Source organism: Ambystoma mexicanum, chromosome 2p (assembly GCF_040938575.1).
Source record: "Ambystoma mexicanum isolate Mex_15411 chromosome 2p, UKY_AmexF1_1, whole genome shotgun sequence".
NCBI classification, from domain to species: Eukaryota; Metazoa; Chordata; class Amphibia; order Caudata; family Ambystomatidae; genus Ambystoma; species Ambystoma mexicanum.
The window spans coordinates 138,144,940-138,217,028 of NC_090923.1; positions in this window are offsets into that span (position 1 = coordinate 138,144,940).

Below are 72,089 nucleotides of genomic sequence, written 5' to 3' on the forward strand. Positions count from 1 at the left end.
TGTAGGAGAAGGAGGAGGAGCAAGTGAAAATAGGACGACTGTATAAGAACGTCATAAGGGGTACGCAGCCACAGGGGGCTACGTGCGCCTCGGCCGCAGGGGGCCGTAAGGGTGTCATGTAAAGGAAGAAAGACAGAAGAAAATATACAAATGTAAAATACTATACTTTTATAATTTTCCTTAGCGGACTATCGTAAGTCCCCAAACTTACGGGGCCAGGTAACGATATAAGACTGTATATTGTAAACTGCTAGTGAGATAACCGTTACCAGATAGGGGAAGGGTAACAAGTGGAGTGCTACTATGTCATACGGGACAGGATCGGGAGGGTGGGGGAACACCCTCACTACCCCACTACAACACATATGTACAACATTGTCACCCTATAGGGAGAAACTGATTAAGTATAGCATAGAATGGACCCAGGGGACGGACAACAAAACGATAACACCGTGGCCGCCTAATGGTAGCTTCGATCCATATGCCCAACATTCACTATTAAACCATCTGCACAATACATACATAGGGAAGAAGTTGGCAAACCACGTGGAGGTGTTTAACTTATGGAGGATGTTCCAAGGGTCCCGACCAGGACCAAATGGAATGTTCACTGTGGGGGAAATACCGGAAGAAAAAGAGATTAAGGAGGAAGGAGAGGATGGGAAAAAGGGGAGTGAAGACCCAAGGAACACGGGGAACGGACAAGAGGGAGAAGAAAAGAATAATACATCAGATGAAATAAAAAAGGAACCGAACAACGATATACCCCTAGCAAAGGGAGTGAAAACAGAGGGAGGGGGGTTGTACCCTTTAAGGGAGTTAGGAGAAATAGGAAGAGGTCAGTTAAGAGCAGCTGAGGGGTACTCGAACCCGGCATACAGCCCTCCACCATATGTGGCTCATAGGAAGATGCCAGCAGGGGAGGGAAGGACTGGAGAAGAACAAACTGTGGAAGTAGGAAATGATGAGTGGGTAGCTGCACAGATACTATTAAAATTACGAGGTTCATTAACAGGAGAAGAGAAGGAGGTAGTGAGGAAAACAGACGAGGATAATACCAGGGAGAGTGAAATGAGGGGGGAAGAGCTGTTACGACAAAAGGAAGAGATTTTGGAGGAACGACTAGCAGAGTTAAGGGATGAGCAGAATGAATTGATCAAACAGCTCGAGAGGGAGGAAAGAGAGAGAGCGAGGAAAAGGAATGAAGGTAAGAACGAATTGGAAAAAATAAGGGAACGAACTGAGGAGCAAAGGAGAGAAGCTGAAAGGGTAAAAGCAGGAGCAGAAAGGGTATCAAGAGTAGTGCTGCGAGAAAAGAAAAGGGAAGAAGAAGAGAAAGAAAGAGAAATGGCAATGTGGAAGAGGAGATTACTATCAGAAACGACTAAGAAATACGAAGAAGGGAGGGTGATAGAGAGTATATTAGAAAGGGAAAGGGTGAAACGGGAAAGGAAGAAAGAGGATGAAAGAATAATGGAACAGATGAGTAGTGAAGTAATGGAGGAGTTAAAAAGGAAAAGGGAGGAAAATGGTAGGGAGATGGAGGAGAGAAATGAAGGAGAAAGAGAAGATAGGAGAAGGGAGAGTGAAGTATGGGGGGATGTATATAGAGACACAGAAGTAGCAACAACATCAGCGCAAAGGGGAGCGGTTGATAAAGGAGAAAAAGGAGAACTGGACCTAATAGACTTACAAACAGTAACAATGAAGGGGAAAAAGACCGAGTGGGGGGTGCCGTTTATGACTGACTTTTGCAGTGAGGAAGAAGAAGGAGTGGAGAAGGAAGGAAGAAACAGTGAAAGGGAAAGCCTAGATAAACTATACATCACCCGGACCAACACAGACTCACCATGGATCCGTAGGAGAAAGAATGAGCTGGAGGGAAGTGGGGAGGGAGAGCAAGGAATAGCGGAAAGACAGACACATGAGGCCGCACCGTCCCCATCACGCCCTCTCCCATCGCACCCTACATGCTCAACCACCTCACGCTCGTTACGCACAATAAAACTTGCGCCCTTCACAGGCGAACTGACACCCTATGCATGTCAGCTTAGGGACCTCCCTAGACGCAGGCAGGAAAGACGAATACACATGCCCACATTAAATACAGGAAATGATGGAAGAAGGGGAAAAGATGGAGAAGAAAGAGTTACGAGCAGGGGAAATACGGATGAAATTGACGATGTAGAAGAAAGGGAAGAGGAGGAAGGGTGTGAGGACTCGATCTTATGGAGCACAAAGGATAAAACGAGACATAACTTAATGCCACTTTTGGAGAGAGGAGGGGTTAGACCACAGTATGTCCCTTGGAAGCATACAGACAAAGAAAATATAAAATGCAGGCTCCCATCATTAAGTGGAGGTGCGGGTAAGTGGATATATGAAATGGAAAAACACACCGCAGGACAGAAACTGGCAGTAGGAGATGTAATGGGCCTTTTAATATCAATATTAGGGGATGCAGCAGATGAGATTTGGAAGAGAGCGTGATTCCCTGGGGTAACAATAACAAACACATCGCATGATGGGGCACCATTCGCAAACTGCAGACATGCACTATGGCAGGCACTGAGGGTACAGTACCCAGACACATCAGACATAGGAGCAATTACCTCCCGCAAGATGCGTGAGAACGAAGATTCTGTTGATTATATCCAGGAAATCCAAGAGAAGTGGCGCATGGAAACTAGAGAACAATGGGACAAAACACCAGCAATATTTTATCATATACTAGTACAAGGGCTCCCAGAAGGAGTTCAGAAACAACTAAAGAAAGTAGTGGGAATGGAAGCAAAAGCATGGCCAGAAATACAACTGACTATAGTACATCATTGCAGGACATGGCAAGGAAAAATGAAACAAAAGGAAGAGGACAGGAAAACGGAAGAGGCTAAACTAGTTCTTTAAGGAGGATATGTCAAAGGTACCCACATCATTGTGGACTACTAGCCCCTATGACGTGGGGTGCATAAAAAGTATAGGGGGAGTAAGGATAAAATTGAAAAAAGGTGCAATACTCCCCAGAGTGAAACAGTACCCACTATCAAAAGAGGCCGATGAGGGCATATATGAAACCATAACGACCCTTATAAATAATGGCATATTGGTCCCCTCAGAATCACCATGTAACACGGCTGTATACCCAGTGCGCAAGGCTAAAGGGGGGTCTTGGCGCTTCATACAGGATCTCAGGCCCTTGAACAACTTAGTAGAAGCAGAATATCCCATAGCAGCAAACCCGGCCACAATATTGTGTGGCATTCCAGCAGAAGCATCACGATTTACAGTGATTGACCTTAAAAATGCTTTTTTCTTAATACCATTGCACCCAGACTCACAAGATCTGACAAGCTTCACTTACAGAAACACAAAGTGGAAGCACACCAGATTGCCACAAGGGTATTGCGAATCAACCTCAATTTTCAACAGAGTAATACAGATGGATTTGGGTAACATTGAAGTGGAAAGCACAGTGTTGCAGTATGTGGATGACATAATAATTTGCAGTACAAACGAAAGAACATGCAGAGAGGACTCATTAAAGATGTTGACAATATTGGCTGAGAAAGGTTACAAGGTAGACATGGAAAAGCTACAGTACTGTCAAGAACAGGTACTTTACATTGAACAGCTCATATCCCAACATGGAAGAAAGATTGCACCACAAAGAGCACAGGCCATTTCAAACACTCCAGTACCACAAACAGTGAGGGAACTGCAGCAGTTCCTGGGGCTGTGCAACTACTGTAGAGCATGGGTATTTGATTACAGTTCATACATAGGACCCCTGCTTGAGGGGTTAAAGGATGCCAATAAAGGGGAGAAAAAGCTGGAGTGGACAATGGAAATGAAAGAGGCTTTTGGTGAATTGAAAAATGCGATATCAACTGCTCCGGTACTGGCATCCCCAGACTATGAGCGACAATTTTTCATATTTTCACATTGCGACTCAGCAGTAATGAAAGCAGTGTTGGCTCAAAAAACAAGCATGGGCTACAAACCAGTAGCATTTTACAGTGGCCACTTAGATCCTGTGATGTTAGGTCATTTCCCTTGCGAACAAGGTCTCGCCGCAGCTGCTTTTGCGGTAGAAAAAGCATCAGCAATAACCATGGGGTGCCCAACTACACTGTTTGTGGAACATGCACTATTTGCAATATTGAATAAACCTAAGTCCACCCTAACCACGCAGAGGGCATCAAGTTATGAGATCATCCTATCCAGAGCTGAACTATCAATTGTTAGATGTAGCACGGTCAACCCTGCAAGGTTCCTAGCAGAAGTACTTGAGGAAGGAGATTATGCCCACGATTGTACGCAAATAACTGAAATGTACTCATGTACTAGAAAGGTTGAAGAAAACGCACTAGAAGGAGGTGAGCTCCTGTTCATTGATGGGTCATCAACTATCGACTAAAGGGATGGTATAAGGAGGACTGGGGCAGCAGTGGTAAAAATTATGGAGGTACTGGTGTGTGTGGCCATGAAATGTGTACAATTACCACAGCATTACTCCGCTCAAGCAGCGGAATTAGTTGCACTGATCTTGGCGTTGAAGGAAAGCTTTGACAAACGAGTGACCATATACTCCGACAGCGCGTATGTTACATCCACTGCCCACTCAGGGCTGTCGAAAGGCAGAAGAAGAGGCTTTAGGAGTGCTGATGGCACTCCAGTGCAACATGCCCTCCTATTGGCTGAACTAATTGAAGCGATAAATGACCCCCAAGAATTAGCTTTAGTGAAATGCACCGCACACACCAATGGTGAAGACCACATCTCAAAAGGGAATGCAGCAGCAGACGCACATGCGAAGTATGCTGCATACTTTGGTGAGATATGGAACCCCCCAGAGTCACAGAGAGGGAGGGGGAGGGGAATAGCTAAGGAGATGTTGATAAGAGAAGGGTACACCCATCTCCCAGCCACACAGATTATGGAGCTACAAGCGGCCGCACCAATGGCCGAAAAGGAAATATGGGTAAAAAGAGGATGCACAAAGTCACCAACCGACGCATTATGGCGCCAGGGTGACACTGGAAAGGTTGTAATACCATTGGCACTTTTGAACACCGCCCTGAGCCAACTACATTACCCAGCCCACACAGGCAAGGAAGTAATTGCAGCACGAATTAGGGAAGACTGGTTCTGCCCCGAGTTAAATTCTCATGTGAAAAATTTTATCAGCAATTGTCTCACATGTCAACAGTTTACGGCCGGCCACACTCTGAAGGTGATTAGAGGTACTATACCCCGGCCAGAGGGACCTTTCCGGCATCTCCATATTGACTATGTTGATATGATCAACGTATGTCAAGGAAATAGGTATATGATTGTAGTAGTATGCCCATTCTCGAGGTGGATTGAAGCAGGGCCCTGTTCACACCCAGATGCATTTAGAGCAGCTAAATTCCTAGTGAGGGAGGTCTTCCCCAGGTGGGGTGTGTGCGAGGTACTGAGGTCAGACAATGGCCCACATTTCGCAAACGAAATGTTCCAGCACATCACGTCCTTGCTGAACATCAAGCATAAATTTGCATGTGCATACCACCCACAGGCCAACGGTATATGTGAACGTCTGAATGGCCTATTAAAGGAGGCAATTGAAAAAATACAGCAAACAACAAAGAAGAGTTGTCTGTATTGCCTTCCATTAGCCCTATTTGAGCTAAGGAATAGACCAGGGTCCGACCACCACCTCACCCCTCATGAGGTGGTTACCGGACGTCAAATGCGCCTTCCCCTAACGCCAACATCAAGAGCATTTACCGACCACGAGAGTACTGCGAGTGTTCTTGGTGATGAAATGTACCAATATGTGTCTTCTTTGATTACTAGTATAGTGTTTGTGTCTCAACAGCTTGAGCGCACACGGGGCGGGTCTAACAGCAATCAACGAGAAGACGTGGATAAAGAATTGGAAAAGGAAAGACTGTGTAAAGTTGCTAAAGGTGACCACGTACTACTTCGCAATTTCAACAGAAAGTGGAACAGTCCACGATTCACTGGCCCCCACCTGGTAGAGGAGATATCAACGAGAGCAGTAAAGCTACAGGACAAACGTGCCTGGAACCACCTACACGACGTAAAGATCTACAAACTCCAGACCCGCCCCAGCGCCACCGACAGGGCCACTGGAAGAACAACGACAGCGTCACCAACGGAGGAAGAGACTTCCGCCACAACTAACGGCCTAAGTGTCCCTATACCCTGCCACCCCCCAGATTCCCCAGAGACAACTATTGGAAAAAAAAGGGGTGATCCCCATACCGCCTACCCCATGGTTACACGATCAAAGGGTAAAGAGACTTCCGCCAGCTGAACCCCAAACCCCCTGCCCACTGACCCCCTGCCCACTGTAGTAACAATTGAACTAAAGGACACTGTTTTTGCACATATACACATGTAAACACCTGAATGTTCTCTTTCTTTTCTCTCGCACATGCAGGTAAAGCGTATTATTGTACTGTTAAGAAAGTAGATAACTAACTAATTCACTGCCCAGAAGTAGATGGTACCCTCAGACGATAATTACCTGGAAGAATTGTCACACCAATTTGTATATGAAATAAAACGGCCAACGTACCTGAAAGGAAGGAGGGTACGTGTCTACTACACAGCATTCCTCTTGGCCATAGAACATTCAATGCCCCACCTCCAACCATACTTGCCTGCCCTAAGAGATAGATCGCTTAGATTGGCGTGGGAACAGCTCTTCGCCTGGGCACTGAATGACTACTTGATAGGGAGAGCTTAATAACAACAACTAACCTTAATATCAAGCATATTAAGAACTTTCAGGCGGGCAACTGTAACGTCGCAAGAATAAGCTGCCGGACTGCAGCAAGGTAAGAGCAAAATGCCGGTGAAATTAGCATTTGTAATAAAATTGATAGGTATTTTAATAATCACCGGGTTCTTGGCTGCCTCTGTATGGCAGTACAGCTATGCTACTGATATTATTGCTGTACCCAAACCTAATATACCCCCACCCCCAGCTGCAACAGGTGTTATGTCAGGTGGTACTAGTAAAACCCCACACCAGGAAAATAGAGTTAAACGCAGCATATACTCAGATAACAAAGGCATTGACAACTATGTACAAGATTCAGCACACGTCTCTAACAACATGTGGTACCAACACATGACCAAAATAGGCAAGCAGACAACAGGAGACAGCTGCTACGTTTGCTCATTGATCCCATACACCATGAGCGCTTCTCGAACATTTGTTGCTACGGAGATAGATGGAAAAATAGCACGATGTATAATATACCTGACACTGTTCCAGACGAAAGGAAGATTTCAAGGGACAGTGGTGCATCTGGTGTGGAAAACACGAGATACATATCCATATGAAAACAACTTCCTTAAGACTTATTTGAGTTACCACAAGAGCAGTTTACATGCTGAAGGATTCAGATACATAACAAGTGGTCCTGAAAAAGGAGAAACAAAGAAGGTAACACTGCAGTACCTACCATGTGATTGGTACACCACTGAAGTCCCTGGTAAAAACGGATGTTGGGAAAGACCTCTGATGATAATAACAGGGAAGGTGTACATGGACAAAAAATGGGACATAGGAGTGGTTGGCAGCAACATGGTAACAAGAGAAAATATTTCAACTATTGATGGACATAACCCTAGATGTTGGATGACTTGGATCAAGTACGTACCCATGCTCACGTGGATAGAAAAGGATGAAGACCCAATTACAATACTGCCTTTAACTGCGCCTAAGGTATGCTACCAACATAAAGGAGAGGTGGATGTAGGATATAATACCAACTGTGAAAGTGTGATGGAGTTACCTGAGGGGGAGCAGGAACAGCAGTAGTCATGGACCATTACTGGGCCTGTGGAGATAAGGCATAACACACACTGCCCCCTTTGTGGAATGGTGTATGCACTATAGTACACGTTAATGTACCATCACTAGTGGTACCCCAGAAGCATGTGAACATGGTGAATTTCCCCAAGATGGATGAAGGAAACAAAAGGAAGAAGAGATCTGCACAGCCTTGGAAAGGGCCAGAGAACAGACACAACGGCAACAACACTGTCCTCAACAGGAGGAAAAGACAAGGAGAACCTCTGACAGGAAATTACCTGTGGGGAAGTTCGGAAACAGCACTGACCTCAATACCACCGGAACACAGACTATTCAGCAGAGCAGCTATGTTCTTCTCCTCAATAATACACCCTGGACTGCAGGCTTACGCAAACGCAAAATGGCTCCAGATAACTAGGTGGGAACTAATGATGACAATCAACTCTACAGTAAATGGATTCAATGCAATAAAAGAGGAATTGCGAGCAGTAAGAATGGTTGCACTACAGAACAGATATGTACTGGACCTCCTCACAGCAATGGAAGGAGGAGTTTGCGCAAAGATAGGACAATCATGCTGCACATTCATTCCTGTTAACGATGCTGACAATGGTACACTCACGGAAGCTGTATCACAATTGGCCCAGATGCATTCAAAAATGATGGATGAAAGTAAAGGTGTAAAAAAGGATGAGAGCTGGTTTTCAATATTATGGTCATGGATGCCATCGTGGCTGTCAGATGGACTGAAGATTATAGTTGGATGCACTATTCTGGCTCGAGCTACACTGATCATAATAAGATTTTGGAAAGCCCGGAAGGCACGCACCACAGACGAGATGATCGAAATGGTTGGTATACACCGCTTGATGCCAACAGATGACGGCCAACACACAGGCACAATAATAAAAGAGAGAGAGAAGTTGCGCAACCAGATCATCACCAACCACCTGGACCCACCATCTGTGAAGCTCGAGAACCCAAGAAACCCCAGGAGCTACATAGGGAAATGGGTATACTGTACTCCTGGAGGAACCTGTGAATATATGTATTGGTCTTTTGAAGACCATGTTAACCACTATGGACATTTGGGAGGTATTACAAAGATATGGAGAGTAAGAGGAGATAAAGAAAAGGATATGTTTGTGGTCGACAAGTCGACCAGAGGGGGGACTGAAGTGGGAGAATGGAAGACCAGGCTCCCGCCCTTCCCCTCTCACGCTTGGCCTAGAGGATCACGGCCCAGACACCCGCCACAAGAGGAGTTTGCCCATCTACCAGATGACCAAATACCCTGGTACAGGAACATACGGATGTGCCCATCTACCTGCCCAGCAGCCTGCCCTGTCCATGCCGATACCTGCGGCATGGATGAACTCAACTGAACCATCCAGCACTAAATCAACACATCGTTAGAGATGCCATGACGACCTAGCCAACGGTTAGCACACCTGTGCAAATATATACACCGGACACTCCCGCACCAATCTACACGAAGAATATACTCAGTGCTATGACGTAGGCGACAGATATACTCACGGACGTACATCTTTATTATTTTCCACATAGGCTCTCAAAATGCAGAAACGCAAGACGCACCATGAACTTATATAAAAAGGCTTGCTCACGCTTCTTCTAAAGAACCATGTACCATAATGAAGAATATAACGGAGACACGATACTGAGGATAAAGCAATATGATACCGTAACCTAAAGCGCCCTGCATTAAACGGCTCCACCTGTGCACCAGGCCCAAGTAGGCCGCAGGCAAAAGCTTCCATGAACGTTGAATAAGCAAGAATTGGGTTGCTGACCCTGCAAAATGAGCCCGGCGAAGGCACCCCGCCAAGGGCACGATATTGCAATCTCGCACGCTGCAAGCCAACGCCAAGGTCGCACCTGCAAGATAAACCAGGCACACAGTAGGAAAAACAATATTAATTGTGTTGAATTTTGCCTCAAACACGGTCCCACCTCACGTGACAAAGCCAAACCTGACAAGATGCCAAGCCCAGAAGGAAGGAGACGCCTGAATCCCACGTTTCAAGACACAGGCAGATACAATTAAAAGACTCATTGGACATCTGCAGCAGTGGGAGTATTCGACCTCCCAACATATGAATAAATCCTCACATTGTTTACACCTACTCATATTAGAACATTGTTGCAAATGACAGGTGCACCGCGAGCTGGGAACAGCGATAGTCCCAGACTGGGAGGCTCGCGAGCGGACCAATTAGAACATGGGGTTCTTATCACTGACGCCATTCACATTGACCAATCCTCAGAGGTCTTCATGTAACAATTTTCATGTATCAAATTGAAGGGACAGCCCAGGTATACCACCTGACTAACCCTCAGCCACTAACACCGTTCTCTATAGGTGCACTATACTAACCCTACCACTCGAGTAACCAATCCAGAGTGGAAATAGGTTTTTATTAAACTTTGTAAGATGACGCAAGTAGCGCGTCATACTAAGGTAAAAAGGGCCTGCGAGCCCCACGATTGTGTGTGTGTCAGGACGGACGCGTACGCCCCTTGACCCATCCCTGCCGTTTTGTCTAATAAACAGCAGAGTCACCTTGCTTCTTGCGTGTGTCTCATACTCTATCTCTTTTGGGATATACGGGAGGAGTTGGGGCCTCCCTGCCCAGAGGTCTGCGGACGGCCCGGCCGACCCCGGCAGAATTTTCCCCCGACAACGGCATCAACACCAGCGCCAGAGAGCCAGAGCCAGGATGTCCAACAGGAAGCAGGCACTTCAAAAACGGTGCCAACAACGCCCTAGTCTTCCTCACAGAGATGGCAGGGAAAGCACTGGCAAGCACCACCGCTGCTCAATACAGTAAGTGCTTGCAAACAGTCTTTAAGTCCACAGGCATAGAACACGTAGAGTTAATAACAATTAAAGACATAGAAATATTCCTAGAATGGGCGCAAGAACAAGGTTTTAAGAGAGACTGGGCAAAAAGACACTTAGTCGCAGTCTCATATTTTTCAAAATTACGGGGTAATTCAGACCCCACCCAAAGTGCCCTCATTAATTATGCATTAAAAGGTTGGGGCAGATTAGAGGGCCCCCAGTTAGACACCCGCCGCCCCCTTGATTTCAGCAAATTGGTACATATTACAAACCAGCTGGAAGCCATATGCTGGCATCCATACGAGATCCTACTGTTCAGAACAGCCTTTTTCCTGGCATACTTCGGGGCTTTCCGTGTGAGTGAACTCATCGCGTCCAGCACCAAGGCCAGCAACGGGTTGGGCGTCATGGAAGTCAGGGTCAAAAATGAGAGCATCAGCATAGAAATCCAAAAATCAAAAACTGGGGCTAAAAGAACCATCAACATCTGTTGTATCGATGAGGCAGTATACTGCCCGGTATGTATTACCAACCTCTATTATTTACAAAGACCCAAGGTTGGGGGGAGGTTCTTGATCCATAAGGACGCTTCGGCACCAAGCCGCTACTAATTCAAAGGGGTACTGATGAAAGCAATCACAAGGGCTGGTTGGGACCCCAAGGGTTTCGGCACTCATTCTTTCAGAATAGGGGCTGCCACCTCAGCATGGCAGGGAGGTTTAGTCCCTCAACAACTGAAACACATTGGGGGCTGGAAATCAGATTGTTACAAAAGGTACATCAGACTGCAATTAATTTAGTCAGCCATCCTCACCCCCCCTTTTTATTTTCTCCCCTCCCTTCATACAGAATCACCTGGCGAAGGGAGGACCACGTTTCAATCAGCATGGATAGTCGGCCACTCCTTTATCTTCAGGACGGGTCGATGGGCGGAGGAGACCAAAGAAAGGCCACCCTTCAGGAACACCATTGCATCATGGTGGGGTTGCAGAGCTTTACGATGGGCAGAAATCCACGAAACATTAGCAGATCTAGTGGCATACAGAGATCCGCCAGAATTCCTGATCATACATTTAGGGGGCAATGACCTAGTATCTTTTGGGAGGAGAAAGTTATTTGAGGACATGTGCTCCTCTCTTGCAGGCATCTCACACAATTGGAAAGAAACAGAAATATACTTCTTGGCCATCCTACCCAGAAAGAAATGGCAAGGGGCCAACTGCTACAAATCTGTAGACATTTCCAGATGAAAAAATCAACAGAGGTTTAGAAAAATGTTGCACAGCAAGAGGGCTGAGCTTCATAAAGCACCCAACCATTACTTTGGGTGACCCTGACCTTTTCCACAAAGACGGCACCCCCCTATCAATCAAGGTCATGGAACATTTCTTCCGTGAAATTACAGCCTCTCTAGCTTCTAGGGGTTGTAAGTAAGAAATACTTTTGGGGGAACCTGGTCAGCCGACAACCTGCCCACGTGTGGCGGCACGGGTCACAGGGGGTAACCCCAAGTCCCGGTGCCCAAAAAGTATGTTACTTATCATGATATGTGATCATTGTTATCTGCATAACCATATCTGTACAATAAAACCTACAGCCTTTTATTGCCAACACTGACAAACAACGTGTGAGACAAATCATTCTGGGTGAGGGTATGGGATCAGCAATGTACAAGTATGCATGCATATGGGTTCAGCAGTTATGGGCAATGCTGCAGTGCCTCACAAAGCGAGGCAGGGTAACTGCTGTTACCATTCAGCAGGCCCGGAGAGGGGCAGCCAAACCTTTTCCCTTCAGTGCTCCTCTCCTCCCCACCCAAGTCAAAGAGACACTCAGTCTGACCTACACAATGCTGAGGAATGGTGAAGTGTGAACAGTCACTTCACCCTTCCTTCATGCAACAAGGTGCTAAGCACCCAAGGAAACAAACAGGCAGGCAGGGACCAGGTTCAAAGACCTACCCCCCCCCGGGGGGGGGCAGATAGACCGATATCCGGCCGGGGGCTGAACATAACAGCCCCCACTAGTACGCATAACAAAGACCCAGGGCTTCCCTGGGTCTTATAAATACAGAGCAGCATGCTCTGAGAAAACACAAACAGTTTGTGGACCCTGAACGGGGACCCAAACACACAGGAGGTGCACTGTTTACTCAGTGCCTTCCAAAACTTTTGCTTCTTTACCACAAAACCCTCCCACCCTACAAATAAGGGAGAAGAACAAAGGAAAAGTGCAAGGCACTGTACGGTGCCCACAACAAGTCGTGGGACAAGAGAAGGCGGGCACGGGCCAGAGGGGGTAACCCCAAGTCCCGGTGCACAAAAAGTATGTTACTTATCATGATATGTGATCATTGTTATCTGCATAACCATATATGTACAATAAAACCTACGGCATTTTATTGCCAACACTGACAAACAACGTGTGAGACAAATCCTTCTGGGTGAGGGTATGGGATCGGCAATGTACAAGTATGCATGTATATGTGTTCAGCAGTTACTCCTCTTCACCTTAAAATTCATGTTGAACTTATTGTACTTTCAATATAAAACACCAACCAATATTTATATAACACACACAAATGAACCGGGTGTGCACAGTCTTCAAATCATTTTGGTTTTTAGTTTACAACTTCCATCAGCCCTATCTAGAGGAGTCAATGGTAAGAGATCATGTAAATAGTAGTCCAAAACGTCTGGAGTGCCGCAGGTTACAGTCACCTGCATAAACAGACCCTTTTCTCTTGCATCTCGATTCATCTGGGATGGTACTCATAGAATTGATTTTTCACTGGATTAGCTGCGTGCTGACATTATAGAAAGGACTTCAAAGAACATGCTGTAATACTGAATATGTTTCCACTATATTTGCAAAACGCATTCAACACTGTATCTTCCACCAATTACATGGGGCTTTCCCACTGCTCATGGTGGCGTCTTTCTTGTCCTTGTACACGTTTTGTATTAATAAAGTATGTGGATGGGCAACTAGACCTTGGGACTACGCTCTGCATGTCTGCATCTCTAGTGGATGTAGAGCATATGTAAAGCACACGACCAGGGAGCCATTTTAGTGGTGGAATGAAGGGTCTAGGAACCCACTCGTGGGTGCATGCATGGTCTAGCCGCCCCCCCTTCTTGTTTGAGGACTTGCTGCCTTACAAAGAATTGACAGGTGTATCCACGCCAACCTCTTGGTGAACTGCCAGTGTTAGCACAGGTTAAAGTGCTTGGATATGTTCCAGAAGAGCTTTTTGGTTCCATAATGGGGCACGAGGCTCCGTGTGCAAGCAGTGCAGCTTGTTCACATTACTGCAGGCTAGCCACAAAGTGGTATTTTGCCTGTCCTTTCCCTGATCTCTCCTGGTGCCACTCGTTCCTTTGTTTCTTAAATTTCGTCTCTCTGCAGTCTTCAAATGAACCCAATGGCTTGTTGCTCCCAAACTCTAATGTGCAATTACCATTCAGGTTCCGTCTGGCATGCAATACCCATCCTCCCAAATACTCTACGAGCCTCCTCACATTTTTACAAATGTTCCCTTTATGTTCAGAAACTTTGGAAATCTGTTTCTCTGTATAATTAAAACAGAAGCTCCTCTTTCTTGATCATTGTCCTTCTCAGTTTAGGAAGCTGCACCTGAACACATTTTAAATTGTATTAATCAATCAAAAGGTATAGCTTGGTCTTTGCAATTGAGAATATTTCCTTGGTGAAAGATCTGTATGAATTCATATGAGAGTAAAAGCGTTTGAATTGATTTTAAATGTCATTGGCTGCCCCCCTTGCACACGAAGTCGTGCTCATTATAACAGTGACCCCAATAATTTCGTGCCAATATTCAATCCAGAAAACACTGACCTTAAAAAGAATTTTGAAACTACCTAGGCAACCAAATCATGGGCACACTGGTCTTCCAACAACCCACAGTTGAATCTGGCACTGCCTGCTTTATCTTTATTTATTATTTAGTGTAATCCTTCTCCGACAAAGGTGCTATTATCGCGTTGAGTGCACCTTGGAGTCCTTTGGCTTGGGCCATCAAGCATGTCTGCGATAGAGGGTCAGGCTGGGTAATGGAGCGCTGGGCCTCATAACGAGTTTGGCGGTTTGGTAAAGAAGAGTCTGTAATTCAATTTCCGTCACGCTATTGGGTGGTAATGAAATTACTATAACTTTTACCATCCCGCTGAAATTTCAAGTTTGGCGGTAAGTTCGCTGTAAATCTGCCATAAATTCCCATGGAGTCCTATAGAATGAAAAAATAGGGATATACACCACGGTACCACAACTTGTAATCCCATAATAGGACCACAGGGCAACGTGCCAGTAACAGTAAACAAGGTTGTAGTCAAGTGAATAGATTTACCACTGATTTACCTCAATACTCAAAATGAAGACTGTCACTTTTTTACAATTTTTCTGAAGTTCAAATCATAGGATTCTTCCCTGATAGAGAATGGAATAGGATTCCAGGGGAGAGAGGCCTGAGTACAGAATGAGTGGTATCTCCATTTTACTAATCTTTTTAGAATGAAAGAGATTAAGGGGCCGATTCATGGAACAAACGTGTGCTGAAAATCCCAGCGCAAGCAGGCGCAAGGAGGCGCAGGCGTGAGAAAGCAAGCGCACGTGCCCACGTGCGATTCAAGGAAGGCGCTGCGCTACTTTCCCACTGGTTGTGCACCAAATCCGTGCATGGTGCACGCTGGCGCACACGTCTCCAAACAGCGTGCGCTAAGTGCACCGCGAAAGCGCACATAGCGCAGCGCACACAACAGAAGTAGGCGGAACAGGGGGTGTAACACGCGGAATGAGGAATAACGCGTGAAAAAGAAGGCGTAACGGGGAAGTACTGCTGGGAAGTACACGGAATGCCCACACGCATGCGAACCACACGTATTCATGGAATTGAATAGGGCAAACCCACGCATGGGCAAAGACACGCACAGGCATAAACACGTCCGCTATACGCAGGCAAGCAGTAGCGTCCATGCGCATTACAAAAGTGTGCACAAATTAAAAGCACGCATATACTGAGTGGGGTACGTGTATTCCTGGGGTTTACGCGAAGTTTTACATGCGAAAGGGCCCTGTGCGAGTGGGGTATGTGTATTCCTGGGATGCGCGGGAAGTTTCACACGCGATTTCAAAAGGGTACGTGTATTTCGGGGGTGCACGGGAAGTTTTACATGCGAATTCAGCAGGGTACGTGTATTTTGGGGGTGCGCGGGAAGTTTTACATCGCGAAAGTGCCCTGTGCGAGTGGGGTACGTGTATTCCTGGGGTGTGCGGGAAGTTTTACACGCGAAAGGGCCCTGTTTGAGTGGGGTACGTGTATTCCTGGGGTTCGCGGGAAGTTTTACATGCGAAAGGGCAATGCCCCATGCGCGATACGTCACAAGAGGCGCTTACGTGCTAAGGTCCTTTGGTCCAATGAAATTGCGTACGTGTGCTGATGCGCTTACGTGCTAAGGGCCTTTCCTCGAATTACACGCTGACGTGCAATTTTTTCACGTGCCAAATCACTCCGTATCAAGCTGGCCACGCGTACACACACGGAAGACCACGCTCCTGCCCTGAAGGCCATTTTCCTGCCCCTCAGAACCCCGAGCATGCTCCCACCTGCAATCTGCTGCTGCCTGACTGCCTACTGTCCACGTGCACTGCCATTTGCTGCGTGCACGTCATCCAGGGGTGCAGTTGCTGTGACCACCCCTGCTGGAACTGAAGACTCCCGAATTGGTTTCCTTCGCTCCACAGCCCAGCCCCAGGACACAGTTGCCCACCCACTCCTGCCTCTGGGGTGGCCATGTCCAGCAGAACACCATCGGGCAGCACCGGCAACCCCCCGCCAGAGAGGTAGAGGGGCACCAGCTTCAGTGCCAATGAAGGACGGACCAGGATCTGGATGGACATCGTGACTGCCATCAACGCGGAGGGGGTGGCAGTCCGCGACTTACATCATGTCAAGAAGCGCTGGGAGGACTTCAGGTCCAGGACCCGCAACAAGGCCCGGCACCTCGCAAAGGCAGCGGATGCCGAGGGGCGCCGGGGCCAGCTGTCGGACCACCAAATGAGGGTCCTGGAACGCATATGCCCAGCGCTCTACGTCCAGATCCTTGAGAGGCAGACCCGTCTGGAGTCGAGCGGTAAGGTACATGCTGAGTAATTGGACGCTGTGCGTGTCGTGGTGTGACAGTAGTGTGCAGGTTGCACATGTGTTTTTGTAGGGCCATGTAGGGATGTGTATGAACATGAGCGTGAGGCTGCCACATGTGTGTCCTCTCATGTGTGAGATACATTGATGGTGTATGTGTTGGTAAGCATGCTGGACAAATGCAGGTGTGGGAGTTTGAATTTCTGTGTATGTACATTGGCATGGTTGTGGCATTGATGGTGGTTCCTAATGCATGTATCCGCACTGTGTATATGTGCATGTGTGTGTACTTGACAAGTGTGCAACTGTGATGCAACGTGGATGCATGTGACACTGATATGTAGAAGGCTGAATGGCAGATCTGACTTGTATGGCCATCTCATCACTGCAACAGTTGGACGAGATGTAGACATGCATGTAAGTGTGGTGACATGTGTGCATGTCTACTGCACTCCCTGTGTTTCATGTGATGTATGGCTCACCTTTGGCTGCTCATGTTGTATGTGTATGGATGGTGCTGGCTGTTGTGATATGGCTGTGGAATTGCTCATGTGTGTGAGTTGAAATGACATGTGTGTTGGGGATTGTGATGCCATGTATGAAGTTTGACACTGCCACTCATGTGCAACTGTCATGTGTGTTTCAGTCCATTGTACAGTGCCCTGATGCCTGTGTCCTATCTCTCATTGTCTGCAGTGTCAACTGATGAAGAGAGCGGAGAGGGTGCTGTGGAGCACAGCGGCAGGGATCGCACCGCCAGCCAGAGACGCAAGGCCCGGCTCCCCTCCTAGGTTGTCATCTCGTCAGGGAGTGAGGAGTCCAGTGCCCCGTCCCAGGTCGCAGCTGCCGAGGGTAGGTCCAAGAGGTGGAGGTTGGAGTTGGACTCCTCGGCAGCAGAAGGGGCAGCTGAGACCCCACAGGGTCCGACGGAGGAAGATGGCACGGAGTCATCCAGGTTGGTGGGGGGTTTGGTGGAGGAGGAGGCCGTGCAAGGGACAGACACGGGGTCTGGAAGTGGGGATTCCACTGGTGCTAGTGGTGCAGTGCAGGGGCAGGGACAAGAGGCAGCACAGGCCACCGCGGAGGTGCCTGTGTGTAATCCTGTCCCCAATCCTGTGACTGCATCATCCTGCACCAGCAGGGATGCCTACGTCCAGACCCGTTTTCAGGGAGGGGTTCCACTTACAACAACTGGCCTTCCTCTCCCTGCGGACGTGGCTATCCGGGACCGGGTTGATCCTGTCCTGAGTGGGATGGCGTTGCGTCAACGGGGCATGCAAGGTGACCTGCAGTGTTTTCGTGAGGACACTGCACGTCATCTCGAATGCCTCGTTGACTGCCTAGACCTACTGGGACAGCTCACCATGGCCGGATTCCTCCGTTTGCTGGACCTTGTTCCAACCCCCTCCTCACCTGAACCACCTATGCGCCAGTCGTCCCCCATGCCATCTTCCCACCCATGTATCACCTGGGTACCCTGTGGAGCTGCCTCTGACCCTGCGGCCAGGCTGGTGGAGGACACATCCCTGCCACAGTCAGGAGTCAGACGTCCAGCAGGGTTGGCCACATCAACAACTGCACCCCAGCCTGAGGAGGATGTGCAGGCAGCAAGAGCCAGGGCACAGGCAGAGGCACAGCAGCAGGAGCAACAAGGTGGGAGGCATGATGGCTTTGGGCCTTCAACATCAGAGGGGCAGGCATCGGCCAGAGGGCAGGAGGACCCAGGACTGGAAGTATCTTCCGTGTGGCAGCGGTTAGGCCATGCTATAGATGTGGAGCAGCAGCGGGCAGAAGAGGCACGGCTCACGATGGTCAGGGTGAGAACTCCATGCGTAGGGCTCTGAGGCGGGCCGAGTGCCTCGAGGCAATTTGCAGGGACCTACAGGTCCAGATGTCATCGTCCCTGCGAACCCTCGGGGCCATGGAAGAGGACCACCTCCGGGACATCGAGCAGGAATTTGATGATGCCCTGGCCCGGGACATCCAAAAGTGAGCCGTCGGACTAGCCCGCTGCCCTTGTAAATAGTTTTTAGAGTTAGGTTTCCTTTTCGTTTTCCTTTTATTTGTGGTCAATGGACAATGCCGCACAAATTTGTATATAGTTATATTTTTAGGTAGTTTGTTAGGTATGTTTCATTTGTTTTGTCGGGATCATGGACCCTTTACATCCCTGGACAATGGATTGTATATAGTTTCATCATGTATTCATTTTTTTTTTTTTTTGCATTATGGACATGGAGCAATGGTTTTATTTTTTCCGGACAATGGATTGTAAATAGTTGGACTATGAATTGATTTCTCTTTTTTTTTAAATTTATGAACATGAAGCAATGGAGATTCATTTTTACATTTCCTTTGGATTTACGTTGTTGGAGGTTGACTTTGGAGTGTTTTTCTTTCTATTTTTTTTTATTGGTTATCATTTTCATTCAATCATCTTTTTCACATGCTTTTCATTTCATGTTTCATATTTTGGTATCCTTTCATTTCATTTTTGATTTTATGCACATAATACATTTTCTATTTTTAGTTCCATGTGTGGGATTCGCTCATTGGGTTGATGCATGTGAAAATGTGGGTTTACACAAGCAATGCCAACCAGCGGATGTGTGTGACAGACATGTACATAGTTGACTTTTGGTTTGTGTCATGAGGTCGGCATTTCACTGCTGGGGGTGGGGGTGCAGGAGGACATGAGTGGGACATGAGTGGGGGCCTGCTGGCAGGTGCCCCTCACTGCTGGGGGTGGGGGTGCTGGGGCACGTGTCGGGGCCTGCTGGCAGGTGCCTGTCAATGATGGGGGTGGGGGTGCAGGGGGACATGCGTGGGACATGAGTGGGGGCCTGCTGGCAGTTGCATTGCACTGCTGGGGGGTGAGGGTGCAGGGAGACATGAGTGGGACATGAGTGGGGGCCTGCTGGCAGGTGCCCTGCACTGCTGGGGGGGTGGGGGTACAGGGGGACATGAGTGGGGGCCTGCTGGCAGGTGCCCTGCACTGCTGGGGGGGTGGGGGTACAGGGGGACATGAGTGGGGGCCTGCTGGCAGGTGCCCCTCACTGCTGGGGGGTGGGGGTGCTGGGGGACATGTGTCAGGGCCTGCTGGCAGGTGCCTGTCAATGATGGGGGGGTAGGGGTGCTGGGGGACATGTGTCAGGGCCTTCTGGCAGGTGCCTGTCAATGATGGGGGGGTTCGGGGGCTGGGGGACATGTGTCGGGGCCTGCTGGCAGGTGCTCGTCAATGATGGGGGGGTGGGGAGGCTGGGGGACATGTGTCAGGGCCTGCTGGCAGGTGCCTGTCAATGATGGGGTGTGGGGGGGCTTGGGGACATGTGTCAGGGCATGCTGGCAGGTGCCTGTCAATGATGGGGGGGTGGGGGGCTGGGGGAAATGAGTGGGGGCCTGCTGGCAGTGGCCCTCACTGCTGGGGTGTGGGGGTGCTGGGGCACATGTGTCAGGGCCAGCTGGCAGGTGCCCCTCACTGCTGACGTTCTTGGGGGCGTAACTGGCACTGCTGCAGGGTCGCTGCGCCACTGTACGCCACAGCTGGTTTTGGTAGCTAAAATCCATGAATACGCTGTGCGCGGAAATGGATTTTAGCGCACGCGGCTGGCGCAGAGATTCGCTTGCGCACACTGTGCGCCAGCCGCGTGCGCCACTTGTGCGCTAAATTCTATGAATTACCCCCTAAGTTCTTCAGATAGAAAACACATGATATGGAATTCATTTTACACGTTTGTTGCTAAGAAATTTGGTCTCATTTATGAAGTACACTTTACAGTGGTAAATCTGATGGAATATGGCCATATGGAATTACTGTTACCGCCACTTGGTCTGGTGGAATGAACGCTGGATTACAAGTGGTGGTATGGTTGTTTTTGCCCCATTTATGGAGTCCATGGGACTACATATGGATTTTTGCAGGATTACCAGTGGCAGTAATTCTGTTTAGTTGCCCATTTTTTGGCAGTGTACGGCACTCCACTGTAGCACCCATCTTTATTGGATGGGTTTATTAAGGCACTACAACTCCTAGTGGCCATAGCGGTCGTTAAATGTGCAGTGCATACTAAGCAAACAGATTATATCTCTCGTGGGAAGAAATCCACAGACGAAGAAGCCAAAAGGATTGCATATTCCCCAGATATTTTGAGTTTTGATACTGAGAGTATTAAAGAAAAAGTAGTTAAAACCATGTTAGTGCAAGAAGGGTTTAATAAATTGTCGATAACCCAACTAATGGAGATTCAAGGGAGTGCAACACAGGAAGAGCAGGAATTGTGGAAACAAAGGGAGTGTTATTTATCCCCCACAGAAGCATTATGGTGACAAGACAGCACTGGAAAGCCAGTGATGCCAGTAGCATTATTAAAGGTTGTGCTTGAACAGCTGCATTACCCCACGCATGGAACAGGGCTGCTACAATGGCGCAAATTTGTTGGAGCATGTTGCACTATTTATGGTAAACTGCCTTGTGTGTCAAATGTTTACTGCTGGGCATACAGTGAGAACAATTCAAGGTCCAGCAAACGGAGGAATCCAGCCCTGGTGAGCTGTCTCAGTAGGTCTACGCGGCCAGAGTTGTTTTTTTACCGGCACCCGGCATTGGGGATGTACCGGGGAATTCCAGCAACGGCGGACCCAGCGCATCCCCATTGCCAGGTGCTGCTAATAATTACTCCCCATTCTCATTTGAGCCCAATAGGGCTCAATGGGAATGGGAAGGTCGGATGCATCGGCACCGTTCGTGAATGGTGCCGGTGCAGCCAACATGCTCAGTTCGCGGGTGCCGGTGCGCCCGCCAGGTCAGGCTTGACAGGCAGAAAGGCACCCTCAAGCAGAACTCGTAGTTTACTGGTCCAGTAGTAACGGCACCGGTAGCTTTCCGGCACCATTACTACCTGACCGGCAAACTTGTAATGAGGCCCAATGACCATTACATCATTTTAGAAGATACATTAGTGGAAGATGGTTTAAGGTAGCAATAGTATTGATGCAGCTTTTCTATCAGATGTACGGCTGTTGATGTTGTGTTCCCTGAAATGGCACACAGATCAAAGAATCCATCAGCATGCACTACCTCCCATTCACCACTAACCACATTAATAAAGTCTCCATCTAGCGTCCTTGGAAAAGTGCTTCTTGAATACCCACCTTAGGAGCACTCTCAATCCATTGTCTTGTGGTTGTGATTCAAACGATCTATATAAAGGAAGCCACTTGTATCTACCAAGCATGTGATAGAAATACCTCATATGATCTTAATGTGTTATGTACATTTCATTGATTTGCTTTTCTTCTTTTAAGATGGCACATATGTGGCCCGATTCATGGAATTGTTTGCACGGTTCAAAGTGACTTTGCACTACTGAAAAGTGGCTTTGCACTGCCAACACAAATCCTGATTCATGGAACAGTGCAAAGTGTATTTTTACACTTTGACCTGCAAAAATACACAATCAGGGATTGTGTCGGCAGTGCAAAGTCACTTTTCAGCAGTGCACAGTCAATTTGAACCGTGCAAAAAATTCCGTGCATCGGGGCCTTGGTTTTACTTGAAATGTAAATGTAATGATGCTGAGGCATTGTTTTGAAACGGATCAAGTCATTGTTTTGCACAGGAGTCATTTGTATTTAACACAGTGCCCCCACAGCATACTTCATTGAAATCTAAATTCTGTAGTCAGGCGATCATCTCGAGAATCATCACTGTAGTCATGGCATGCAACAGCACGCGTTCACTGGAACCAGTCATTATCTCTGCTTTCAATCACTCGTGCCTACAAGGATCTTCCCTGCTTCATACAAAGTTCTACTGCACCGCCCATCCTGGACACTCTGCTGAACAAAATAACTCTAACAACTCTTGGACCCCCTCCCTATCCTGTCTCTGTTTGTATTTTTTTGTTGCATATTGTTTGAGTGTAGACCTAGCTTTGAGAAGCAGTTGATCGCTCTACATCAGAGTTTAATAGGATTACACATCAGGGGCAAAGCTGCAACAGGAGCAGTAATAAGGGGGTGAGATGGTGTTGGCTGCTGGGGTAAGATGACGGGTTTCACGGCACATGAACTAGGTGCTCCTTGAAGAGTAATGTCTGTGCCTTCTTTGTGAATTGCACGAGGGCGGGTGCAAGTGTAATCGTGGCGCATGTGAGGCTGGCGGCATAGATCGAGAAAGCGTGTTTCCTGTTATTTATTTCAAAAGTTCAAAAAATCTGGAACATGAAGTGTTTGATCACATTAAGGTTACCTGCTGAACAACATGCTCTGAATTACCATGCAAGCTGGGATTTGCTCTAGGTCCTTGTGAAAAATAACACTAACTCATGATTTCAACTTCCTCACCGCTGCTTGTCCATGGCCCTCATTACACATCCTTGTTAATAATTATTAGTAATGTATATAATGTATTGTCTGTCTGTACTGCCCTGCGTCCATCTTCCCACTTGAATCTTCCACCCCCAGAGCATGGACCGTATTATACTCAGAAAACGGTATTTACTATAGCATGGAGATTGGAAAGGGATTTGCTTGCCTCAGTGTGGGTTTTGCTCATGAACAGATTTATCTGATCGTAGCACTCACCTTTCCCTTCAATAAGTACAGGAAATACACATATTTCCAGCTTTCCCAAACTGTATAATCACATGGTACACCAAGGACAGCTGTCATGTCAGCATTCAAAGGCACAGGAGCTAAGGTGGTCAGGTCAGAAGACAAGGGCTCCTCTGAGATGGAAGTAAGGCCCAGTGGAAAGTAGCCAGAGCTCTGTTGTGTCTGGCTCTGGGCACAAGTGTGAGAGATGGGGCCACGCACAGCCATGGAGAAGAGCAACACCTGGAAATTAAAACCACCCGCAACTGCCTGATACAATGGACCGTCAGCATTTGAAAAGAATGGCCAAGAAAGAAACCCTGATCCCTCTTGTCATTGCAGAAGACGATCCCATTTATCTTTGTGCCTGCACAAATGACGCTTAAACTGCAGCAGTTAGCTTTGCACATATGTGTACTCTATGCTAACATAACATCAGAGTCAATATTTGCTTGCTCTTTCATGGGGGCTAAAGACGGGTTTGCGGCTGGTGCCTTCAGAGGCACTTGAAATACGGGTAAGTGAATGGAGAAATGTAGTGAGCCATGGTTCTCAAAAAAGGGAGCAGATGAAGGGGCAGGGACACAAAGAGGTCCAGAGAACGAGTAGACAATGTGGGTCCTTGAAATATATATTTATATGGGCAATTATGCACATATTCACATATCTTGATTGGCTGTAGTGCGCCCAACATTCTGTGCGGGTCCTAATGAACAGTAATTGAAAATGGGCACAAACTAACTTCTAGTAAGATATTTAAAGCTGGGAGCAGAACTATTTTTATAGCCCAGTAGTCATGTTGTTAAATCACTTGGTTTGCAGAACAGTCCACAAAGGTTGTGAGTAATAAAAGATGGCTTAGTGTATGCTTATCCTACCAACTCGGCACTTCTGACCACACTGATGTGATTTTCATCCATCTACAATCAGATCCTTTCCTCCACAAGAAAATGAGTGTGCAAGATCACCCCAATAAGGGGCGCAATCATTATAGTCATTATAAATTCCTGACCGAAATTGCACTGGCTATCTGGCCACCCTTTTGATCTCTGGCCCAGGCCCGTCAATTACCCACCTGCACTGGCTCCCTGGCAACCCCTGCACTTGGGGACCTTTTTCTGTATCCCTTCAGTCCCTCCCTTCTAGCACTTACGTCCGCACTTCCTTGCACTTGCCACTAGCTGGCTATTTATGTGTCATATTTATTCCACTTCCCATGTACTGCACTTCCCCTCTCCCTTCCCCCTTCGCACTTTTCCTTTTTCCCCCCTTCCCTTGCACTTGCGCGATCTGAATGACACCTGGCCTAGTAGGATCGTTGTTTGTCCTCCCATTGTTCCCCCCCCTTGCCTCGGTCCCTTGAAACACTTGTGTATAGGCGCGTTATAAATGCCATATCATATCATATCATATCATATCATAGAGGTAGAGAAAGCAGATACCTATCATGAATCATGAAAATCACAAAGATAATAAACCCTTGCAGTGGGCTAGCAAGCCTCACACATCTGCACCTGACTGATAAACTAATGTCTGTAAATCTATAGAGGGACTACTGTTAAATCCTCTACCAACCCATTCCTTATTGAAACATGCACAATATACTGTAAGATAATATACTGCAATTTCCATAAATGCCCCCTATGTACACTTGTATGAATGATTAAGAAAAAGAGTCACAATAAAAATAAAAAATAAACATTAAATTAATGCTCACACATCCTTCTGCAGAAGAGATTTATTTTCATTAGAAGACAAAGTAATATAAATCAGAGCAATTATCACTGTGATTACAGATAGCACAATCAATATAAAAAGAGTTATTAATGAAAACACTTCTATCATTGTCTAACCTATAACCTTACTTATAATGGATCAAATCAAAAAATCAAATATAGCTTTGTAAAGGCAGTTTGAATGCTAATTGGCTCTCACTGAAATGCCTTATGCATATTAATGACCCCTCAATTGAAATGTCTCTGCTAATATCTTTTCTAAAACCTCTTCCCTTTCTCAATGTGATATTGAAACAGATAAAACCTATTTATTATACTCACACCACTCCGCTGAGTCAGTAGAGAGCTGAAAGCTGAGCTGAGAGCCTGAAGCTGGAGAGAAGCTTCAAATGTACAATCACAAAGATCACAAACAATCCTCAAAATATCAAATCCAATGTGAACAAAGACCTTAAAACCATCATGCTCTCTGATGGCAATAGCAAAAGCCGTAAAAGAGACCGGGTGTCAATTGGATTGACAATGATTCAAGCATAAGCAGAATCAGAGTAAGATAGTCCAACGGGTTAGAGCTGCTGTACACAAGTGCTTGGGGATTCCATATTAAGCTCACTGAAAAGGATAGTTCCCTAAAAAAGCAAAAGTTGACACTTTTGGAGCCTCTGCCATCAAAAGGCAAATTTAGAGATGCAGAAATCCAGGACAGAAAAATGAGCTATCAGAGCCTGTCCCTTCTCCATAAAGCAGAATGAAGGCAGCCATCCAGCTTGCTTGCGTACTCCGTCATGATCTCAAACAGCACTCCCTTATCTCCTCCCAAAAGATCTCTTTATATGTAACCTCTGGATTTCAAAACTTATTCCCTGATCCCACGAGAACATGTTGATCATATTCAATATGTTTTCATATTCTGAAGGGATATCAAAACTTATTTCATGAGCAACACTCCTTGCCCAGAAGTCTTATGAAGAGTTTATCCGTTAGCATGGAATTCACCAGAACATTTTATTTTGTTTATTTTATTTTATTTTTGCATTTGTTGTACGCCCAAACCCTGGTGTATCACGGCATAGTTACAGACATCTTATTATAGATTCTGAAGCATTCACAATACATATATCAAACAAGGCTATAATACAGCATAAGCAAGACAATGATATAAGAGGTTACATAATGTGCAGATATTGGTTGCATAGGTCATATTTCCTTATTTACTAGGTCATCTTTAAGATAGGGCATCTTTACTTTATTTACAGCATAGGATAGTTGTCTTCATTTTTTTGGCATCAGTAATGGTCCTCATTACTTTGGCATCTGTATAGGGGGGGGGGGTGACTTTTTGAAGCCCTGGAAGGAGTCTTCATTTTTTTATGCATAAGGGGATAACAATAACATTGTTTATTATTTATGGGAACATCAGGTACTATTTATAACTATTTACAACACGCCATTGGCCCCAGCCCCGATCCTATGTCTGCAGTGTTCTCTTGTGTACCATAAACAAATGACAACCTGGCTCGAAGGCCAGTCTGCTCGGAAGACAGCAAAGAATGTATTTGTAATCGTTCATTTTTGTACAATACATGAATGCAATTCAAATGCATCATTTTACTAAAATGCTTTCTGTCATATTTGTATGCCTATCCTTTTAAGTCCCATGTGTGCCCTAACTATGTAACAGAACAAATGTATAACAAGACTACATGGTTTGTGAAAATGCTCATATTGCATGAATGTGTTCTTCCAGCTCAGCTAAAATAAATTGCAATGCCCGTTAGCACAACTCGCTTTCCCAAAAATAGATCATCTTTTCACAATTACAGAATAATTGAATGATTGAATGGCTTAAAACCGGGACACACACCTATCCTGAGATTGGGTTTTGAATTCAGAAATACCTCATAAAAATGCCAATGCACAAAGCCAGTAGGTGGCTCATCAAACAGAGCACATCATATGTATACAATCTCCAAGGACACATGTGCATCCATTTCCCCATCAGCCCAATATCCTCTAAAAGGTCGCAGTTCTCCAAATATTATTCCGGTGTTGGAGTGAGCAATCTTAAGACACGAGATGCAGTGCCCTGAGACCCCAACTAAGCGTCACATGCTTTGTTTTATCCTAACCACCAAAACCTAGCAATGTCCGAATCAGTATAAGCGATTCCTGTTTACAAACACTTAAATGCTATGGTGAGTTTTGCTGAACGTTAAATGAGAAACATGGCCAGTGAGCATTATGTACATCTAAATTCTGAAGGTCGCTGAATTAGTACATATAGTTTGAATTACAATGTTAGAAACTTAATGATTTGAGCACACAACCCTTTTATCACAGATATATTTGTTACATTTATCAACCAGTGGCCATTCTTATGTTCCCATAATGCTCTTTGATTTTATGAAGAGGGGCCAGGAACATGTGATCCCTCAAAAGAGTATGACAGCTGTTCACCAGACTGTACATCTTGGCATGATAACCTTCTATTAGAAAATTACTAATTTGGTTATTCCAGGTTTTGAGATGGTGATTTTCCCTGTAAGATAAGTGTCACATTCCTATTAGGACTACAATATATACTGTAAGTGAAAATTTCGAAATACACATTGTATCATTTAATATATGTTTACAATGTTAGTACAGTTAAATAACAGGGTCTGCTGGCCGTCCACGGACCCCCGGGCAGGGAGGCCCCAACTCCTCCCGCGTATCCCAAAAATGAGTATGAGTAACACGCAAGAAGCAAGGTGGTTCTGCTGTTTATTAAAAAACGGCAAGGATGGGTCAAGGATCGTACGCGTCCGTCCTGACTCTCCCTCTTCGTGTGGCTCGCAGGCCCTTTTTACCTCAGTATGACGCGCTACTTGCGTCACCCAGTAAAGTTAGCAAAAAACCTATCGCCACTCTGGATTGGTTCCTCGAGTGGTAGGGTTAGTATAGCATACGTATAGAGAACGTTGTTAGTGGTTGAGGGTCAGTCAGGTGGTATACTTGGGTTGTCCCTTCAATTAGATACATGAAAATTGTTACATGAAAACCCCTGAGGATTGGTTAATGTTAATGGCGTCAATGATAAGTGCCCCATGTTCTGATTGGTCCACTCGCGAGCCCCCCAGTCTGGGACCATCGCTGTTCCTAGCTCGCGGTGCACCTGTCATTTGCAACAATGTATAACTATGGGTATGTGCAGACAATGCAAGGATTTGTTCATATGCTGGAGGGCAGACTACTCCCACCGCCGCAGATGTCCATTGAGTCGCTTCATTGTTGCTGCCTGTGTCTCAAAACGTGGGATCCAGGCGCCTTCTTCCTCCTGGGTCTGGCACCCTGTCAGGTTCGGTTTGGTCACGTGAGGAGAGACCGTGGTTGAGGCAGAATTCTGCACATTTAATATTGCATTTTCCACTGTGTGTCTGGCTTAGTTTGCAGGTGTGACCTTGGCTTCGGCTTGTGGCATGCGAGTTTGCAACATTATGCCCTTGACTGTCTGTTCTCGCTGGACTCACTCTGCAGGGTCAGCAATTGTACTCTTGCTCGTTCAATGTTCATGGAGGCTCTTGCTTGCGGCCTACTTGGGCCTGGTGCATAGGTGGCGATGTTGGATGCACAGCACTTTAGGTTATGATATCATATTGCTTTATCCCCAGTATCATGTCTTCGTTATATTTCTTATTGCAATGCATGGGTTAGGAGAAGCGTCAGCAAGCATTTTAGATGAGTTCGTTGTGCGTCTTGCGTTTCTGCATTTTGAAAAACCTATGTGAAAAATAATAAAGATGCGCGTCAGTGGGTGTGTCCGTCATCTACGTCATAGCACTGAATATGTTCTTCGTGTGGATTGGTGTGGGAGTGTCCAGTGTGCATGTTTGCACGGGTGTGCTGACCATTGGCTAGGTCGTCATGGCATCTCTAACAATGTGTTTATTTACTGTTGAATGGTTCAGTCGAGTTCATCCATGCCACAGGTGTCGGCATGGGCAGGGCAGGCTGGTGGGCAGGCGGGTGGGCAGGCTGGTGGGCACATCCGTATGTTCCTGTACCAGGGTATTTGGTCGTCTGGTAGATAGGCAAACTCCTCTCGTGGCGGGTGTCTGGGCCGCAATCCTCTAGGCCAGGGGCATGAGGGGATTGGTGGGAGCCTTTTGTTCCATTCTCCCACTTCAGTCCCTCCTCTGGTCGACTTGTCGACCACAAACATATCTTTTTCCTTATCTCCTCTTACTCTCCATATTTTAGTTACTCCTCCCAAATGTCCATAGTGGTTGACATGGTCTTCAAATGACCAATACATATATACACAGGTTCCTCCAGGTGTGCAGTATACCCATTTCCCTATGTAGCTCCTTGGGTTTCTTGGGTTTTCGAGCTTCACAGGTGGTGGGTCCAGGTGGTTGGTGATGATCTGTTTGCGCAGTTTTTCTCTCTCTTTTATTATTGTGCCTGTGTGCTGGCCATCATCTGCCAGCATCAAGGGGTGCATACCAACCATTTCGATCATTTCGTATGTAGTGCGTGCCTTCCGGGCCTTCCAAAATTTTAGTATGATCAGTGCAGCTCCAGCCAGTATTATGCATCCAACTATAATCTTCAGTCCGTCCGATAGCCAAGATGGCATCCATGACCATAACATTGAAAACCAGATGTCATCCTTTGTCACTCCTTTACTTTCTTCCATCATTTTGGAGTGCATCTGGGCCAGTTGTGATACTGCTTCTGTCAGTGTACCATTGTCAGCATCGTTAGCAGGAATGAATGTGCAGCATGATTGTCCTATCTTTGCGCAAACTCCTCCTTCCATTGCTGTAAGGAGATCCAATACATATCTGTTCTGTAGTGCTACCATCCTCACTGCTCGCAGTTCTTCTTTTATTGCGTTGAATCCATTTACTGTAGAATTAATTGTCATCATTAGCTCCCATCGAGTTATCTGGAGCCATTTTGCGTTTGCGTAAGCTTGTAGTCCCGGATGTATTATTGACGAGAAGAACATTGCTGCTCTGCTGAATAGTCTGTGTTCTGGTGGGATTGAAGTGAGTGCTGTTTCCGACCTTCCCCATAGGTAATTTCCTGTCAGAGGTTCTTCTTGTCTTTTCTTTCTATTCAGGACATTGTTGTTGTTGTTGTTTTCTTTCTCTGACCCCTTCTGGGGTTTTACAGATCTCTTCTTCCTCTTGTTTCCTTCATCCATTTTAGGGAAGTTCACCATGTTCACATGTTTCTGGGGCACCACTAGTGATGGTACATTAACGTGTACCATTGTGCATATACCATTCCACAGAGGGAGCAGTGTGTGGTATGCCTTGTTTCCGCAGGCCCAGTAATGGTCCATTAATACTGCTGTTCCTGCTCCCCCCTCAGGTAACTCCATCATGCTTGCACAGTTGGTGTTGTATCCCACGTCCACTTCTCCTCTATGTTGGTAGCATACCTTAGGTGCAGACAGCGGCAGTATGCTTATTGGGTCTTCATCCTTCTCCATCCATGTCAGCATGGGTACGTCCTTGCCCCAAATCGTCCAACATCTGTTATTGTGTTCATCAATAGTTGTAATATTTTCTCTTGTTACCATGTTGCTGCCAATCACTTCTATGTCCCATTTGTTGTCCATTTACACCTTCCCTGTTATTGTTACCAGTGGTCTTTCCCAACATCCTTGTTTACCCGGAACTTCAGTGGCGTACCAGTCACATGGTAGGTATTGTAGTGTTACTTTCTTTGTTTCTCCCTTTTCAGGACCACTTGTCATGTATCTGAATGCTTCAGCATGCAAACTGCTCTTGTGGTAACTCAAATAAGTCTTGAGGAAGTTGTTTTCGTATGGATATGTGTCTCGCGTTTTCCACACCAGTTTCACCACCGTCCCTTGAAATCTCCCTTTCGTTTGGAACAGTGCCAAGTATATTATACATCGTGCTTTCTTTTCATCTATTTCCGTGGCAACGAATGTTCGAGAAGCGCTCATGGCGTATGGGATCAATGAGCAAACGTAGCAGCTGTCTTCTGTTGTCTGCTTACCTATTTGGGTCATGTGTTGGTACCACATGTTGTTCGAGACGTGTGCTGAATCTGTTATGTAGCTATCAATACCTTTATTATCTGAGTATGTGCTGCATTTAACTCTATTTCCCTTATGTGGAATCTTGCTAGTACCACCTGACGTCACACCTGTTGCAGCCATGGGTGGGGGTATATTAGGTTTGGGTACAGCCAAAATATTGATAGCATAACTTTTCTGCCATACAGAGGCAGCCAAAAACCCGGTGATCATCAAAATCGCTATCATCTTTATTACAGAGGCTAGTCTCACTGGCATTTTGCTCTTACCTTGCTGCAGTCCGGCAGCTTATTCTTGCGACGTTAAAGTTGCCCGCCTGAAAATTCTCAATAGGCTTGTTATTAGTGTTAGTTGTTGTTTTCAAGCTCTCCCTATCAAGTAGTCGTTCAGTGCCCAGGCGAAGAGCTGTTCCCACGCCAATCTAAGCAATCTGTCTCTTAGGGCAGGCAAGTGTTGGTGAAGATGGGGCATTGATTGTTCTATGGCCAAGATAAATGCTGTGTAGTAGACACGTACCCTCCTTCTTTTTAGGTACTTTGGCCTTTTTATGTGATAGACAAATTGGTGTGATAGGGCTTCAGGGTAGTTATCGTCTGAGGGTAGCATCTACTCCTGGGCAATGAACTTTTTTAGTTATCTGTTTTCTTAGCAATACAATAATACGCGGTACCTGCATGTGCGAGAAAGAAAAAAGAAAACATTCAAGTGTTTACATGTGTATATGTGCAAGACAATGTCCTTCAATTGGCTCGTTGCTGTAGTAGGTAGGAGGTCGATGGGCAGAGGGTTTGGGGCTCAACTGGCGGAAGTCTCTTTACTCTGTGATCGTGTGACCATGGGGTGGGCGGTATGGGAATTACCAGTTTCTATTTCAGTACTTGTCTCTGGGTATTCTGGGGGGTTGCAGGGTATGGAGACACTGAGGTCGTCAGCTGTGGTAGAGTCTCTTCCTCCGTGGGTGACGCTGTCGCTGTTCTTCCAATGGCCCTGTCGGTGACGCTAGGGCGGGTCTGGAGTTTGCAGATCTTTACGTCGTGTAGGTGATTCCAAGCACGCTTATCCTGCAACTTTACTGCTCTCGTAGATACCTCCTCTACAAGGTGGGGACCAGTGAAGCGTGGGCTGTTCCACTTTCTATTGAAATTGCGGAGTAGCACGTGGTCACCTTTAGCAATTTTGCACAGTTTTTCCTTTTCCGATCCTTGGTCCTCGTCTTCTTGTTGATAACTCTTAGACCCGCCCCGCGTGCGCTCGAGCTGTTGAGACACAAACACTACACTAGTAATCAAAGAAGACACATATTGGTACATTTCATCACCAAGAACAGTTGCAGTGTTTTCATAGTCTGTGAATGCCCTTGATGTTGGTGGTAGAGGAAGGCGCATTTGACGTCCGGTCACCACCTCATGAGGAGTGAGGTGGTGGTCGGAACCTGGTCTATTCCTCAGCTCAAATATAGCTAGCGGAAGGCAATACAACCAACTCTTCTTTGTTGTTTGCTGTATCTTTGCAATTGCCTCCTTCAGTAGGCCATTCAGGCGTTCGCATAGACCGTTGGCCTGCGGGTTATATGCACATGCAAATTTATGCTTGATGTTCAGTAAGGATGTGATGTGCTGGAACATTTCATTAGCGAAATGCGGGCCGTTATCCGACCGCAGTACCTCGCACACTCCCCACCTGGGGAAAACCTCCCTCACTAGAAATTTAGCTGCTCTAAATGCATCTGGATGTGAGCAGGGTCCTGTCTCAATCCACCTGGAGAATGGGCATACTACTACAATCATATACCTATTTCCTTGACATACGTTGATCATATCAACATAGTCAATATGGATGTGCAGGAAGGGTCCCTCTGGCCGGGGTATAGTACCTTTTATCACTTTCAGTGTGTGACCGGCCGTAAACTGTTGACATGTGAGACAATTGCTGATAAAATTTGTCACATGGGAATTTAACTCGGGACAGAACCAATCTTCCATAATTCATGCTGCAATAACTTCCTTGCCTGTGTGGGCTGGGTGGTGGAGTTGGCTCAGGGCGGTGTTCAATAGTGCCAATGGCATTACTATCTTTCCAGTGTTACCCTGGCGCCATAGTGCGTCAGTTGGCGACATTGTACATCCTCTTTTTACCCATATTTCTTTTTCTCCCATTGGTGCAGCCGATTGTAACTCCATTATCTGTGTGGCTGGGATATGGGTGTACCCTTCTCTTATCAACATCTCTTTAGCTATCCCCCTCCCTCTCCCTCTCTCTGACTCTGGGGGGTTCCATTTCTCACTAAAATATGCAGCATACTTCGCATGTGGGTCTGCTGCTGCATTTCCTTTTGAGACATGATCTTCTCCATTAGTGTGTGCGGTACATTTGACCAAAGCTAATTCTTGGGGGTCATTTATTACTTCAATTAACTCAGCTAACAAGAGCGCATGTTGCACTGGGGTGCCGTCAGCTCTCCTAAACCCTCTTCTCCTCCATTTGGACAATCCTGAGTGGACAGTAGACGTGACATATGCGCTGTCAGAATATATAGTCACTCTTTTGTCAAAGCTTTCCTTCAAGGCCAAGACCAGTGCAACCAATTCCGCTGCTTGAGCAGAGTAATGTTGTGGTAATTGTACGCATTTCACCGCCACACACACCAATTCCTCTGTCATTTTTACCACTGCTGCCCAAGTTCTCCTTATTTAATCACTTTGGTCTATTGTTGATGACCCATCAATGAACAAGAGCTCTCCTTCATCTAGTGTGTCCTCTTAACTTTTCTAGTACATGAGTACATTTCGGTAGTCTGTGTACAATCATGTGAATAGTCTCCTTCCTCAATTACTTCCGCTATAAACCTTGCAGGATTAACTGTGCTGCATCAAACAATTGATAATTCTGGTCTAGATAAGATGATTTCATAACCTGACGCCCTCTGCGTCGTTAGTGTGGACTTAGGCTTGTTCAATATTGCAAATAGTGCATGTTCCACAAATAGTGTGGTTGGGCACCCCATTGTAATTGATGATGCTTTCTCTACCGCGAAGGCAGCTGCGGCGAGACCTTGTTCGCAAGGGAAATGTCCTAACGTTACAGGATCCAAGTGACCGCTGTAAAATGCTACTGGTTTGTAGCCCATGCTTGTTTTTTGAGCCAACACTGCTTTCATTACTGCTGAGTCGCAATGTGAAAATATAAAGAATTGTCATTCATAATCTGGGGTGGCCGTTAGCGGAGCAGTTGATATTGCATCTTTCAGTTCATCAAAGGCCTCTTTCATTTCCATTGTCCACCCCAATTTTTTCTCCCTTTGTTAGCTTCTCTTAATGCCTCAAGTAGTGGTCCTATGTACGAGCTGTAATCAAATACCCATGCTCTACAGTAGTTGCACAGTCCCAGGAACTGCTGCAGTTCTCTCACTGTTTGTGGCAACGGCGTTTTTGATATGGCCTGTGCTCTTTGTGGTGCAATCTTTCTTCCGTATTGGGATATGACCTGACCAATGTATAGTACCTGTTCCTGACAGTACTGTAACTTTTCTTTGTCTACCTTGTAACCCTTTTCAGCCAATATTGTCAGCATCTTCAATAAGTCCTCTCTGCATTGTTTTTCGCTTGTGCTGCAAACTATTATATCGTCAACATACTGCAACACTGTGCTTTCCACTTCAATGTTTCCCAAGTCCATCTGTATTACTCTGTTGAAAATTGAGGGTGACTCGCAGTACCCTTGTGGCAATCTGGTGTGTTTCCATTTTGTGTTTCTGTACGTGAAGCTTGTTAGATCTTGTGAGTCTGGATGCAGGGGTGTTGAGAAAAAGGCATTTTTGAGGTCAATCACTGTAAATCGTGATGCCTCTGCTGGAATGCCACACAATATTGTGGCCGGGTTTGCTGCTATGGGGTATTCTGCTTCCACTATGTTGTTCAAGGGCCTGAGGTCCTGGATGAAACGCCAAGACCCTCCTTTAGCTTTGCGCACTGGATATACGGCAGTGTTACATGGTGATTCTGATGGTACCAATATGCCATTATTTATAAGGGCCGTTATTGTTTCATATATGCCCTCATCTGCCTCTTTTGATAGTGGGTATTGCTTCACTCTAGGGAGTATTGCACCTTTTTTCAATTTTATTCTTACTCCCCCTATACTCTTTAAACACCCCACATCATAGGGACTAGTAGTTCATAAAGATGTTAGGACTTTTGCCATATCCTCCTCAAAGAAGGGAACTGGGGTGGATGTGGGTGCTTCAAGTGCCATTGCAATTTTCTGTGCCACTTGTTTGTATGTCACTCGTAGCCATATTTCTACACTCATCATAAATACCATTTCACCTTCTTCCTTTTCTTCTGAAAAGAGCTCCTCGTCTGACACCTGGGTGAGCCTGCATCCCTCAGCTAGGGCTATCACTGCCCTCCATGCTCTTCCTTCCCTGTCTTGGCATGTACTGCGATATAATCAGCAGTTGCTATAATGCTCTCCATGCTCACTGAAATCACCTTTCCTTCTGGGTCATTGGCAGGTGTTTCTGGTCTAAACAAATAGGCTGTTGGCCTCCTCCAGATCTTTCCTTCTATTCCTGGCATCCATGCAAATGCCATGTCTGTTCCGTACTGGAACAGTTCGCCATCTACTGGCTCAGCCCTAATTACTGTCTGTCCACAATATGCTTGCATAATTTGTCGTGCAGTGAGCATGTTTATTCCTGGAGTGGAGCAAATTATGCCATCCTCCGTAAAGGAGATTGTCATATTCAACCTGCTCATTATGTCTCTCCCCAGTATGTTTACTGGTGAGGCCCTAGAATATAAAAGTGGGACGGACATGTCATAATCCCCTATTGATAAGGGAATGTTATCAGTAAAGGGAACCAACGCCCTACCCCCAGAGAATCCTTGGGTGTTCATGGCTTCACCTGACATCTTAAATTTACCTTCCCTTATGCAAGACCGGGTTGCCCCGGTGTCAACAAGGAATGACAATTTTTTGTCACCTATCGTTACCTCTATGCGTGGTTCCTCCGCACTATTAGGTGTTACCGACAGGATGGGACACACCAAGGCCGTCTGTGGGCTGTCCTATTGTCGGTATAATGATTGACCACTTCCTGTGTAAGGGTTGTGTCCCAGGACCGTCACTCTTCCCAGTTGTGTTTGCTGTAGTTGTGTATTGGTAGTGGTTATGTTATGGTCTTGAATTTGGGCAGGTTGCTGTACTTGCTGCACTTGACGTTGTTGTGTTATTGCTACCTGTTGTTGTGGTAGTGAATATGTCTGTGGCTGTTGTTATGTTACTAGTTGTTGCTGCACATTTCCCGGTTGCAGTGCCTGCTGTTGTTGGGTGTCCTGCTGTTCCCTTGTAGGTCCTTGTTGTCCCTGTTCTCCCCATGATGGTGTGCCTGGTCTCATTCTACATGTGCGTGACATGTGCCCTAGTAATCCACAAATCCAACATACCGGTGGTTCCCTGTTCTGCCATGGAAAGCTCCCTGAATTGTCCTGGTATACTGGTTGCCCGGTGGGGTAGAAATTTCTGAATCCTCCCCCTTGCTGTTGTGTGTTATAGCCGTATCCCCTCCCCTTCCCCTGTTGTAATTATAATATCCAGCTCCTGGCGTTGAGTATCCTCCCTCCCATGTTAGTCGTGTATGGTTGGGGTGGTGGCAGCTGTTGTGCTACAATCTGTGATGATTGTATTTGGGAGGGATCTTGTGCAGCCACTACTTGTGTGGGGTTTTGAGTCATTGTTGCAGGTGTAGTTATTAGTGCACCTTCCATCGTGTATTTAGTAAGTTTTTTCTGTACCAATTTAGCATCTTCCGCTTTTCTATCCTCTTCCTTTTGTTTCATCTTTTCTTGCCATGTCCTACAATGATGTACTATCGTCAGTTGTATTTCTGGCCATGCTTTTGCTTCCATCCCCACTACCTTCTTCAGTTGTTTCTGCACTGCTTCTGGGAGCCCTTGTATTAGTATATAATAGAATATTGCTGGTGTTTTGTCCCATTGTTCTCTAGTTTCCATACGCCACTTCTCTTGAATTTCCTGGATATAATCAACAGGATCTTCGTTCTCACGCATCTTGCGTGAGGTAATTGCTCCTATGTCTGATGTGTCTGGGTAATGTACCCTCAGCGCTTGCCATAATGCATGTCTGCAGTTTGCGAATGGTGCCCCATCATGTGATGTGTTTGTTATTGTGACCCCGGGGAAGCCTGCTCTCTTCCAGATGTCATCTTCTGCATTCCCCAATATTGATATTAGAAGGCCCTTTACATCCCCCACTGCCAGTTTCTGTCCTGCGGTGTGTTTTTCCATTTCATATATCCATTTTCCCGCACCTCCACTTAATGATGGGAGTCTGCACTTTATATTTTCCTTGTCTGCATGCTTCCAAAGGACGTATTGTGGTCTAACCCCTCCCCTCTCCACGTGGCATTAAGTTGTGTCCTGTTTGTGTCCTGTTTGACCCCCTGGGTTCCACAAAATCGAGTTGTGCACCCCTCCTCTTCTTCCTTGTCTTCTACACTTTTACAATTGCGTCCATATTTCCCCTGCTCGTAACTGTTTCTCCTGCATCTCTTCCCCTTCTTTTATCATTTCCTTTATTTAATGTGGGCGTGTGTATTCGTTCTCTCTGCCTGCGTCCAGGGAGGTCTCTAAGCCTGCCTCCATAGGGTGTCAGTTTGTGGGGGAAGGGTGCGAGTTTAGGTGGGCATGTTGCACGTATTGAGTGTGGGGTGGTGGAGCATGTTGGACGGGATGATGAGGGTGTAGCTGCACGTGTCTGCCTTCCCGCCATTCCTTGCTCTTCCCCCTCACTTCCCTCCAGTTCTTCCTTTCTCCTGCAGGCCCATGGTGATTCTCTATTTGTCCGGGTGATGTATAATTTATCTAGGCTTTCCCTTTCACTATTTCTTCCTTCCTTCTCGATTCCTTCATCTTCCTCACTACAAAAGTCATCCAGGAATGGCAACCCCCAATCTGTCTTTTTTCCCCTAATCGTTACTGTTTTTAAGTCTATTAGATCTGTTCCTCCCATTTCTTCTTTACCAATTGCTCCCCTTAGTGCTGATGTTGTTGCTACTTCTGTGTCTCTGTGTACATACCTCCTTACTTCACTCTCCCCTCTCCTATCTTCTCTTTCCCCTTCATTTTTCTCCGCTATTTCTCTACCAATTTCCTCTCTTTTCTCTTTCAATTTCTCCATTACTTCACTACTCATCTTTTCCAATATCCTTTCTTCTTCTCTCTTCCTTTCCCATCTCGCTCTTTCCCGCTCTAATATACCCTCTATCATCCTCCCTTCTTCGTATTTCCTTGTCGTTTCTGATAGTGATCTCCTCTTCCATATTTCCATTTCTTTTTCTTTCTCTTCTTCCCCTCTTTTCTTGTCACGCAGTGCTGCTCTGGATACCCTTTCTGCTACTGCCTTTACCCTTTCGGCTTCTCTCTTTTGCTCCTCAGTTCGTTCCCTCATTTTGTCCAACTCATTCTTACTTTCTTTCCTTTCCCGTGCTCTCTCTCTTTCCTCTCTCTCGAGCTGCTTGATCAGTGCATTCTGCTCATCCCTTAATTCTGCTAATCGTTCCTCCAAAATCTCTTCCTTTTGTCGTAACAGCTCTTCCTCCTTTCTTTTCCCCTCTTCCCCTTTCATTTCACTCTTCCTGGTATTATCCTCGTCCATTTTCCTTACTACCTCCTTCTCTTCTCTTGTTAATGAACCTCATAATTTTAATAGTACCTGCGCAGCTACCCACTCATCATGTCCTATTTCCGTGATCTGCTCTTCGCCAGTCCCCTCCCCTGTGGGCATCTTCCTTTGAGCTGATCCCGTCGTACTAGTCCGCTCCCCTCCCGTGTGGCCACCTGTAGCTGTATATGGTGGCGGGCTGTATGCCTTCGCTAGGGGCATATCGTCGCTCTGTTCCTTTTTTATTTCCTTTCGTTTGAGTTGTTACTCTTTTCTCCTCCCTCTTGTCCGTTCCCCGTGTTCTGTGCGCCTTCACTCTCTTTTTCCCCATTCTCTCCTTCCTCCTTAATCTTCTTCTCTTCCGTTGTTTCCCCCATAGTGAACATTCATATAAGTTAAACACCTCCACGTGGAGTGTCAACTTCTTCCCCTTGTATGTGTTATGCAGATGGGTTAATAGTGAATGTTGGGTATATGGATCGAAACTGCCATTAGGCGGCCATGGTGTCGTCGTTTTGTTGTCCGTCCCCTATGTCCATTCTATGCTATATTTGATCAGTTTCTCCCTATGGGGTGACAGTGTTTTACATATATGCTGTAGCGGGGTAGTGAGGGTGTTTCCCGACCCTCCCGATCCTGTCACGTGTGACATAGTAGCACTTCAATTGTTATCCTCCCTCTATATGGTAGCGGTTATCTTGCTAATTGTGTACGCTATACAATTTCAGATCTTTACCTGGCCCCGTAATTTTGGGGACTTGGGATTGTCCACTGAAAAAAATAGTAAAATATAGCATTTGCATTTGTATATTCTTTTTCTTTCTTTTCTTCCTTTACCGAACACCTTTACGGCCCCCTACGGCCGAAGCGCACGTAGCCCCCTGCGGCTGTGTGCCCTGTGTGACGTTCTTATACAGCCGTCCCACTTTGTTTTACCCCTCCTCCTCTTTCTTCACTTGTCGTGGCCGGCGTTCTCCGTGCGCGGCCACGCCCCCCTTTTCACCGTTCCCCGATCTACTTGTTACCGTTTATCTCCGTCTCCACTCCCTTACCATTATTCTCTTCCCCACCACTCTCCGAAAAAATTCCTTGCGTTCGAGATATCCTATGAAAGCCCTACTGGTGACGTCACCGATCTCTTCCAAAACTACTGGTAAGTTCTTTACAAGTTTTTAAAAGGCCAAAATACGCTTGAAATCTACCCCCGTTAACCCCACAGCTGTCCTCTTGTCACGCCTGGAACAAGGTAATCAACAATATAATCGGACTGTGCACGCTGCGTCGCCTCGCGTGTGATACGCCCCTCGACAGGAGGGTTTAACCAGCCAATTATCTTCCGTATTAGGCAACCGGCTAGCTACCGCCTACAGGGAAACGCCATCTATCTATCGAGTTTCCTGCTCGATCAATAGGGATCCTCATCTACTCATTGATCAATAATCACCAAATCGTAGGAAACCGCACACACACACACCCTTACACGTGGTCGCGACCTAGGCCAATCACTTTCTACGAGCGGCCGCACGTGATGTTTTCGTGCTCCGCCCCCTCCTCTTCCGTAACGTAGCAGACTGCTCTCGCACTTGTCCAGCTACCATTCACTTCACCGTCAATACTAATTTATCAAACCTTCGCCGCGCACCTGTGTAACACCTCCCGTATTCTATTCCTCCCCCCTCCCTCACAATTTCACATTGCTTGTTGGGCGTGGCATACTCACCAAGTTCTCTTGATGCGGGGCCGCTCGACTGCGTGCACCCCTCCAAGCGGCTCGCCACCTCCCCTCGTCTGGACCACGTCTGGGCACTCGCCAACCGCGGGCGGGATACTTCTCAATCGGCTCCCGAAGGCCAATATCCGGATTGCACTGACCGATCTTCTTGCAGTTCCGCGATGGTCCTGTAGTCCTAAAAAGGGGGCAGCGGCAGAGGGGGCCGCGCCGCCGGGCCTCCTCGCAACGGGAGCACTCGGAAAAATAAAATAAAAGCAGATCTTAAACAGATCTCAGCAGTGCCTCCAACTTGTCGGGGGGAAATTCTCCCGGGGTCTGCTGGCCGTCCGCGGACCCCCGGGCAGGGAGGCCCCAACTCCTCCCGCGTATCCCAAAAATGAGTATGAGGCACACGCAAGAAGCAAGGTGGTTCTGCTGTTTATTAAAAAACGGCAAGGATGGGTCAAGGATCGTACGCGTCCGTCCTGACTCTCTCTCTTCGTGGGGCTCGCAGGCCCTTTTTACCTCAGTATGACGCCACTCTGGATTGGTTCCTCGAGTGGTAGGGTTAGTATGGCATACGTATAGAGAACGCTGTTAGTGGTTGAGGGTCAGTCAGGTGGTATACTTGGGTTGTCCCTTCAATTAGATACATGAAAATTGTTACATGAAGACCCCTGAGGATTGGTTAATGTTAATGGCGTCAATGATAAGTGCCCCATGTTCTGATTGGTCCACTCGCGAGCCCCCCAGTCTGGGACCATCGCTGTTCCCAGCTCGCGGTGCACCTGTCATTTGCAACAATGTATAACTATGGGTATGTGCAGACAATGCGAGGATTTGTTCATATGCTGGAGGGCAGACTACTCCCACCGCCGCAGATGTCCATTGAGTCGCTTCATTGTTGCTGCCTGTGTCTCAAAACGTGGGATCCAGGCGCCCTCTTCCTCCTGGGTCTGGCACCCTGTCAGGTTCGGCTTGGTCACGTAAGGAGAGACTGTGGTTGAGGCAGAATTCTGCACATTTAATATTGCATTTTCCACTGTGTGTCTGGCTTAGTTTTGCAGGTGTGACCTTGTCTTCGGCTTGTGGCATGCGAGTTTGCAACATTGTGTCCTTGACTGTCTGTTCTCGCCGGGCTCACTCTGCATTGTCAGAAATTGTACTCTTGCTCGTTCAATGTTCATGGAGGCTCTTGCTTGCGGCATACTTGGGCCTGGTGCATAGGTGGGGATGTTTGATGCACAGCGCTTTAGGTTATGGTATCATATTGCTTTATCCCCAGTATCATGTCTTCGTTATATTTCTTATTGCAATGCATGGGTTAGGAGAAGCGTCAGCAAGCATTTTAGATGAGTTTGTTGTGCGTCTTGCGTTTCTGCATTTTGAAAAACCTATGTGAAAAATAATAAAGATGTGTGTCAGTGGGTGTGTCCGTCACCTACGTCATAGCACTGAATATGTTCTTCGTGTGGATTGGTGTGGGAGTGTCCAGTGTGCATGTTTGCACGGGTGTGCTGACCGTTGGCTAGGTCGTCATGGCTTCTCTAACGATGTGTTTATTTACTGTTGAATGGTTCAGTCGAGTTCATCCATGCCGCAGGTGTCGGCATGGGCAGGGCAGGCTGGTGGGCAGGCTGGTGGGCAGGCTGGAGGGCACATCTGTATGTTCCTATACCAGGGAATATGGTTGTCTGGTAGATAGGCAAACTCCTCTCGTGGCGGGTGTCTGGGCCGCGATCCTCTAGGCCAGGGGTGTGAGGGGATTGGTGGGAGCCTTTTGTTCCATTCTCCCACTTCAATACACATGATTTTTCCCCACAAAATGCCCTCCGTCCTGGAACGCATCACATTCAGATTATGGCCATCAATCTGTTTTTTTTCTTTTTCTGAACTCCATGGCTATTTTTAATTTCACAAACTGGCCAATGCTCTGTGAGCAGTGCTGCTGAATTACATTTGTTACACTATGCACAAATACTAATAATTAACACAACATGGAAGTAGCAAAATGCCTTTGAAGACCCTGCAGTCTGCTCCTTTAGTGCTGTATAGCAGTTAGAACCCCAGAACCATCAAAGAGCCACCCTATATCTCTCACCGGTAACCGATAGGGAAAATGTGTGCTTAGTCTGATAGTGCCCTCCCGGAAGGACAAATGCAAAGGCAATGGGCCTCATTACTACCTCGGTGGTTGCCATGACGCTATTGGCGGTATGGCTGTCGTCGTAATCGCGTCCGGGTTCCCAGAATGGGGAATTGCCGGGCCATTACGAGTTTGGAGGGCCCGGTAATTCCTCCCTCCAGGAACCTGGCCCGGACCTTCCCCATTCCCATTTCAGCCCCCATAGGGCTGAATGGGAATGGGAGAGGGAGCAAACAATGGCCCGTTGTTTGCTCCCTCTTCCCCTCGCGGGATCCGGTAACGACGCCTGGTTTTACAGGGCGTTCTTACCGTGTCCCGCGAGGGGCCTCGTAATGTGGCAGAACGGGTTTAACGGGTCCGCCTCCTTTTGCGGAGCCTGTTAACCATTCCGCCAGGGTCGTAATGAGGCCCAATGTATATTTCAAAAGGCCAGGCCCAACCACAGGGGATACCTCAGTCTTTGCTGCTCTCATTCTTGTTTTAACCACAAAAAATAGCACCCCCATGCCGTTCAAGTTACCTAGGTTTTTTCTCTGTTTGTAATTCTACCAGCAAAGTGCAATGTAATGTAAAGTAATATGGCATTTGTACAGCGCCCATTGGCCTTAAAGCGCCATAGGTGAAGGTATGAGAGATTAGTCTTTGGAATTCAGAATGCATGTGTGTATTTAGCCAGTATGAAGGTAGGAACGTCTAAGTCCCTGCTAGCGACCCAAATAGAACTGGCTTGTGGTTGGGTGCTGTGAAGACTGTCAGATAGTGAAGGAGACTGATATGTGACCAGCTAGACCTGAATTTTTATCATGGGACTTAGCTGCATTCTAGTGGCAGAGGAGATTTGTGATATGATATCGAGCAGCAGGTGAATGTAGATGTTTGCGGGTGGGTGCCCGTGCCTTTGTGAGGGGTACAGCTATCTTCCATCGAGATGGAGTGTTATACATACCCAAGAGTCATGTCTGATTACTTGTTTCGTTGATGGATTGTCGGTCCTGTCGTGCAGGTCTATGCAAATCCCTTCTGTGTGTGCTTGGCACTTTCTTCTATTCTCCTTACGTGACTCAATGATACCCCTTGCCTACCTGTCTGGGGGAAAAGTTCACCTGAGAAGCAGATTAGGTCAGTCCTGATGGTGGACGGAACAGCCAGATCTGGGGTGCCTTCTGGAAGGCGGGTTGATCCTCTATACAGTGGGTGCTAAGAGGGATAGAGTTCCATATTGTTGGTGCTTCGACGCAGAAGGAGGATCCCCCTATGCTTGTTGATTTAGCGGAGGGGATGACCAAGAGGAGAGCTGTGCCTGTTCTCAAGTTTCTGTTGGGTCTATAGGGGGTGAGTTTGTGTTGTATATATTATGGGCCGGTGTGGTGTATAGCACAGTGTTTGATGAACAAAGCCGTGAGGGTGGACCGTCACAGACAGGGAGCCAGTGCAGGAGCCAGTGTAGGAGAGGGAGGGCGCATACGATGTGCCCTCTAGGGCCTAGGGCCAGGAGGAGGCTAGCTGCAGTGTTTTAGACTCATTGGAGTTTTCCTAGTTGAGATGCAGGGGCACCCAGGTATATGGAGTTGGCATAGTTTAAGCAAGAGAGGACGATTGATTCTCAGTAAGGGTAGGTAAGGTTTGGGAAGATGCTTAAGAGAATGCATGATTTTTACACTAAACCAGGACAGCCGACCTAGCCATTTAAGATGAGGTAGCAATACTTTGAGATGAATGGGGATGCAGAAGATACTCAAACATTAATAATCAAAATTACTCAGAAATTTGGCAAAGTTGACAGTTTTAATGTCAATTATCTAAAACAGGGAGTAAAATGGACATCAATAGATGTCTCACAGCATGATCTCAACGAAGATCATAAAAACTATGAGTTATATAGCAAAAACTCATAACTGCCGACATCAACCTACATAATTGCTAACGTCATCCTACGGGGCAAACTACAATAACCTAGTGGCAAATGTGATAGGCTTAGAGGGAACATCTAGATATACGTTCCACACTAGTCTTGAAAAGTAATAGGGTCTGTAACATCATGTGGGGCAACTAAGCCCTTCCCTCAACTAGGTCACTATGAACGTCACTAAATACACGCCTTCCCATTGGTTACTCAAGCTATAGGGTTCTTAACTACGTAGCTCCCTATAGTTGGTTGGCATTCTTACATCTGTCAGCACTTTTCCACCTACGCTAGCAGCACGCAGACTAGTCTCCAGGTGCTAGTGGGCTGGTCATAACTATAGCTTCTCACCAATTAGCATATCATCTATCATCACTTCAGTGGTCTGCACATCAATTAAGGCTTTGAACACGGCCTTGGAAATGTTCTTTGCTCTGGAGGAAACAAGGGTGGTGGAGGCACGCTCTGTCTCCTTTGCGTAGATGTGGTTCATCATGATTGTCAATTTTCACCCCTCCAGGTGACTGAAGACCACAAATCTGAGTTCTGGTTCATTTAAAATAATAATATTTAATGAACCTCTGACGTCTTCATTGTTTTCGTGCATGTCTTCTGAACAGGAGTTCTGTTCTTTCACACAATTGTAACTAATATCTGTTCATCCCAGCCTGACACGGCCTTGGCTTCTTGAGGCTGGTCCAGCCACGCACTTCTGACATTCACTCCTGCAATTCAATTGCTTTCTCAAATGCGACACACTGGAAAAGGGCTTCCCTTTTCTGGGTCCAGCTCTGCAATAATGCATAGTGGAATCATCCATAGCTCACTCATTCCTATATATTTACACTGGGGCTTGCCACAGTCTATTCACTACATAGCTAGCCCCAAGAATACTTCATCTACCTGGATTTCTTTACCTCTGTACACGTGTAAAATAACTTGATATCTTCATAATTTCTGCAGCATAAGCCTCTTCATCTCGAGCCCGAGATGTTACTTATCTTTGATACTTTCTTGATGTCTATAGAATATCTATGTTCTCTTGTCTCTGGATCTCTTCTGGGTCCGTCAGTCTTGCTTCGTGTGACGTTACCAATCTGTTCTTTTGCTCATTTCTGACTCTTCTTCTGGGATTTCATTCAATTGACCATCATACTGTCTTGTATGCAGGTATGGGGAAGTCTTTGCACAGATTATGATTTATGATTTTCATAGATTGAGAAGGATAGCTATCATCCAGAGGTTGATTTCTGTGAGGCATGAGGTGAGGTCGCTGGAGGGGTTGAATGTGTCCATAAGGACCTTGAAGATGATTTGGGTGTCATCTGCATACTTCTAGCAAGACAGGCCATGTGAACGGATAAGAGTGGGGAAGGGGATCAGGTAAAGGTTAAGGATCAGGGGTGATGGAGAAGTGTCCCAAAATTCCTCCCCTTCTTGGGGCTCACATTCTCTGTTATTGACTACTCACTTGCAGGGCCAAATGGTTCTTCCACCATGTTACACATCCCTAATTTTAGGGATTAAAGTCACTCTCCCTTTCTACTTTTCACCTGCTTCACATCTGGGGTGGCGCTAGAAAACATGCATCTAACAAAAGAACTCTCCCCCACAGGGAGACCGAGACATTGGGTCAGGTGCAAGTGATAAGATGTGCTACGTGATCTCATCACTTGCGCACAAAAAAATGTGCAGAAAGGGCACTTGCATATGCAGATCACAGACGTGCCCGTCATATGCCCTTTTTCCATCTTTTGCACATTTTTGAAAATAAGAGGACATTTCTGTGCATTTCAAAGCACATCCTGGATTTTTTAAAAAATGATGCACTGTAAAATATGCGAAAAGCAGCGACATAGCTCTGCACCTAATTGGAGCCGGCGCCGGCTGAATTGCACCACATAATAGGTTAATTCTGGACCCTGTCCTGCAGTATTTTTTAAGTGGAACCAGAGCGGTATGAACAACGGCTGTCCCACCTGCAATTCAAACTCTCAATCAGGGAGAGATTTTTTTGCTTCTTTTTACATTTCTCTGTTACATGCTCTTAAATGACTATCGCTGCGAAATCGTTTCTCATTTGCTAACACTAATTGCTGGTATCTAGCCCCACGGAAATGTGCAGGTCACCTTTGAGGATGAAGTGATCTTTTAATGTCTCAAACAAGCACACATAGAAAAGGTGCATCCTCTGTGCTTGTTCTTGTGTGCTTAACAAACAGGGACAGAGAGGACGAGAGACAGAGATAAAGAGACATAGAAACAGAGAGAGAGCTATTTTAGAGAGAGAGCACAAGAGTGCTTCATTGGACATAGCTGGTCAATATTAAATATAACAAAAACTAGTGTACAAGGCCATGTGCACGGACCAAGTGCAGGTTTTCATTGGCATAGTAGGACCACTATATGGCCTAAGCCAACACCTCCCTCTAGTGGTGATAACAGACATTGGGCCTCATTACAAATCGCCCGGCATGGAAACAACAGTGGCGGTAAACCCGCCGCCATCGTTGTTTCCATGCCGGGCGATCACAACTCCTGTAGGCGGGAGGTGATGTTCCCGCCAGGTCTGACCTGGCGGGTTTAACACCGCCCGCCTGAGACGGACAAGGAAACACGGGCAGCATTACGAGATGCTGCTGGTGTTTCCATGAGCCCCATTCCCATCGAGTCTCATAGGACTCGATGGGAATGGGGATTAACACAATTCCGCCTCCGTGATTCCCGGAAAACCGGGGTTGTAATGCCCCGGTAATTCCGGGAATCACAGAGGCTGAATGGTAATACGAGTCCAGCGGCAACCAGGCGGTTTTACCGCCGCGGTTACCGTCGGACTCGTAATGAGGCCCATTGTCTCTATATCTCCAAAGGCAACAGGTCCATCTAGCGGTGACAACAGGTGAAGCTACTCATTAGATTAGATGTGCGCTTAAGATCCTGTCCCAGTGAACCATAAGGTGCACTGTGTTTGAAAAGACAGCGCTGAACTAGGGACACTGTGATTTTAAAACACCAGTAAAAACACAAGTGGAATAGCACAGCAGCCCATTCACTGAGGAAACCTCTTCTAAGTCAGTTAAATGCAATAGTAAACATGAGCTTTTAAATGTCATTCTCTGAGCATAAAGAGGAAATAAATGGGTCCCTTATAAGCTCACTAATCTTTTAATTAGTTTGGCTTCCCTTTTCTGCATTTTCTGAAATGTGACTTTTTTAATAGTGGATCACAATGTAAGTGTTGCATTTCCCATGCAAAGCAGTTATAAAAAATAAATAGGTCGGGTAGGGACAGACAGGGAGAATAACTAGAGAAACGAGCAAAAAAACTGCTGAAGAGTAAATTGAATCAACGGTGTCCAGGGGGCAGGCACTAATTAAAAACAGATTTACAGCCTGATTCATGGAATTATTTGCTTGAAAAACGCACATTTTGTGCGCCTTTCTCCCCGTATATCCCTATTTGAAGTATGGGGATTTTTTCGGGCAGAAAGGCGCGCAATTCTGCGTTTCTCACGCAAATAATTCCATGATTCAGGCTATAAATGCTCATATCTGCTTTCAAAATACATGGGGCTGATTCACAAAGAAATCACAGGTAGTAACTCTGACTTGCTCAGACAAGAGTAAATCAGGAGTAAGCTAGATTTACTACCAGAAATGTGCATGTGAATCGAATAGTCTCTCTTCAGGGGTAACTCAAAGGTATTCGTGGTATTAAATATTTGTATTTGATTTCATTGCATAATAGTTCAAAACAGAACTTTTACAATTGCTGTTAACTAACACACATGAATCAAATTATCTCAATTAATTTAATACATTCAAATATTTAAAATGTATATAAATAAAAAAATGAAATATCACAATACTAAAGTACCAAGCCATTGATCATATTACCCAGGTCCCTGACTTTTTAGACCCATACCCCTGTCCCTCCCAGCAGACAAGCTTCCCTCGGTAATACCAATCTTCAAATGACCTACGCAAAAGAAAGGGTTTGCCATCAGAACTAAATTTTTACTTCGACCAGGTGGCTTCCACGAAACCTTACCAAAAGCATACTAGACCCAGAACTGAATTATACTCCTCCAGACCCTATAAAGGGTCAATAGCCCTGCCATTGAGGTCGTGTTTACACAGAACACCCAAACATCGTCACTTTTGATTGCGTCTAGGTTATGCACAAGAGGTCCCAGTGCAACCGTATAAAGGGGTCCCAATCTCGGGCATTCCGTCAGGACATGCTTCGCTGTCTCAGGGTTAGAAACAAATTGTCATATCCTGCAATATCTAGCTTCATGGGGAGCTTCTTTTCAGGACCACATATCGATATAACCGGCAATTGGTTGGTACTCAGCCGTAGATAAAAATTGTGGGCTTTCGGGTCAGGGCAAAGGTCCAGATACCGTTCTGGCTTCATGTAACAGTGTACAACTCACGCTACACTCTGATAGCTCTTAAGGGATGAGAGATGTCATAATTACAAAACCAGTAATGTTTAAGTAGCATACTTTTGAATGCTCCCTTTAAGGTTTCTAAGATGGGGCAGTGTTTAAAGTCTGGAAACCATCCCAACTCAGTGCATAAGTCATGAAATAATGGAGTGTGGAGGGATATATACTTTTCCTACTCATCTCTAGCTCATAACTTGCTCCCGCTATGGCTAGTAGAGGGCAGGTAAGGGTAGTTTTGGCTTTCAGCATCAAACAATCTCTGTGCATTAATAGTTGAGCTCAAAGGGAATAAGTCCCAATTCAAGACGTATATATTCAAAGAGGTTGAACTCATCAAACTTAGAATAGACCTTCAGAATCTTGCCGCAACACGGTCTAACCATTTCACATATTTCATAGCAAGAGCTTCCTGTCCATACAATACTGTCGGACACAGCCACTGTTTATACAGCATTTACACCCCAGTTAGGGAAAAACCAAAGTGGTCCCCTACAAATCTGCTACAAATACCTATTATTTGTCTGGCTCTGCTTACCTTGCAGGCTATTATATCAGCATAGCCCAGGGTCCCAGAGATTTCAAGCCCCAGGTATTTGTAGCAATCTGTGTACTCAATGGTCACCATAGAGGTCAATACTTTCACCCTACTAATTTTGTTTGATGACACCAGCATCACCTTAGTTTTGCTGAGGTCTCTTGACAGCTTGGTTTCCTTCACGTAACTAGATCAGCATGTGGTCAAAAATGGCCAAGCCATCATCGGCATAATGCATACCTCCAATCCTTGTGTTACCTATCTTTGGAGAACAACCTGCTTTCACCAGCAATCTAGCCAGCTGATCAGCCACATAAATATTAAAAAGCAGCAGAGCCAGCATGCATCCTTGTCTCACTCCCTATTGATGTGTATTGTTTCTGACAGGGTCCCCTGATCTCCAAGTCTAATATGAGCTGTATTATTGTCATGCATTGCCACAATGACTTCCAAGAGCCAACTTGGAGAACCCCATTGCCACATCTTACCCCACATGATACATCAGTCTACCTGGTCAAAGGCGGACCGAAAGTCGACAAATGCGATGTATATTGAGGAATTAGCCAGGATTCTAGCCTGGGCAATGAGCGTGTCCAGTACTCTTAGATTATGAACAGTGCTTGAACCTGGTCGAAAACCAGTCTGGCAGGGATGTAAAATATTAGTTACTTTGACCCATGTCTGGAGGTGTTCCAGAACATACGTTGGAAATACCTTACCTTTAACGTTGAGTAAGGACAACAACTGATCATTTTCAGGGACCAAACGATCCCCTGTTTTAAACACCAAAATGGCCTTCCTCCAGGAATCTCGAATGGTTTTACACTGACACACCCTAATGAACAGTGGATGTAAAACTTCCGCCCATATTTCAGGGTCGCTCTTTAAAACTGCTGAGGAAAGGCAATTTGGGCCAGGCACTTTGGAGGTTTTACGAGTGGGAAGGTGTTTGCAAATATTATACCGGGTAAAGCTGTTAGGCCATATAGGAGCATTGTACCTGGACTCGACTCCTATTACAGGGACTTTAAACATTTTATTCTCGAGTTGCTTAATCATATGTAAACTTGCTTTTACCTATTTGAAATATTTTTGTAAAGGTGTAAATTAATTTTTGCTACCAAAAACCAATAGAAATATATATATATTTTTTTTAAAGTTGCTTAATCCATACCCATTCTTCTATTGGATTCATAATCAACTGGTCTGTAGGCTTCCTAGCAGAAGCCAGAATCCTTCACATTGCTACCAGTTTGAACGTCAATAAAGCATTAATCAGGTTCTCCCAATCCACCCGCCTCCCATCCCTAGTTCTTCTGCTTACCAAATTACGTTATTGATTCTTCAGGTGGGATGTCTCTTGCATTACCTTCATGTGGGGTGCATTAGTGGATGCTACTGTGTGCAGTTTTCTCCTCTGCATTCTTTTGGTCTGATTAATCCCTACGTCATACCAGTGTTTGTGTTACTTGGCTGTTTTAGTGATAATCTTACACTTTGTGTTACCTATTTGGCTGGATAGTAACTCAAGCCACTCTCAGATATTATTGCCAGACCAAGGGTACAGATTTAACCTGGAATCGCTGATCTCATTTTTTAGCATTTCGCTCACCTCACTCACATTTCTGTCCGACCATTGCAGTAGGTGTCCTGGCAGAGATATACCCAAGTCAGCTGGACCTTTTTGTTTTTACCCTTTATGCTCACTCCCCCATTCTACTTTTAGAGTGGCATGGTTGCTTGCAATGTGTGTTGTCACTGAAATTCATAGGACTCTCTCAGCCAACATGTTGTTACATGCCACATAGTCCAATGTGGCCCGACTCCCCCCTGCCCCCGCCACGTAGCTTTCCCAGGTATATCCCCCTTGGACCTGCCATTTAACACTACCAATTCCCAATCCCCAAGGAACTTTAGCCATCTTTTCCCCTTCACATTTACAGATTTTAACTCCATTCTATTGGTTGAGGTCTCCTCACCAGTGTGTCCCTCAATAGGGTGTTCACCTAGCATTGTATTCAAGTCTCCTCCCAGAATAATACCATTATTCACATTGCCTGTGCCCCATTCCGTGATCACCTCGTCAATGTATTCAAGGATAGTCTTGGTAAACATCCCACCCGGGGGGTCGTGCACATTGACAAGGACACCATGTTCAGGCCTGGGGTTCCTCCCAGTAATGCAATCAAACAGCAAGTAAGATAAACAAAATATGTATTTTAAATATGCGTTGCCCTTAGTTGAGTTTCTTAGGGTCATCGTGGCTACCTGTACCCAATGGTGTGTTTATGTGTCATGCACACAGGGACGGTATGCTACCTGAGGTTACCCTTGCACTAAGGTTTTTTGGGTGCAGGGAAAATAGATTTAAAAACACATGTGTTTTTTGTGATTATTGCAACATGTGTATACTGTAATGACAAGTGGAAAAGTGTCCATTTTATTTTGTCTTATGTCATGCATTGTCATTGTTGTGGCCGTAATTACCTCCAGCCAAGAGTTGAAGGTTATTCCTCCACCCCACCAGTAATAAATGCTGGTACTAGTGGTGGCGGTAATAACGGCAACTCCCACCAGGGAGTCCTATGGAGTGCCAGTAACTCCCCTTACTGGCACTCAGAATCTGCCCGTAATGCCAGCAGAACGAGTGCTGGTAACTCTAATTCCGTTTGGTGGTATCCCAAACGTATAACGAGGCCCTGTGTACAATCTTAGAACAATTAATTGATTTCCTTTTTTGCGCAGTGCTTTTGCATATAGATACAGACCTGACTCAAGCTATATGTTTTTGTCTCTGGTAGCTCAAATGTCAGCAAATGGCTGGGCTACCCACACATGATTATGCGACTTTCACCCACAACGGAAGAGACATAGGGCTTCATTATAACATAGGCGCTCCCGGAATGAAGGGTGCCGGTACGGGACTGGCACCCTTCATTGCGGGATGCCCTATTATGAGGTTCCCTTGGGGGACCCGGAACAGACATCTGGTAAAACCAGACGTCCTTTCTGGGTCCCGCGGGGGGAACAAGGAGCTAATAGCGGGCCCGTTATTGAGGGGCCCGTTATTAGCTTCCTCCCCATTCCCATTGAGCCCTATGGGGGCTCAATGGGAATGGGTTTTTCCAATGAGGACTTACCGGGTCCTCCATGGTTGGAATAGCCTGGTAAGTCCTCATTGGAGGAACCCGGTATTGGAGCCCGGCATGGAGGCAGCCATACCCTTATTAAGGGCATGGCTACCTCCATACTCATAATAAGGCCCATAGAGTGAGAGAGACAAGAGAGAGAGAGCGAGAAACCTAGAGAGAGACAACGAGAGAGAGTGAGAGAAAGAAAGAGACTTCTGAGATAGAAAGACAAAGACAGAATTTTAGAGAGAGAGATATGGTGAGAAAGAGAGAGACAGAGCAATATTGGCCTATGACACACGAAGCTTGTTTACAAAAAACCTCTGATCACTTTCAACTGGGAACACTATTCTTTTACTTTGTGTGTGGGAGGGTACTATGCAACTATGCAAGTGAACATAACTGTGATTGGAACTATGTGGGTGGAGTTGGAATGGGTGAACCTATTTGGGGAAAGCATTAATCACCCGATTTTGTTACGTCAGAGTCAAGCTTTCCTGAACTTTATCCAGGTTTCAGGAAAAAAAACATCTTGGCAAGTCTGCTGTTAATATGACATGTGCGGTTTGACTTCAGCACCAGTTTTATAGCCAGAGGCAGGAGTTTGCTAGAGCAGCTGATCCAATAAATAGATAGGCCATAGTTGAAGCAGGGGTAGAACATCAAAATATGACGTAAGAAATTAAAATAGGATAGGCAATTTGTTTGGGACTCAACGAAAATCAAAGAAAGAGATAATCTGTGTAACCACTTTACATGACATACATAAATGGGTATTGCTCAAATTGATTGAAAAAATGTGAACGAATGGTAGATTCGACCATATTCGGTCACTACCATTAGTTCACATTTTTTGATCAATTTCATATGATATGATCTGGCATTTATAACGCGAATAATGGCTAGTTCTGAAGAAAAAGTGTTGGGAGGCTGGAGAGATGTTTTTGTGTCAGGGAAGGAATATATTCAGTGGCTGTAGCTGAGGTTATCATCATTTTGTAATGACCCTAGTTTGAACATTACAAAGCTAATCACGATTTCCAATCCAGAACCCATGAGGACACTTTCATTAGCACCAAGAAAAATCAGTATTTGAATAGCGAAGTTACATGAGCACCTGAATGTTATGCTTTTCCAAAGGCCCAGTAACATTCTGATCAACTCCCAGGGAGACCCATAATATCAGAGTGTGGTTCTGTTTTGGGACCCCTATGTACATGTGCTGATATTCTATTTAAAATCAGCAATGCAGAATTTAAAAGCATACATACAGGACTTATTAGATGTGATCCAACAAATAGACAGACATGATTGGAATCCCTCTACCGACCTCTTGGTGACTGGAGCTTGAATCGTTATACTATAACGTACCAGAGCAAGAAGCATTGTTTTTACTTGGCAAGTTCTATGGTATGTGTGTGACTTGCAAATGTTATGTGTCTGGGGGGCATGCATTTTCCCTTGGCAGTACAGGGTGCTTGTGAAGAGTTCATCATGGATTTCAGGAATGGATCATTGGTAGGGGGCTAAGTGTTTTCCCACAACAGTGCCCTGGGTGTTTATCCTGGTGTGTGGGTTTGCCTTCAGGGTGTGACACAGTGTGCAGGTGACACAGGGAGTTGGCCTGTCATGTGTTTGGGAATGTGTACGGCATGGGGGACCGGCATTAGACTTGATTGCCACCATTTGGACATTTTGGGGAAGGGTGACAGGGCTACTGCTGGTTGTGTTTTGGGGACTGTGCAATTGCCATTTCAGTGCTGTAGCGCTATGGTGGATAGGGCAGGGTGGGCAGTGGGTGGTTACTGTTGGGGTGACCCGTCCATTGTGTTGGCCAATGTATCCCAGCAAAGAGGAGGGGGTGGTGGTGTGCACTGGTTAGGGCCCCAATTCACTTTGCAATGTATGTATGTCAGGGGAGCATTCTGACTTGGCATGGCGTGGTCCATCAGGCGACCTTTGGGGCGGCCATGGCAATGGGTGGCTTCTCAGTGCACATTACACATGGCTGCGGCATGCCAATGGGAGGAGGTACTTACAAATGGTTTGGGGTGGTGTTGTGCATTGCCATGGGGCACTGTACAGGGCTGCTGCCCTGGGGTTGGGTGTGCTGATGGTTACAGATGGTGGCAGTGCTTACGTGCAACCATGGGCAATATGTTATGTGTGCTTCCAGAGGTGGCTGGACCGGGGTTTCACAGTGACTGACATCACAGGCCAAAGGAGCTTGTGCTGTCCCCGCACCAATGTGGCTGCAACCACTGTGAATGTGGTGCAGGTTAGTCAAACACCCCACATTTGTAAGAGGGGGACTGACTGGCAGTCAGGTGTGTTGTTGATTTTGGGGCTGCATGTAATCAAGGCCATCAAAGGGTGTAACGTCTCCAGCCTCCGCAGCGCCCACTCCTTCGATTCCCTCCATGTGCAGCACACTGCTGCACTTCTCCCAAGGTAGGAGTCGGATTGGGGAGGAAGGTCCACCTCCTGTTGCCATGCACAGTCTGCGGTATGCAGACAGGAGGTTCCTGACCCTCAGTCGGAGGTCGTCCCAGCCCTTGTGGTAGTCCTTCACTGTGTGTGGGGTCATCCCCACCACAGACACCTTTAGTGACACTATCAGCCAGATTCCCTTCTCCTGCTTCTCTTTTCGGCAGTGCAGGTCCATTGAAAACAGCTTCCCAGCATGCTCAACTATGGTATCGGTGAGCATGTGCAGCTCCCCCTCCATGAAGCATGGTTTGCACTGCCAGGCCTCCGCGATCTGAGATGCAATTGTGAGGGATTGATTTCTGGAGTTAGGAGGGATAGATGGCTGCTGATACCTTCGTATTTCAGCAGATTGTGATTTTGATGATGGCCTCCGGGTAGATTCCCATTCCCGCGATCACGTAATTTCCGGTCACTGTGTTTCTGGTCACAACATTTACAGTGTCCCTGTTTCTGTTGCCACTGCAGCCAGCATGGTCATGCCGGAAATGGGGCCCCAGCCCTCCTGGGTGATGGTGAGGCTGGCGTATAGCCTTTTCCACATTTTTACTGTGATGCCAATGTCACAGTTTCTGGCATACCAGAATGTGCGCAACCGACAAACTGTAATCAGCCCTTGATTCCAGCGCTATGGGGTGCTGGAAACGGTGACACCAGCATCAAAATAACTCTGTGTATTTAATAGCATACTTGAAATGAGGCCCTATGTTTCGGGTCAGGTCAATCGGGCACAATACCATGATATTTGTGATTAGAGTGGTCTTTTATATTTACTATAGTGATATAGTGCCTGCCCAGATAAGCCATCCTCTAATGTTGTGTTGTGTTGTGTTGCAATGCATCTTAATCACCTACTGCATTCTTCCTCTTTAATCCACAGAGATGCAAGAATACTGAGATGATGTTCTGCATTTCACAAGGGCACATCTCCGGGGTAATTATTAACACAACAGATACCCTCCGAACCCATTAGGCTCATGACAACTATGATCTGAGATCATAAGTCTCTTTAAATCACGCTTGCAAGATCTTCGTGCAAAACATCACATGAGAGGAAAGCTACTTTTGGGCACAATTCCTATCTGGATTACATTGAATATCAATCATGAGCTGGCCAGGATACATACAGCACACTGTAAAGATGTGGTACCTGAACAGCAAAAGGCATGATGTTCGGATGTGGTGCTCTGACCAAACAGGCAATTGGAAATATCCTTTTGACAGAACAGGCCATAGTGATAGATTGGTGTGATGAAATTACTTCTGCAAGAGAATAAGGATGAGTATTAGCTAAATCGACTACTCAGCCCCACACCTCTACAAACCAACAGTGATCTCAATCATAAAGTTAAAAAAGGACACAGCCAAAAAAAAACTCCTTCACCTTTTGTCGTAACGTAGGCTGAAGAAAGGCTATTCTCTCAAAAGGGGTGTGAATGTGATCCAGTAGAAACCCGAACATAAGTATATACTTTAATTAAACACACCACTGTACAAATAACTATTAAAACACTGTTAAAATACAGAAGAGAGAACACCGAACATGCAATAGTTAGACCTTACACGGGAGAACAGCAGTGAAATACAATGAAGCGTTCACGCTACATCACAGTAACTGGTCCCATCTCACTGAAATCTAGCCCACTAAACTTGTATACCTTCTTTTACTTATAGCATAGCACTACAAAGGTTTGCTGAGACATAATACTTCCACTCAGCAATAAGGACATCTAAACAATGGCCGTGTGCTGGGAGCAGTGTGGTTTCCAGGCAAATGGATACCAGGGGAGGATCCACTGTGAGTGAGACAAACGAAGGACATATGACAGAAGTGCAAGGGACAGATTTGAGAGTTAGGCTGACAGCAAGTGTGTTCACTGCGGATCAAAACGGGGAGGAAAATGGGTGTGAAGCCAGTGAAAAAAGGTTGGTTTCTAGTAAGTGCGATACAGAATATGTTCCAAGACTAGGGGCTTCTCCCCATGGAGGGCCTCTATCAAAGTAAGAACAATACCAACTAAGAAGCTTTGAAAAGAATAGAAAAATCGACTCCCATTTATTCGACTTGAAAATCAACAGTCGGTATCCCATTCCCAACCACCCAAGCCAACCAATCCTTCCCTCCAACTGATCTACCTTTATAATATTGTCGAGATACAGATAAAACTGTCATCCAGGGTGTGGGTCCCTCCCGCACCTCCATATCGCCAAAATGATAGAAGCGTATCAGTCCTGCCACCTGTCCCCCCTCCATCGCTCTACTGTAGACACGAAAGGCATTATTCACTAAGTCGACTTACACCGGAATGATCGAAAAAAAGAAATGAGCCTACAAGATGGCATACATGGACATGCTGTAACCAAAGAATGATGAAAGCAAGTGATGTCATCCCGCGTCTGAAACAGTACCTCTCCACGTAGACGCATGAGACACAACAAAGATATGTATTCATCATGAAATTACATACACATGAGGTCAACCTACATGTATAGAAGAAGTATCTACATTTCACTCAATATACACTAGAAAACATACTCAAATATATCTGCTGTAATGTAAGATGAATAAACAACCTATATAATTTTTGCTTGATGCCAAAAAACAACAGTAAAGAGCAGACATTTTGGATAAAATGGACAGCGCTGCAATGCTGAAATGAATGGGAGAGATTGAAGGAGCATCGAAGCTGCAGGAATAGCAAATCCGCTGAATTAGCTAAAAGGTACAGAAATGAACAAACCAAACAGTAGCTGCACAGCGCGCCAAGGTTGTTGACAAAAAGGGATTTTCTGGACTGGCACAAAGGAGGTCATGAGATAAACAGTTCCCAAACGCAAGACATATTTCTCTTAGATTAAATAAACAACCAGACAGCCTGCAAGGGCCAGGTGCTCATTAATTAAAACTAATACTGAGAGATAAGTAGCTTGAATGAGTCTGCAGCAGTCAGGAGAGGCAATGCCACCCAGAGTACAACATGCTTAAATCCTGGTAAATGCTGAGTATAATCATTCCGAACGTGGTCCCCTCACGCGTGGCCTAGAATTGGAGAACAAGGGCTATTCATTAGCTCCAGACACAGAGAAATGAAGATCTTCACTCCCTCTGAATTCTCAGAATAAAAGACAACAAAAAGAACTCTGTTCAAAGCTGCAGCCCTGGCTCATGGCCTAGGAAATCGGAGATGATGGTTTATAATTGTGAAAGGCTGTACCTGGATGTCATCCTCCTGCCATAAAATGTTGATCATGTGCTGATAACATGCCAAGGAATCAAGGTTGGCAAAGGCAATGCCAACCAATCATTGCTCTCACATTGTTTTGCAACAATTGCATTAACCAAGTAAGTAGTGTAGAGATGACATGTATTCAACATTTTCAAGTTAAAGGTGGTCTCGGGCAGGAGCCATCAGTGTAAAACCAATAAGCATGTTGACTCCTATAGATGATATACTTATATGATACCACTAACCCAAGCACACCTTTCCATAGATTTTACTAACCCAAATAATATTGTGACGTCAGAAGTGATGTATTTTTTACTTCTAATCTGTAGTTTTGCATTATGAAATCAGAGCGCTTTAAGGGCTTGCATGCTTAACTGCTTCCTCTGTTTTACAATTGTTTAATAAAACAGGCCTTTGTCACTTTTTCAGACTCTTCTGGTTCTTGGGCCTGGGACTTCCCTGCCTACTCGGTCTGCTCATGTCTGAAATTGAAGGTCCTCAATAACATATTGTAGCAGCCAGATCATTGACCAGGGTCCCCCGGATGGTACACTCCTTCCTGTCGCAACCTGAGGACTGCAGAGTAACCTGATGAGACCGGAGAATCACACGTGAACATTGAGACGGTTGTCAGGAGCCCCCTTGGTGAAAATCCTGCCCCAATCTCTGCAGAACTACCCTGCATGGCGAAATTGAGGGAACTGTTGAGGGAGGAGCGATACTAGAAGCCTCCGTTGATTGGCGGACAATGTAATTATGAGATCATTGTAGTGACAAACGAAGGTGGGAGGGAATTCTTTGTATACTGTGGTAAAATGGTGATAAAGTGTTGTATTTATGAGAAGACTCCCTGTGACAAGGGTTGCAGAAGGTGAAGCATTACATCTCAGAACGAGGTATTGAAATAGTGATTGATAATGGGATATCCCAAACCAAGGGGTTAGGAAGAATGAGTTGCACACATCCCAGTGGGGTGTAAAATGAGAAGAATTCCCTATGACATGAAGACAGCTGTAAGAATTTTGATTATGGGATTTTGAAGGTGCTCCTCTATTCATATACATGTGTAAGTGATTGCTGGCCAGCGTTAGGGGGTAAAATTATCATAGGGTGTGGAAAATGAGGCATTGTTAAAATTGGTTTATATAATTTTGTATTTGAATTTATTTATTTGTATAGTGCAAGCAAAACCCTGAGGCATCTTACATATTATACAGTCTACAGTATAGATGATAAAACTACAGTAATAGTTGACGTGGCAAAAGATATGATGGTACAACAGAAAGCACATTAATTGGTCAGGTGAATGTACAGTGGCATAGACTATAACAATTTACATGCGTATATTCAGAAGAGGCAGTAATGTTAGGACATGTATTACTGAATGGCTAGGTCATGGTCCTGATCCAGGAGCCAAACTTTAACCTTGCTACGGAAGAGCACCAAAGAGGATTCTGCTCTTAAGGAGATAGGAAGCCCATTACATTTTTTTGCGGCAAGATTGGCAAGCTAACTCTGCCCGCCCGTTGTTGGTTGAACTGCGGTATGACGACATAGTGTGATTGTGCTGTTCTGCTGAGTCGTAGTGATATGTGACATGAGAACATGTCACAAAGGTAAATGGGTGCTTGTTTATATAAGCACTTGTGCGTTAATGATAGAGATTTAAGATCTATTCTTTGCTTGATGTTCAGCCAGTTTAGATTGTGTCTGGCTGTAGAAATGTGGTGTTTCCTAGGAATGTTGTATGCTGATCTGACTGCATTATTTTGCATAACTTGCATTTTATTGATATTGTTTTGGGAGGTTCCTAAGTAAAGCGTGTTGCAATAGTCTAGCTTGGATAGTATTAAAGCTCTTGATACTGAAATGCAATTTTTAGCAGTTAAGAAGGGGCTGAAAGCTATAATGAGCTTACAAGTGTATGCTGTAGCTGACGCTAAGGCATTAGTTTGTCTCATAAGTGATAGTGCAGAATCAATGTAAATACCTAATGTTTTCACATTGTTAGCTACTTTAATCATGTTAGTGTCAATATTGAATGTTTCGTATGATGTTCCTAATTTATTCAATTTTGTTGGGGAGCCAAGTATGAGTAGTTTGGTTTCATAGGACACACAAAGTTTTGTTTGTGATTTAAGTGGGAGAATTGTGAAGCATAGACAGTGTTTATGGTATGGATCCACAGGGCTGTTTCTGAAGCTGAAGGAAAGGCTTTGAAGGAAATAGAGAAAAGTGGCAGAAGTGAGTAAAACATTGTTGATGGAAAATTGTAAACAGAGACTAAGGAGGTATTAGAAGTAAATAGTTTTGGGTTTAAATATGTCAAGTATTGGTAGTCAAGAGGGTGACGTGCCACTATGGGAGGAGAAACTCCCCTTATGCACCTATGCAAATCCTTCCGAGATACACAAATAAGATACAAATGTATCATGTGCACCGAGTCTGAGCAGTAGCAGATAACAATGTTTTTGCCTTGGACGCAAGAGGGACCCTTTTGAAATCAATGCTGCAGCACATGACCATATTTATAGATGCTGCATTTAAAAGGAACATGTTAAACAAAGCACTAGTCAATTCTAGATGCGCAAGGAATATAGCGAGCGACAGGAATTACAGGCGAGGTTGATATAGCATGAAGAGGGAATGCAAAGGCAGATGAATAAACCAAATAACAATGAAGGGACAGCAATCATATCAAACAAGTGGGTGAGATGACAAATATTACTTAAATTGAATGGAAAGAATATATATGAGCTGAGAGACAGAGATGAGGAAGCTAACAAAAGACAGGAAAAGAGGAAGGAAAAGCCAGACAAATTAGAGAGTAAGAAAAAGAAAGAGAATGGGGTAACTTAATGAAGGAAGTGGAAGAAAGGGAGAGAAATGATCGAGCAAACAAAGAAAAGGAGCGGAGACGTCAGGAACACATGAAAAGGGAACTGATTGGAAGAGAGGGAAGAATGGAAAAGGCGAGAAGGCAAAAACTAGAAAGAGAGGAAAGGGAAGTGGAAGAAAAATGACTGAGGGAAATAGAAGAGGAAAGAGAAAGAGAAAGACAGACAGAGCAGAGTAGAGCAAGACAGCAAAGGGAAGTTGAAATCATTGCTGCAGCACACAAACTTCGGAAGAGAGAATGGAGAAAAGAGTTCAGAATGACGGTCTAAAGAAATGTAGGAGATCATGACGAAAGTGAGGGAGAACCAATACGAAGCAGGATTGGTAATTTATACAGAATCAGGAGAGATAAAAGGGTTACAGGGGTTACAAAAGGGATAACACAGAGCATAGTGGGCTTGCCACAGAGAGGAGAAACAAGCATATTAGAAAGAGCATTAAGGGGAATATACGAGGAAAACCTCTGAAAAGGTTAGACTTTGAAGACAGAGAGGATGATGGGAGTGATGACAATTGCAGGACCATGTATTCAGACGAGGAAAAGTACGGAAGTGGAGTTGAGGGATAGGAGAGGACCTAAGCATGAACCCTGAGATGGTAGGACAATGGTATGATAAGGAAAAATTTGAAGAGGAAGGACCTAAACCCATACCGCCGCCAAGCTCTCAAAGGAACACATAAAGGATATAGAAGAGATAATCCCATAGACAACCAGGTTGAGAACGTTACCGGGATGTAAAAAATTAACATGACAAAATCATTCACAAAAACAAAGGCTGCAACCAGTCCTTGGAATCAGGCAGGTGTAACACAATTTCGATTGTTAGAGAAGGAGGGAGGAAGACTGCAATATATACCATGACCACACATGGATAAGGACACTTTGAGGTGTAAGTTACCAACATCGGCTTCTGGGATGGTGGGGGTGGATTTATGGCTGAATAATCTGAGGACAGGAATGACACTAGCAATCAGTGACATAAAGAGCTTGCTTGCTGCCACCATAGGTAAGCGGGCTGATGACATATTGAAAAGGGTGGGGTACCCTGGCGTGACCACACAAAATACAGCGCATGACAGAGTACCATTTAATAATTGCAGGACAGAGGTATGGAAGGCACTCCGAGTACAGTAGTACACAGACACATCAGACATGAGTGAAAACATGACACGCAAAATGATGTGTGAAGACTCTGTTGCGTACATTCAAGCAATTCAAGAGCAATGGCGTCTTGAGACGAGGGAACCATGGGACAAAAAAAAGTGCACATATTATGTCAGGTCCTACCCTGACCAGTGCAGAGAAAATTGAAAAAAACTAGTGGGGTGGAAGCGAAACCCTGGGCAAAAATCCAATTGGCCATAGTACATCATTGTTGCTTATTACAGAAGAAGAACAGAAAGAAACTTGAGGAAAGATAGAAGAAGAAAAGTTAATGCAGAAAAAAGGGGAGACATGTGACAAGTGGAAGGGGAATGGCTACACCAGACTCACAGCAAGGACAGCCAATGGCTGGAGTGAATGTTGCATTAGGGGGGAGTATGATTATTGTCCATGAGAAAGAGTGTTTGGTCCATGAGGAAAAGGGGGTGGACCTCAGGTTCCACAAGGAGGAGGAGGGCTTAATGGGGGAAAACCATAATTTATGGGACCACCACAGCAGTAATGGACATGTGTGAAGGTGGGAGACATGGACCGAGTGAAGAAGAGTGGGGTAAGGATGCAAAAAACTTGGCAGTGTCCAAGGGGGGCGAAATGCATATATACCCGATAGGGCAGACCCACCAGAATGTTATGTACAAGATCACATGCAATTTCAGACACCTGAGCCACAAATACTGCCTGCACCACAGCCACAGATGCAGGCACAACAGCCACAGATACAGACACAGCAAGCACCAATACAAACACCAGCAAGAGTGCAACAGAATACTATGGCGACCTGGAACCCCAACACAGGTAAGCAAGCACCCACACCCAGAATAGGGAGTGTGACCGTGGTAGGAAGAAACCCTTTCACTAAGGCAAGACTGAACCTATATCCATAATAGGACAGCCCACAGACTGACTTGATGTGTTCAATCCTATCTGGTACACCTGACCCACAAGTGGAACCACGCATCAGAGTAACCAAAGGTGTGGAGATGTACACCTCAATTCTCACAGCAGAAAAAATACATCCCACTAGGGAAAAAAGTTCAGCACACCTCTTGCAAGGAGATCAAGGTTTATTCTGTTAAAAATACAAATGTGTTTCAGCAAAGAACTCTGCTGCCACAAAGCGCTCTGAAAAAAACAGCATGAGCAATGGGTTTTAAAGATACGCAGCGTCACAAGTGACGTACAACACATAGGTTACAAATCCAGGTAGCTGGTTGGTGCGAACCTATACACATATAGCCTGCCCCATATGGGATGTCAGGCAATTGGTCCCAGCATTTTCTGTCTGTTTTCTTCCACGTGGGGATCTTCTTCTTTCATCATCCGACACAAAACCTCTATTTGACAATTTACTTTTACAATTCATTATTTTATAGCTCTACAGTGCACCGGTAGCAAGGCCATGAGCGAGGCAGCTACTTTCGAGGTTGCTTAACTTCTCAAAACTACATGAACTCCTGCTTCTTTCCCGGACACGCCAGCGCCTCCTCAACCTTCCTACTCGTTGCATACATTTGATACTTTCTTCCCAGGTACCTTGCAGCACAAATCAACTGGACCAGTAGTGGGAGCGGGCCACCCCTGCTCTCTGATCCTCCTAATCAATTGACCACTGTACAGTTTTATGTCTGGGCGTCTTGGGCTGGTCATTGTACTTGAATGTCGGTTGTCAAGAGCTCGTCGTCTTAGGCCGCTATAACTTATAGATGTGGTCTGGTGAGGTTCTAGAGCCCTCATACCCTTGTTCTTGTGGGACAGCTCTTCAAAGATCCATTATGGCCCTGGGCTGTCCTTGTAGGGCACATTTCTTATGAGTTGCATGCACTACTGATAAGACACAATGAACAAATGTCTGCGTGGGGGTCCAAAAAATTAACCTTCTGCAGAGCTTCCAGGGTTGCCAGAGAAAGAGTGCATGCACACTCTTCTAACCCTTGGAACTGGATATAATCATATTAAAATAGCTATGGCACTAGCCCTCAATTAAAAGATGACTAATTTCTAGAGCTTCATTACACATGTGATACTAACACTGTAGTACACTATACTCCTCCTTCCCAACATTCCCCTCTTTCATTCATTTTATATTTACAAACTACTTTGCCATTTCCTCAGCCTCTTCATATCTCCACGTTCCTTTTTTAGGTACCCATGCTCTACATACCGAGCGCAAACCTTCTCATGCTTGAGCGTACTGCTCTGGGCTGCAAGTAAGATATATACAGCCCCCATCTCTTTCTAAGTCAACCCAGTGCTCTTCATAGATTTCAGGTTCTAGTGGGGCCATAGTAACTGTTCCAGGGGGATGAATGTGCTGCTCTATTTTCACCAAGCAGGGCTTATTTGGGTCATCAGTTTGTCCATGCCCATCTTTTGTCATGCGAGGTGCACTGCTTACCCCAATTGAAATCATCATCATTGCACTATTAGGGATCGTTTCCGCACAGCATCGAAGTCCAAACTGACACATTCAAAAGATCACCAACACGAACACCACCACTGACACTAATACCTTAACACTGCTCCCATCCACAACAGTGCCTATGAGAACAAATCATCGAATAAGTCACTCCCATGAATCCCTGCTTCCGTCTGCATATGTTCTCCGAGGGTGTGCGAGGTCTCTATCTTTTGTGTGAGAGACCCATTCCCAGCATTCTTTTGGGGCATGTAAAGGCAGAAGGATTCTTCTATTTTCTTACAAATGCCTCCTTCCATAGCTGTTATTAGATCGAGCACATCTCGGTTTTGCAGCGTCATCAACTGGCTAGCTCTCAGTTCAACCTTGATCGCATTGAGGGCCTGTTCAGTGACATTTGCATCTGTATCATTTACCACCTGATGATGTGCAGCCATTTAGCGTTGGCCACTCTTTGTACACCCAACAGTAACAGAGAAGCGACACATGTTTCTTCTTTATTGTACAGTATATGTTGATCAGGTATTTCTTTAAGCAATTCAGCTGAGTTTGTTGATAGATAGTTGGACCTCCTTTTCCTTTTTAAAAGTATATTATCCTTTTTCTCTGGCAAGATCCAGAAGACAGGGGGTTGCAGTGGTGAAGCAGAGGAAGTTGCCCCAGCCAATGCCATGGGGGTAACAAATCTCCCAAGTCTCATGGTAAAATATGCTTCAGGGACCACAAGAAGAGCCAAGTGCAACGTGGTCAGGGAGAATAAGCCCATCCATGATGGTGGCAGGTGCAGAAACACCTGCTGGCCACATACCGAGTACATATCCATCTCTGCTGCTGTTCCTATCTTGAGGTCTGGAATGGTTATTGTTACATTGCACTTGTTGTTTGTGCCTGCAGGGACATCGTCTTCATTATAAAACCACAGTTGATATTCTTCTTGTTTCTGCACCTTCACTGGCTTCTCTTTTGCTTCAATCCATGTCAGCCTTGCCACATGCTTCTCACACAGTCTTGACAAGCTTAATTAAGCCTCTGAATCACTTCTTGTATATATCCTTTAAATCCTCCTGCCATAGAACTCATGACCGTATCTTCCCACTGATTGGCCACAAACTTCACTCCTTCCAGCTGTACGTATGGTCTTTGTAGGCACTGTGGGCCTCTGGAATTGCAGGCACACTGCTGTTCATCTGGGTCCATCATCAAAAGGTGTATGTTGTACACTTGGAACATGTTACACAACCTACAAAGTGCTAGATGGACAAGACATTGAGCATCCAAGAGCGGAACGTCTTACAGTATTAGCACCTTGGGGGATCCCAATGCTGTTTGGTGTTAAGGAGCAAATATAACAACTCCCATTGACCCTCTGTTACCGCACAAGCTCATGTCTGCATAACAACTGTTACTCCTCTCTGGATGGTGGACATCCTCTATCATGTCATTACCTAATCCTCTAAATTCTATGTTTTTTCTAGTTCTAGTTTGCCTTCTAAAATGTTTTAATATTCTGGCATATGGCACATATCACTTTGCAACTGATAATATACTTGTATTAATTCTTCGTATCATCACATCCCTATTTATTGCCATATTGGTGTTGATGTCCAATATTGTGCTATTGTCCCCATTCTAATATGTACACCCTCCCCTAGTACACCTCCCTCGGGTATCACCCCTCTTATATGTCCCCGCCCGCGAATGGCCAATTACCGGGTCAGCATGGCCCTGCCGGACACAGTAATTGCCCATTGACGGGCGCCGGAATGAGATGCTCCCCATTCCCATTTCAGCCCCGTAGGGCCCAATGGGAATTGGGAGGTCGGATGCACCAGCACCATTGAGAATGGTGCTGTTGCATCCTACATGCTCTGCTCGCGGGTGATGGTACGGCCGCCAGGACAGATTTGGTGGCCGTAATGGCACCTGCAAGCAGAACTAGTAGTTTGTCAGTCCGGGACCGGCAAACTTGTATTGACCCCCATAGAATTATTATATCTCTTGTTAGCTCCACATTAAGCGTACCATTCTCAATAAGTAATTGTGTTGACATTATTAAATAGCATTAGAAAAGAAACAAAAAGGATTAACAAAAAATGGAAATCAATTTATCTGAACCAGTGGGAAGATAATAAATCATTAATCAAAACATCATACAGTTAGAATAAACCATTTCTAAAATTGTGTGTGTAGTGCAGAGACATATATACATCTGGGGAATTGCTCTGCACAAATTTGTTCACTCTTTGAAACAGCACTCATGTATTACTGTTGTACTTGTTTGTGGGTGGTGCTGCATTGGGAGCCCTTCGGACATCAGAAAGGTGCAACCAATATCGCAGCTCCCGGATCCTCAACGCAAACGGAGTGTCATAGACACTGGTAAACGGGCCATTGTATCATGGTTCACTCTACATGCACAAGACGTTCCTAATAAACATGCGATTGCCTGTGGAAAACTGAAGGGCCTGTGAAGTCGTTGAAGCAGATGCAGCGCTAGTCGGTTCTTCAGAACTCTGTGGTGCTATCTGTTGAAAAATAAACATAATTGATCTAGTCAAAACAGTAAGGTAATCCTTAAATTCCTCATCCAGAATGGACGCTGCCCTGTGACCATCAGAGACCTTCCTTACAGCTGATACAGGTGTATGCATCCACCTGCCTGTTACCACCTCATGTGGTGATAAATAATGATCCTTACAGGGCTGCATGCGCAAACTGAATATATCAAGAGGGAGACTGTGCACCCAGTTTCTGTGAAGGGTGAACTTAGAGAATTTTGCTTTTAGCAATCCATTGATCCTCTCGACAAACCCGTTGGCCTCGAGGTGGTAAATTGTGCCCATCCGATGCTTGATGCCTAGCAAAGCGGTCACCTCTTTAAGAAGTTAAGTAAAGAAATGGGGGCCATTGTCTGACCGCAGCACATCGCAAACACCCCAAAGAGGAAACACCTCTCTCACAAAAAAATATGGCAGCGCATTTAGCGCCCGGATGTGCACTTGGCCCAGCCTCAAACCACCGGGAGAGGGGACATACTACAAAGATCAAATATCTACACCCATTGCATTGCTCTCACATGTCAGCATAATCAATATGGAGCTCCCTAAATGGCCCAGTAGGACAGAGTAACACACCTTGTTTTGTTTGCTGGTTGTGACCATTGCTGTAGGTATGGCATGTAATGCCATTTATCACCACTTTAGTAAGAACTTTCTGGACATTGGGAACAAACCAAGCCTCCTGTATATCTGCAGCAATATGTTACTTTGACAAATGGAACAGATGATGCAACTGGTCAAAGAAAACCAGCAACAGTTTGTGTGGCTATAAACTTTACCTGTGCTTTCTTGTCACCATAATAACCCAGTGGGGGATTGTATACAGCCTCTTTTCTACCATAACTCCTTTTCTTCCTGGGGAGCTCGTCCTTGTAATTTAATGATTTGTGCTATTAGTAGTGAAGTGTATGGGGCTGGGAACTGCTCTCGGCTCCATGCTACAGGATACTCAGAAATGATAGGCACTGGAAGATATGTGGCCTGTTTGGCTGCCACACCTGCAGCAGTGTTAACAAGTGTAATTGTTTCTGTGTCATTAGTGTGGGTGGTGCATTTGACCACCGTCATCATGGAGGGCTGGAAAAGGGCTTTGATCAGTGTATCCAATAGTGTTGCATGTTGAACTGGAGACCCATCAGCGCTTCTGAACCCTCTCATTTTCCACCTTGCAAGTCCTGAGTGCACTGTTATGGTGAAATAGGCAGAATCAGAATAGTTACCTGATACCCCTGAGATGCTATAAGTGCTTCAATGAGCGCTATGAGCTTGGCTGCTTGAGCTAAATAATTCATAGGGAACCTTTTCTGTACCACCACATCATACTCACCATCCACTAGGTGGAAACCTGCTGCACCCGTATGTCTCAGGCCTGCCCGTTGGTCAATAGTTGCTGACCCGTCTTCTAAAAGGATTCATCTCCCCCTCAAGTGGGCAGTCTTTTGCTTTTGGTTTGTCCTCCTCACCCTCAAATGTTACACGGTCATGCCTAGCCAGGTCTTGCTCCATACATAGTTCTGTCAGAAATGTAGCAGGGCTTACTGTCTTGCACTGCACTATATGAATGTTTGGACTGGAGTAAATAACCTCATACACGGATGCTCGCTGTGTAGTTATTGTTGATTTGGACCCTTAATGGGTGGAAAACACTGCACGCTCCTAGATGTCTCAGAGTTGGTGTGTGCTATAGAAAATAAATAAATAAATACATAAATACATAAAATTAATAATGTTACGCAATACCCCATGATGATTGCAGAGCTTTTCTCAAATGCAAAGGATGACAGTGGCAAGCACCTCCTTGTAGAGGAACTGTCCTTGCATTACATAGTCAAGCACTACGCTGTAATAGGCCAAAATCTTGTGGCCCATAGTGCTCTTCTGAGTAAGTACTGCCATCATCATCTGACAATTTGAATGGGAGAATTAATACAATTCTTGAGTGTAGTCAGGGGTTGCTAACACTGAGGCAATGAAAATGACCTCTTTCAATTTCTTAAAACTCATGAGCATGCCGTTCGTCCATGTGATCTTATTGTCTGTCTTTTGTGCTTCTTTAAGACCCTGCAGCAAGGGCCTAGTGTACTCATCGTAATCTAGTATCCACGCTCTCCAATAATTACACAGCCTGAGAAACCTCTGCATTTCTTTGACACAATTTGGCTGAAGAGCACAACGCACTGATGCAGAGCGTTCAGGTATTATTTTCCTTTTGTGGACAGATATCAATTGTCCTAAGTAAAGAACTTCCAAGAGGCAGTATTGAAACTTGGCCTTGCCCACCTTGTATCCTTTGTATGCTAACAGCTGCAAAAGCATGACTGAGACCCTTCAGCACTGTTGTTCACTGTCACTACATACTAGCAATTCATCCACATATTGAATAATATTCTTAGGGACAGGGAATTTTACCAACATCGGCATGTAGGATACGGTTGAATATACTGGGAGTTTCACAATACTCTTGTGGCAATCTTTTGTGCTCATAACGCTTTCCACCATGTGTAAATGCAGTGTGATATTGAGAATCTGGGTGTAGTGGTTGGAAAAGAAGGTATTTTTCAAATCCACAGCAGTGAAATGTGTTGCTTGTTTTGGGATACTGCACAAAATGGTTGCAGGATTAGGTAACTGTTAATTCTACCTGTACAATGTCATTCAAGGGGCAGAGATCCTGGATCATTGTCCAACTGTCACCTTTTGCCTTCTTTATCGGGTGTATGGATGTGTTACATGGGGAGCTGCAGGGCACAATAATCCCTTGATTTAAGAGTGCAGAGATGGTATCTCATATCCCTTCCTCTGCTTCTTTATACAGTGGGTATTTTTTCACCCAGGGTAACACTGCACCTGATTTAAGTGTGATGGGAAAGGGAGCCACTTCCTGTAAGAGTCCTACATCATGGGCACTAGCTGTCCACAACCTCTCATGAAACTGTTGTAGGTCGTTTTCAGTGAAAGGGAGCACTGTTACAAGGGCCATCATAGAACATTGTACTTTATGGTATTGAAAAATGATCTTGCAGGGAATGCAAATAGCCAGAACTATGTCTCTATCATCAACCTGATCCTCTAACAATGGTCCATCTGTTACTTCTTGTAGGGGTACTGTTGGTTCAATACACAATACAGTGCACCACTCACACCTGTCTGAATCAGTTCCAACTAAAATAATAATTTTCTCTGACACAGCCAACCCTTGCAGGTCCAATGAGTGTATGGTGCCTGACACAAACTCTGGGGTAACCATGGGTCTGAAGATAAAGATGGTATCCACAGACACACCGTTACAATATGAGGCACTGCATCAAGTAAAACTGTAACCCTATATACAAACATATTGGGATAAACAGCAATGCTGTGAACGACCACCACCTCCCCTCCTCTGGCACATATTATCACCATTGCCACCATGGCACACATTCCTGGGGAAACGCATATAATTCCTCGATCTGTGAAGGAGATGGTCATGTTAAGTTTGCTTAAGAGGTCGTGCCCTAACAGGTTTCCGAATATAGTAGAAGTGCGCGCACCACTTTGCCTCCTATTTTGATAGATACGTTGTTTGTAAAAGGAACCATTGCCACAGCACCAGAGAAGCCCTGCATGTCTAAAGTTTCACCTGTTAACGGGAAGTCTCCCTCACTAATGCATGATTTAGTGGCACTTGTGTCAAACATAAGTATGAATAGTTAATTTCCTATCTCAGCGCCCACCAAAGGTTCCTTGTCTGGGTGGGTTGTCACGGTGAGGACACGGCATGCAAGAGCTTTCTGTGGGCTGTCCTTGTCAGGATATGTACTTGTACCTGGGAATGAAAAAGGGTTGCCTACCAGGACACTTACTCCCCGATAATGTGTCACTGTCTCATTAGGAACGGCATAGCTCCCAGGAGTTTGGGTGCCGTATGATTGGTTTGGTGGTGCGATCCGTGTTGGGGTGCTGAGCGGGGTTAGGCAACTTTGTCTTGGTGGCAATATATTGATGTCAATCAGGAAGGGATAAATCAATGGAAAATAATATATAAGTAAAGAAGAGATTCTTAAAATACTTATAATACATGAACAATATAAAAAAGATTAGCAGAAATGAAGGAGGAAATAAAATATCATTGCATATATTTTTAAAATAAAGTGAGCAGTTCGCTATTTCAGAACTTTGGAAGATGTTCCAGAGTGATAGAGAAGATCCATTTTATAGGGAGTGGATGCTCAATCAGCATAAAGAGGAGGAGAAAACGAGTTTGACTCCCCTCTCCCCTTCTCAAGAGAAGAGTGCCGACAAGGAGTAGAAGGTATTTTACCGTTTGAAGGAATTAAAAGCAGTGACGGGGTGTGTTAATGCATACATATGTGCCCACTGCTTATAGTAGTGAGGACAACGTGGAAGAGAATAAGAGCAGTGAACGCAAGGATGTAGCAGCACGCAATGAAAGTAAACAGCAGGGTGAGAGGAAGGACAGACAAGATAGACAAATGGAGATTGAGGAAGAAGCAGGGAAGCAGAAAGAAATAAAAGACAAAGCTAAGGAAA